The 72,089-nt window shown below is 42.7% G+C and overlaps 3 protein-coding genes across 4 annotated transcripts in view; 1 reads left to right on the top strand and 2 right to left on the bottom strand.

Annotated features, from left to right (window-relative positions):
- Window positions 1-205, bottom strand: part of LOC146389417 (E3 ubiquitin-protein ligase TRIM21-like) — a 3,779-nt gene extending 3,574 nt beyond the window's left edge. Inside the window, exon 1 of the mRNA XM_084910964.1 lies at window positions 58-205. The gene's annotated coding sequence lies outside the window, so the exon portion shown is untranslated. The remainder of the gene's footprint in view (window positions 1-57) is intronic.
- Window positions 206-21,104: 20,899 nt separating this feature from the next.
- Window positions 21,105-52,073, bottom strand: LOC146389416 (NLR family CARD domain-containing protein 3-like). 2 transcript variants are annotated; one of them, XM_084910164.1, is made up of 11 exons: window positions 52,003-52,073; window positions 51,496-51,692; window positions 50,669-50,800; window positions 50,465-50,584; window positions 36,092-36,170; window positions 35,181-35,406; window positions 33,164-34,970; window positions 32,881-33,054; window positions 27,075-27,245; window positions 22,957-23,003; window positions 21,105-22,799 (listed from the first exon to the last, which is right to left on the bottom strand). In XM_084910164.1, exons 3-11 carry the CDS (start codon window positions 50,755-50,757, stop codon window positions 22,267-22,269), a joined length of 3,246 nt encoding a protein of 1,081 aa, XP_084766290.1. In that variant the 5' UTR covers window positions 50,758-50,800; window positions 51,496-51,692; window positions 52,003-52,073; the 3' UTR covers window positions 21,105-22,266. The 2 variants fall into 2 exon arrangements, with proteins under 2 accessions (XP_084766290.1, XP_084766300.1); XM_084910174.1 differs by lacking the exon at window positions 51,496-51,692 and having other exon boundaries at window positions 52,003-52,043.
- Window positions 52,074-67,566: 15,493 nt separating this feature from the next.
- On the top strand, window positions 67,567-69,402 carry LOC146389415 (ladderlectin-like). Its single transcript, XM_084912344.1, is given in 5 exon segments — window positions 67,567-67,640; window positions 68,044-68,153; window positions 68,258-68,392; window positions 68,665-68,776; window positions 69,076-69,402. Coding segments are annotated over 5 exon segments (489 nt in total). The 5' UTR covers window positions 67,567-67,579; the 3' UTR covers window positions 69,147-69,402.
- Window positions 69,403-72,089: the final 2,687 nt, after the last annotated feature.

Here is a 72,089-nt window from a genome sequence, read left to right as displayed (position 1 = left end):
GGAGTGAACAGAGTGAAGATTTGTGTAGAAGCAGGAAGTGTGATCAGCTGCACTCACCACTGTTGCTGAGAGGAACCTGATGGACTCCAGTGAATCTTCTTTCAGAGACAAACAGGACTCGACTGCAGCTCTGCTGCTGCTCTCTCACACTTTCACTTCTGCAAAATGACGTTGAGCTTCTTGTTTTTCAGCTGTTGCTCCGCCTCTTCCTGCCTCTCCCTTTACAGGAATCAGCCGGTCTGTACTCAGTGACTGTGTGCAGCCGGTGGGAGGAGTGAGGAGTGGTGTGTGGGTTCACACAGTAATGACGGCCTCAGGTGATCAGGAGAAACTCACCTGGATTTCCTTTTTCCACAGCAGACTGAGAGCTTCAGGTGGGCCCTGAAGGAGGTCTCAGACACAGGTGGTAAAAGTACACAGTGTGTACTGAAGTAGAAGTACTGCTGTTAAAAATACTCCAAGTACTAATTCAACTTCTTTACTCAAGTAAAAGTAAAACAGTAAAAAAGTCCTGACTGTGAAATGAGAGTAAAAAGAGCTGATTGAAGAACATTTCTAACACGTGTTTATACAAAGCTAACTGAACCATGTGCTGCATCAACGTGATAATAAAATAATATTATTCACTTTATTTCTAATAAATATTCCCAGCTTGAATCAGACAAGTTGAACATGAGCAGAGAAAAAGAAGGAAATCCAAATATTCCTGTGTTCAGTTTTCTCCATTGTACAGGCCGACTGTGCCTCTAAACAGGAACATGAGCAGGAAGAGGCTGAAGTGGATTCAGCAGGTGGAGGATGCCTAACATCAGCTGGAAAGATTTACTGTGACGTTTGTTTGCTGTTTTCGCCTCGTGCACGAGAACATCACCAAATAAACTCGAGACAGTTTTTAATATTTCATTGTTCAAGAGCAAAAAGACTGACGGACTGTGTTTAAGGCAACCTCACAAATGTCACACATGAAATATTCAGTGTTTATTTGCTGGTTTGTCGGCAGCAGCTCCTTAAAGTCTGTCACACATCTGTTTGACCGTCTCCAGTTAATCTGAGACACCAGTTAATCTGCAACACCAGCATCAGGCGGCTCAGCTGATCTCTGGTGTGTAGCTGCTGTGCTGCGGTCCCATTCCTCAGGGAAAGTAACAGCAGAACAAAAACTCTTGATCCACATGTTTGAAAAGAAAGCTTTTAAACAGATGAACACACTCAGTAAAGGACAAAGAAATAAGTAAGAAAACATTAGAGTAAAGAGTAAAAGCAGGAGCAACTGAAACAGGCTGCATGCTAGCTGACGCATGAGCACTAGAACTGTTAAACTTCATTGTTATGATTTTAGCACCGAGTTACATGAAATCCTGCATCAAAAAGAACAACACAGCGATCACAGACATGTTTCTGCCAACAAACCAACATTAACCCAGAAAAGCCTTTAAAACAACCTGCTGTGGTTTGGAGTAGAGATTCCTGAATTTACCAGGTGCACCTAAAGGCAGCACAATTTAAACCGTAAATAATGATGTAGGTGCGCAAATCCTTTTCAAGCGTCACACCATCAGATGAGCCGGCTTACATTTGTTGCACTTCTACACCAAGTTTTTAGATTAGATTAGATAAAACTTTATTAATCCCTCGGGTGGGTTCTAATAGCACAGCACCGACAGAAGTTACAGAATGTGAGCTGAAATATACCATATATACACATATATACATACAGAGTATACAGAAGGGATCATAGAGTAAATAAGAATACAAGGGAATTCCACATTTCAAGTATTGTGAGTCTTCTGCACCATTGGATGTTAACAAAAGTTTTGCACAGTGAAAGGCACTACAGCTTTCTTATACGCTCGCGTTTCTTCGTTGCTGATTTTTGTTCCACAAACCAAAAGAAAAAAAGAATCAACCTTTAATATATTTTCATGTGTGTTTCAAGCACTATGACATATCACACACACACATGCTGAGTGTGTCACTGATGAAGCTGTGACACAGCAGCTCACTCAGTCCAGTCCAGGTAACAGACTCACCTGTTAGCAGCAAGTCTGAGAGCCTCCATCCTCAAAGACCCCACATCCCCCCAACATGGACTGTTCACAGTTCTACCCTCAGGACGAAGGTTCAGAAGTTCAAAATCCAGAACATCCAGACTCAACAACTCCTTCTTCCCACTGCTATCAGACTCTTGAACAGCTGACCTGTTTTAACAGTAATGTTTGCACATCAGGTCATCTTTCATATCAAGCTCATAGCTCCTTTGCACATCCATCTACCTCACACTTACATTTAGTCTCATAGTATTCATAGTATTTGTATTTTATCTTGTTCTATTTGTATATATTAGCCTGCATCTGTGTGTGGACAGCACAGAGATCCACATCTGAAACCATCAACAGTCACATGTAGATCTGCTTCAGCTTCAGCTCTGTGTTTCGTTTTTGTCTGATCTTCTCTGAAGCTTCCTGACAGTCAGCAGCTTTGACCTTTGACCCACATGAAGCTAACATGTGACACAGAGTCAGGACGCTCCGTGGAGATCCATCAGAACAGCAGAAACACGCTCGGGGTCATCATCGTTATAAACTTCTAATGTGAGAGAAACAGCTGCAGAACATCTGGCTGAGGTTAGTTAGCTGTTAGCTGTTAGCAGAGGAAGGCCAAAGCAAAGTTGTACCTTCATCTTCCTCAGGGCTCAATACAAACTAAATACTTTATCCTGTATATACACACAGGCTGCTCTTCATCACCAGCTCATCCTCCTGGTGACCTCACAGTTAAACACACATACCTCAGCTCCTCTTTGACCTCTGCATTTGGTGCCCTCCTCCTCCTGAGACGTCTCCAAATTCAGGCTGTTAGATTTATAAAACTGTACAAGTCAGTCTTAATGAGGAAGATCGAGTGAATCTGATTTCTGTGATCTGTGGATGGAAATCTGGGTTCCCAGCCTCTTCCTCACAGTCAGGAATACAGATCATTCCCTCAGCACTGGGATGGGAACCTGGAAGAGCTGAACGGGACCATCAGAAGCTCTTTGAGTAAATGCAGCAGATACTCTTCAGTCCTGTGGATCCTGTGGATCCTACAGTCTAAGATCCAGAACTGTCACTAGGATGGTTCAGTCATTTCTCATCAGCTACAATTAGAACTCAGAGCTGAGCAAATACAATCAATCACATGCTGTAGAAACACAGAAGTTTCTATCCTTCAGAAAACATCTGACAAAAAGATCTAAAACTGTGTGAAAAGCAACACTTGTTGTTGTCTAAATGTTTGGCCACAGCTGTAGATTACACTGTGAGTGTTGGTCAGTAATTACATTTTTAATTTGTCTTTGTGCAGTTACAGGTGAACACTGTCCAATCTTCTATCTAAATGACTGCTTTGTCTTTAAAAAGGCAAAGAGCCTGAGGCCGGTGACCTTTCCCCAAGTACATCCTCACAGCGGCTCACAGGACGAGGCCACACTCCTGTCCTGCCAGAGGAGAAGCTTCAGAGTGTCCGTGCGGTTCAACCACACCTGTCATATTCAGTACGGTGTTCATGCAGTTTGCTACCCGACAGTTACAGCATGTAGTAATACAGTCCCACTGCCTGTTCAGCATATGCAAACATATGATGAGTTCAAGCATGTGATGACAAAGGCCTCCCACTGTGGGCATTTCATCATGTTTAGGAGCCTCATCCAGCCACACATCTGATCAATGGAGTATTAGTAAAAGAGAAAACTAAAGAGGACGTGTTACTTTTATCTTTATTTATTTTATACATTTGTCATTGTTAGACATTAGGTTCACTGAAATCATTACAAACAGTTTTGTCAGATTTCTCTCCGTCTTCCATGTGACTGTGTCAGCTTGTCAGCATCTGTTTGGGACGAGAATGCACCAGGAAGTAAATGAAAAGTACCAATAAAGCAGGAGAGGTTCTTATAGTACAGAAGAAGAGATTATTGTAAAAAACTATCTCAATGCCATCAATGATTTAGGAACCTGAGAGAGGACTTGGTAAAATAAGACGTTCTTATAACTTCACCCTGTGATGAGCCAAGCTGCGACTATCAGGGATGGTGATGTAGGTACAGAGCATGTGAGAGTGTGGTCCAGGAAATGTCTCTTCCAAAACTAGATGAAGGCACAAGGGGATCAATGTCAAGGTGTAGAGATTCGACATTTTCAGCCTTCAGTGGACACTCCAAAACACCTGGGTGGGTATGATGGCCCTGAGCTCTCCCAATCAATGCCCTCAGTTTGGATTTGCTGACATCAAGAAGCACGTGTAAATGATTTTCAAAACACAGAAGAGTCAAGAAAAGAAAATCATTGCTTTATTACTCAACTGCCTCATTTTCCTCAGATCTCTGTGGCTCTCTGATGGGCTGCTGCAGCATCCACAGTTCCCACAGCTGGTTCGCTCGGTCCTAATGGGAGGATCATTCCAGACAACAGAGAACAAATCCACCTTGAGACTTGGGAGGAAGGAGTGCTGGGCACAGAAGAGATGAAGAGTATCTGAGATGATGAGAAATCCATCTTCCTCCAAGCTGTCATCATAGTAAATGTGTCACAGCTGTCCAAACGTCCCTCCATAGACGCTCAATTCTACATTTGAAAAATACAGAAAAGTTCTCAAAGGTCAGTCGCAGACTGACAAAGAACAGCCAACAGCAATTCAGCTGGAGCCAGTCATGATGAAATAACAATAATGTCAGTTTGATCTGAAGAGCTTCAGCACCTCTGGTTGTGCTTTTCCCACTAAGAAAGCTTCCACATCCTCTCACAGTGAACATCACCTCAGCAGGCTCTGGACCACATGAGATTTTGAAATAAGTATTCAAACAACAGACTGACACACTTGCAAATTACAGCACTGAACAAATCCTGATGATTCCATGTTTAAAAATCATGAGACTAACTTCAGAATAAATTTAACGGAGCTTTGCTCACATGAAGGCAAAGTGAGCAAATCTGAATCTCCTGATCCATCCAGAAAAAACTCAAGTGCAGTGCTGTTGTTGCATTAATGTACATAATCTACAGGAGGGAACCATTGTTTTTAATTCATTAACACAACCACATTAAGAACTGCTAAATGATCTAATAATAATAATAATAATAATAATAATAATAATAATAATAAGAAGAATCTAGGCCAATGACATAATTCAATTAAAAAGTGTGACAGTCTAAGACAAGAATGTGAAAACCACCAGAATACACAATATGATCAAAGTATGTGAAGTGTAGAATTCAACATGCAGATGACAAATAATACTAAGATGTAATAATATTTGGGTTTTTTTGGGTACACAACTTACCTCCTAGTGAAGCCATCTATGCTGCCAAACATCACTAAAGAAGACATCTCTGTTGAAAAGACAAGTGAAAGAAAAAGAAAATTCTGTAATGATAAAAGTATTCAGAATTACGTTAGTCATGCAGTGTTGTAATGCAAAAACAAACCTAATCAGTTTATGATTGGTGTCAATGTGCTGCAGGAAATGCAGACCAATGCTGGGCAATTAATGATATAGTTACTTCTTCAAAAAAGTAACTGAGATTTGCAAACAAAGTTTTTTGCAGCTGTTTACCTAAAAATGCAGCCAAGGTGTTTTTTACACAAACATTTCAAACTATTTACAGAACAATCAGCTGTTCTGCATCAAATCTGATGCCACACAAATTATTTGTGCCGCTCCAAAAAATAATTTCTGTCCACTATGAGATGAAGGAGAACAACAGCCTGATACCTGCAGGCCTGACAGCAGCAGATGTATCACTGCTGTAACACCTGTAACATTCAGCAGTCGCCTCATTGTTCTGACACACAACAAAACTACTGACTACACTACACACTAACTACACAATGGCTGTATCCCAATTCAGGGTCTGCAGCCTTAAAGGCTGCATTTTAAGGCCGATTACGTCACAGTGACGCGATGAAGGCTGTCCCAATTCAAAGGCTGCTCGAAATGCAGCCCTCAAATGCGTCCTTCAGTTCCCTGAATTTTATTTTTTTTATTTTTTTATTTTTTTTATTATTGTACAAACTAACAGTTACAGCGCATATCTTACAAATCAAAAAGATATGTACAAGTACAGGTGGTTAAGAGCAAAGCAGCCATCGAACAAAGAACAAACGAACAGTATAAGTCAGAGATAACATAAAGAAACATACAAGTACGTGACCGTAAGTGACCTTCCATATAAAAGTTAAAAAACAAAAACAAAGAAAACAAAAGTACACACAGTCCAGCTACATCAGTTGAAAAGCAGCATCAAAAATTCAAGTAAGGCGTGAACTTTATTTAAGTTACACTTGTCTAATGGAGCCTTCAATAGGAGGACTTCATTTTTAAAGCAAAAATCGGAGTAATTTTCAAGAAGCGACATTTGTGAATGAAAAATTTTGCAACTATAAATAAGTTGTTAATCCCAAATTCTATTTTCTTATTTTCTGTCTGTAGGCCAAATCTAATTACTTGAAAGGTTAGAGAAGGGCAGTCAATATTTTAGAGGTTAACCAGGACTGAAAACCATCCCACAAACATCTGGAACTTTCACATGAATAAAAAAGGTGCTCTGTAGTCTCAATATCAGTGTTGCAAAAAGTGCGTTCGTATCTATACTGAATTTCTTGTGAAGACAGTCCTTGGACGGGTATATGGCATTTAAGGTTTTAAAGTGATTTTCTTTTGCTTTTGGTGGAATTGGAAAAGAAAGATACTCAGTCAAAAACCTCGAGTTATAATCTTTAAACAAATATTTTCTTTTTCTTTTTTTTCTTTTTTTTTTTTTGTGTCCCGTTTGGATCTTTAGCCATCAGAATTGTTGTCTTAAGGCCAAGAAAGATGCCAAGCGGATTTATTTTACCAAGTGGATCATCATGGCCTTGCCATATTGGTCCATTTGATTGACCTTTATTATAATTATGTATTTATTTTATTTTCGGTTGCTACAAACGGGACAGACGTGACTGGGGGATAGGACAGGGAGAAAGAATGAAAGAAAGAGAGGGAGAGAAAGAAAACCAAAGGGGAGAAGAGACGGTGAGAAGGGGGGGAAGAAAGGAAAAAACAAACAAAAACAAACAAAACGCCTAGATCACCTGTATGGAGAAAAAAAACAGAAGAGAAAGCAAACATTGAGAAGGAAAAAGTTGTTTGGTTAGAATTTTGCATGTCTTTCCTTCAAATTGACGAACATCAATAATTAAGGACGGTTCACGAATTATAGAGGAAGAACAGGTTAAACTGGCTTTAGCCATCAGAATCATTGCAGGGGGAATGGCCTTCACAACTTTAATGAATTTACTCTGAGTACATGATAAGCCATAATTATCTATGAATTTATTATACGATAATAAATTGCCGTCATTGTCTAAAAGGTGTAAAACCGTCCAGATTCCATGATCCATCCCAGAGGCGGAGCCAGACATTTGAAACACCTGGGGTAGTATGGGTAGTATGCATGTGGGATTTTTTTTTTTTTTTTTGGGGGGGGGGTAGAAATGACTGAAAGATAATTGGCTCTGTTTCGAGTTTTGTTCACAAAAGAATGACTTCATATAGGGAAAAATATATATCACATATGCAGGACACCTTAAACTAGTTTTTTAATTAAGCAGCAAGGAAGAACAAAATCAGGGCTGTATCAAGACACAGGGACTAAACCCCAATTCAACCAGACCCAGAACTGATCCGGAATTAAAACAGGACTACAACAGTTCAAAATCAGGGCTACTGAGGATTTAACCAAGACAGAACCAGAATCAGAACTAGATGATAGTAGCACTAAAAATCATCATAGACCTGCACTACACTTATTTTTTAATTCTACCAAAGTCCACTATTTAGATTGAGAAAAGTTTATATAATTATTTATCCTTGTTGGGAAAACAAGCCTGCAAAACTTAATAAATGTAGAATTTGAAAAGTAACAAATGGTGTCTAAAAAGAAACACTAGGTACAGATACATGAGTACCTATGATACGGTGATACTTTTGGTAAACAACCATTTGACTAACATGTGAGTCTCACCTGCTCTTGTCCATCTCTGTTCCTCTCTCTTCCTCTCTGTGCTGACAATCATCAAATATACAGTTGAAACCAGATATTTACAAACTCTTCAGATAAAAACACTTTTGTAATTGTAACATCAAATCGGACTAAATGTTTATTTTTTTAGATTGTCTGTATTTCTTAATTGTAAATGGCACCAAATTGTATTCAAACTGAGCCACACTTATGGAGCTCCACAGTTCTTTTCCAGGTGTTTTGGTTGACATCTCTTGATGTTCCCCTGTCACAGAAACAGGCTCTGTGTTTTGCCTTATATGCATCCACAGCTGTGCCACCAATTTACTCACATGGACTCTACGAACCAATCAGAAGCTTCTTCAGCTCAGAATGGAATCGTCTGGAGTTTCTTATTAATTAACAATAAACTTAGTGTATATGTGCTCCTACATTTGATCAAAGTGATAAAAATAGAAGCTCTGTCTCTCTTTATTCTGACATTTAACTAATTCAAAAGATATTTCAATATTTATTTATCCAAAACAAAACAAGTTTACTCTAAATTGATGTTGTACAGTAAAAAAATGTTCTGGTGTTTTCCATAAAGTGTAAATATCTGGTTTCAACTGTGAATATACTGCTGTGTATTGAAATTCCTCTTGTTTTGCATAGAAATATACTGAACAACATACAAAGCATAATATATAAAATAACATCTACCAGAGTTTTTTCTTTGAAAGAAGCTCCTTATGTCCATTCTTGTATATCAGTGCATTACTGAAACCGATTTATTTAGCCGTGGAGGGAAACAACTGAAAATATGAAATAGACACACATGTAAGCTGAGACTCTCTAAAGAAACAGCGTTGTTGTTGTTCCGCTTTTCATTTCGCCATTTGTTGATTCACTTGAAGAACAAGTAACGTGATATGGGTCAAGTGATCAGTTTGATATCAATCTTTTGTGATACACCGTCATATTTACATTATTTGTACAGTACGAATGATTTGCTTTGGTACCTGGTCGAACTTCAGTTCTCCTCTGTCTGCCTGGCTGCGTTTCTCCAACAGCTCACTCGTAGGCAGCAGCTGCCCCGCCCCCCTTAGTGCCTGAGCTCGGATCATACCAATATTAGGGGGGATTTACGCACAGTCGTAAATTCCCACAGTGTGCTCTATGTGCTTCGAATATTGTGTGTAGTTTTTTGTTTTATACAGTTGTCAGCCAGGCATCTAACTATGAAAAAATTACACTCCAAAAGACCCCGGGCTTCTGAAAAAACAACCCGGGCTTAAGCCCAGTAAGCCACCCCCACGCTCCGTCACTGATCCATCCAATCCTTATAAAAGATGGATTTTCTTTTTATCAATACACATCTGTTGTTCCAAATCGAGTTTGTATGTGGAGAAAAATTATGCTTGTAAATCATTTTCCAGTACTGGAGAACCTGTTTGTGAAAATTGGATAATTTAATTGGTAATTTGGAAATTTCAAAGTCACACTTTAAGAGAAATTCAATGAAACCAAGCTTCTCAAAGATTACTTTGGGGAAATAAAACCAAATACTGTTTGAGTTATTTATGAAAGACTGCAACCATTTGAGTTTGATGGAACCATCATTGCTTCAAAATCAATCGCATTCAAACCTCCTTCTTCAAATGACTTCACTACATCATTCTTCCTAACATAATGTTGTTTGTTTCTCCAAATGTAGTTAAAGTTAATTTTATTTATATTGTTGATTAGTCTATTGGAAACATATAAGCATTGTGATGGATAAATCAGTCGAGAGATACCTTCTGTTTTAGTAAGCAAGACGCGTCCAAAGATGGAGAGGTGTCTTTGTAACCAGCTGATTAGGATCTTTTTAGATTTCTGGGTAATATGCTCAAAATTTAGTTTCTCTCTATTATTTGTATTCTTTGAGATTATAATACCCAAATATTTAATTTCAGTTTTAATAGCTATGTTAAGAGAGCTACTGGGTTTACAATCATGAATAGTTAATAATTCACATTTTCTAATATTCAGGTACAAACCAGAAGCCTTTGAAAATAGTGAAATTTCATTTAGTGCGAGAGGAACCTGTGACATGTTCTTTAAAAACAGTGTAGTATCATCTGCTAATTGACTTATGATCAACGGGGCTCCCATCAAATTCAGTGGTTGAATGTTTGGATTGTGTTTCATGAAAGTAGCTAAAAGTTCCGTTACAATAATGAAAAGTAACGGAGAAGCTGGACACCCCTGACTCCTCGACTGATGTTAAATCGTTCAGACGTTCCAAAAGGTAAAGAAACAGAACTATTGATGTCAGAGGATAATAGAGAGATTAAATCTGTGATTTCTTTTACAAAAACCAAAATAGTGCAGAGCTTTTAAAATGAAAGGATGTTCGACCGTATCAAATGCTTTATAAAAGTCTAAAAAAAGAATCACACCATCATCTTCAATTAAGTGATTATAATCCAGTAGATCTAAAACCAGTCTAATATTATTGTGGATAGAACGATTTTTTAAGAACCCAGATTGTGTTTCACTAATAATCTGATCTAAGCTGTCCTTTAATCTGTTTGCAATAACATGAGCAAGAATTTTATCATCTGTATCCAATAGAGTAATTGGTCGTAGATTATCGATAAATCTTTTATCTTTACCAGGTTTGGGAATAAGGGAGATAAGACCCTGTTTCATTGTCGTTGCTAATGCTTCATTACTAATAATCATTAATAGTTTTTAAGAAAAATTATTTTATTTCTTTCCAGAAGAATTTATAAAAGATGGCAGTCAAGCCGTCCTGACCAGGAGCTTCGTCCATTTTCAGTTTGTTTAAGGCTTGATCTCAGTCATCCAGTGATATATCAGAATCACACATTTCTCTGAATGCAGAATCGATTTTTGGAGTATAAGGTTCAATCTGATCAAAAAAGGTAAATGAATCAGTAATTAAATATTTAGATGAGTATAAATTTGAATAAAATTTATGTTTTTCTTCCGCTATAGTCTTATGATTTACAATTAATGTATTAATAGATTTCTTCTCTTGCCTCCGTTTCTCCAGATTGTAGAAATATGAAGCACTTTTTCACCTTCTTCTATCCATTTTGCACGAGCTGTAATGTAAGCTCCATCAGCCTTTTTCTTGTATAGATCATCTAATTGAGCCTGTAAAGACAAAAGGGATTTCTTATCAGCCTCTGACATAAAATGTCTATTACAATAGTTATTTATATTGTAAAGTAATTTACTTTCAAATGCCTTCTGTTGTCTACTTTTCATTTTACTAAACGTAACTGAAAATTCTCAATTGTTCCATCATTGCAAATGTTATGGAGGAGCTCTTTAACTATCTTAACAGCCTCATCATCAATTAACAGATCTGCATTGAATTTCCAGTAATCTTTTTTAAATTGTGTTTTATTTTCAGGGTTAAGTTTAAGTGGTTAAACGCTGCTGCTAATAAATACAACTACGCACCTCTGTGAGGCTCATTAATGAACACATGCTGGGAAAGACTCAGTCACACAGTCATATGTTTTGTTTCTTTGTGTGCAGCTGTGATCAGCTGACGTCACGTCACCGTCACCTCTCAGTTCAACAACATGTAAACAGATGTTACATGAGCTCTGTGGCTGAAATCCAAAGCCTGCACTCTGTAACGCCAGTTTTCAAAAGAGAACTTAAGGATCCGCATAAATTGACTTTGGCATCTGCTAACCTTGGTGCACTCAAACACTGACCACGCTCTGCACCGAGCTCCTCTGTAACCTTCACCACAGCCCTGCAAACTAACCAGTTTAACCTGAACTCATCTGATACGTTCATGCAACCTTTGGAAAACACAGAATTATCAGCAGCACATCCACTGATCCTAGATCTGATTTTTTGAAACTCTAAAATGAATCATAAAGATGTAAGTTACATATCTGTTGGAAAAAGTTCCTGCTTTAAAAAAAAGTGCTCTGAGAAAGTTAAAACTTTCTCAGGTGAAAAAGGTAGACCTCTAAGAGTTACACATCTGTCCTGATAACTTTCATCACTGTCTTTCCACAGGATACTCTTGGAGCGCTACTTATGACTCAGAGTAAATCAGTCTGGCTCCAGAGTGGAGTTTTCAGTTTGCCTGGATGCACTGCATCTCCTTCAGCCTACAGTCCTGTGTCCCAGTACCAGAAATGGATCAGCGACACAGTTACAGGGACACCAGCAGGCTTTGTTACCTTCCCCTCCCCACACAGTTCATTACAAACCACTGCTCCTCCCACTGCTCCCCTCACTGTCCCTCCCACCACTCCTACTGCCCCTCCCACTTCCCTGACATATGTGGGTGTGTTCTGCAGTGGTGAAAACCTGATCCACTTCACTCACTTCACCTCACTGTGTGAGGAACTGTTGGAAACTAGATCAACACATTTACTCAAGTTCACGTACAAACATGAAGAACTTTACCTGACATGTTACTTTATAACTTCATGAGCCTTTTATTATCTATTTGTTGTATTTGTGGACTTCAGGGGGGTTTGTTTTTTTTTAGCATAGTTAGTATTTTCAGTTGATTTTTTTTCTCTATACATCTGTCTGTATTTGCTTTATATGTGACCTTTGGCCCTAAAGTTTGTTTCCGGGGTTCTCTTTTTCCTAAACGCGAGTGCTTCAGGAAAGTGAGCAGAAACAGAAATGTCACTGCATTTCACTGATACTGGAGACAGCAAACTGCAAAGCTAAACTTAGCCCTGGTTAACCCTGGTAGTTAACCCTTAACCCTGGTAGTTTGCCCTGGTTCAGCTTTGACAAAGTTGTCATCTTGTACCCTGTCAGAGCCCCGTATGCTTGCAGAGACCCCTACAGTAGGGCAACATGCAAATGTCCAAACCTTTGTGTTTTAGCTATATTTATGTCTTACACAGCATCCAACTCTTTAGCTAACTGAATAACTTTAGCTAAAGTGAATAGTTAGTGTAATTCATTAGTGCAGCATTACTGGATCACCTCTGTTTGAAGTGATATGATATACAACTATCACTGAAACAGCAAACTTTGTAAATAAACAAACAACACTTCTCATTCTCTAAACGTTTGGCCACAGATTACACTGTCAGTGCTTGTTCACTCTTGACAATAATTACATTTCTAAATTCTCTTTGTGCATTTACAGGTAAACAACATCAGCAGTCTGACCAGTACAACAGGAAGGTGAAGGGTCTGCCTCTTTCACTAGGGGACCAGGTGTCGTTGGCAAACAAGGGAGTCAGAGGGAAAAGGACGCTCTCTGACAAATGGCAACCTGTTGTGTACACGGTAGTCGACTTGGATCCTGCTCTTCACATCTGCCGTATCAGAGACAAAGAAGGACATGAATGTGTGGTGCATCGCAACCTGCTACTTCAAGTTAATTTTTGCCCTTGGACACAACATTGAATGACGATGCTGCACATCCTGCTGTGAGCGTTGTCAGTGGCCCCCTTGAGTCTGACCTGGATGGGTCCGTGACATCTCTTGGGGACACAGGAGCTGAACCTCCTGCCACCCGTACTGTGGATTCTGTCTCCAGCATTGGCAAGTGTGATGACCGCACACTATCATGGATCCATCAGCAATCCCCCGCTGACCCAGTCAAAGATGGTGTTCATGAGACCCCTCCCATGATGGGTGCTCCTGATCTTAGTGGGCTGGCAGGTACTGGAGCCTCCCCAGACTCCCCTGCTGACTCCCATAGTTTTCATGCTCTTGAACCCAAAGATGTGGACGTGGATCAGGGACTTACCAGATGTTTTGGTAGAATCATTAAACCAGTTCGTCACTTGATTGAATCAACGGCGGTTATTGATATCGATGGGTGAATTTGTTTATTGCTGTATGTTGTCCATTGCTATTGTTTTTGGAAAAGAATAATAGAGGCACAGAGTGGTTTTTTTTCAATCTTTGCGGTCTGATTGCCAATAGATATAATGGCCTCCAAAAAGTTGATTCTGTTCATCTGGACGTAGTGTTCTGTGGGAGCGTTTTGTCTCCCACAGAACACTACGTCCAGATGAACAGAATCAACTTTTTGGAGATTTACTTTCCTGGATGATTGAAAATGCATCAAGACATATAATGGCCTGTTTCGTGTGCTGTAAATGGCACCTGTTTTGTCTATAGTGTATCCTGGGATCTTGCTAGGCGCCGAGCGGGTCTCAGGTCTCTTATCCTCCGTAGAGGAAGCTATGTTGCTGATTTAATTCATGTATATGTGATGTGAATTTGTTTGAGGCCAATTTATTCGTTATTGTACATTTTCTTTTTTGTGTACTCTTTAGGATTTTGTGTAAGGGGTGAATGTAACCCAGTCATAGATTACATATTGTTTTAATTACACAAAATGTGTTCTTTATACCTGACTGTATACCTTCAAGCCTGTAGTTATATTTATTATCAGTTAGAGCCCCTCCTCGTTGTTCTTCTTTGGTGCAACCCTATAAATACAGTGTACCCCTTTTGCCTCTCCCCTTTTCTACAATTCCCCTGTGGGAGACGTGGGTAATTCGTATTTAGCCACCCTGATGTTTCTGATTGCGATTTTAGTTCAATTATTGTCATCATTATGCCTGTTTTTTTTGTTAGATGCTATAAATGTGTAGTATGTGTGTGCCACAAATGTATTTTAGGTGCCATTAATGCTAGCATGAATATATAATTCTGGCTAGGAAGTTGTGATGGGTTGAGCTAACCCTCTTCCCCACTGTTTGTATTTGGTTGTAGACAGCCTCACATATGTTAACAGAGGCTGTTAGAAGCACAGAGTCTTTACAGTCTTTCTCCTGTTTTTTACACAGATCTCTGCACATCTTCATCACAGTTACTCACAAACGTGCAGAGTGTGTGGATATCAAAGCTAAGTTTCCACCATGTTTGTAGTCTGTACTGGGACTCATGGAGCATCTCTCTATGAGCACTTAGTGCTTTAAACAGTGAGTCCCAGTTTAACCAGCAGCCTTCACACCACACATCACACAGGCATGGAAACTTCAAACCCTCAGACTGAAGACACCATCATAAATAAATAGATTGTGATGAAGATGAATAACTGGAACAGTTTGCTGTGGTTTCTTCTGTTCCTGTCAGAAATAAGAGTCTGGCAGCACTTTGCTCTCCTTCCACATGTTTAAGGAGGAAGTGAAGACGAGTGAGTGAGTCGTCTTCCTCTGTGGGCCCAACATCAGGCAGCAGCCACGTATTTGTAAAAACCCAGCACACTGCTTCAGAAACAGGTGACCAGAGTCATATGATCAGTGAGGTCTTCACTCAGGACGTCACTGCTTCAGGACCTGATTCAGAGGTTTATAAGGACGTGGATCATTGGTGCTGATGTTGTGTGAGGGCTGGTGAATCATGGGGAAAATAAATAAAAACCAGGCCATCAGCAATTTACCCCCAGTTCTGAAACCTACATAATGCACGATACATATAGTTATATAGGTTATAGTATGTAGTGTTGGGACTAACGCGTTATTAAGTAACGCGTTACAGTAACTACGTTATTATTGTGGTAACGAGCACGGTAACTAGTTATTATGCCAAAACCAGGAACGCGTTACTCGTTACTGGGATTTAGATAGGCTCGTTATTTGTTACTTCGTGTGGTGGCATCGCGGAGCTTCCACAGATTCAATAACATTAGCAAGTGGTGGAGGCCAGCAGGTGGATGAAGGAAAAGGGAGGCAAGAGGAGAGACCCGAAGCGGCCGCTGGTCCGAGAGTGTCAGGTGAACTGAACTTCAGGTAAGAAGTTATAACCTGCAGTCCATCTGGGTCAGATATAAACCAAGTTTAGGTGGAGTTTATTTTCGTTATGCTGACTTTTTCGTACTGCGTGCTAGCTAGCATGACGGAGTTTCTATACAGCTGGGTGGGTGCTATGTTACTGATGTTGAACTTTATTTTGTTCATAAGGTTAATTATTAGAGTTTCCAACCATCCCGTAAAAAACGGAATCGTCTCGTATTCAGAGAAAATATTACGCGTTTCGTATTGAGGTGAAAAGGAACACAGTTTGTCCTGGACTTCAGCTACAATGAAAAAGACACAAAGCTGGAGTTATTCTGTGTTTACGCTGCACAGCTGCCTCTTCTTCTCCTGTTTCTACTTCAATCATGAAACTGATCAATGATCAGCTGATCGGCTTTTCTCTCTTGTTTGTTTATCGCCCACTTTGCGCCAGAAAGAGGAAACCAAACAACAGCAGCACTTTTAAGCTTGATCAGCTGTTGTTAGAATTTATTTAATATTAATTTCTAGCATCAGCTGATGTTTGCTGGAGCCACAGCTGTAAAGCTGCTGGTCATGATGTCGGTTTGGTTATGTGGTGAGAGGGAAACATGAAGATGAAACCAGGAGATGTCCTTACTGGATCATCAGAGCTGTGATGGAGAAACAGGTTTACCTTTTAGGTGACATGAATGAGTTGAAGAGAAGTTATGAACTGTTTCCTGTTTCTGAGAGACAAATAACCCCAGGATCTTTTTTTAGGTAGCTGACAGCTGGTAACTGTGCAGGGGCGGGTCTAGCAAAGTTTTGCCAGGGGTCCATGTAGGGAATTAAAAGGGAGAGGGGGGCACAAGGAAATACTTTCTTATTCTCATTTAAAATGTCTCACGTTTAAAAAAATAATTATCTGAGTCTTACAACAAACAATTGATAGATTGATGCATATATACCATCAGAACAGTGAACATCACTGTCACAACAGTGTTTATTTTCATTCAAAGGCTTTATGATTTTTCCTGTAATGGTGGGCCGGTCTCTAGTCAAAATGCCCGGGACGATTTTTTTGTCCCAGTCCAGCCCTGTATGCAGCTCATCTTCAGTCTGGTGTTTCCTACATCTTCCTATTCAGAAGGCAGAATTTCCGAGTTCTGAGTACAATCGAAAGCACCATGACTGCAGTTTTTGTGTTGGATGTAAAAAGCAGGCTAGGATAGAATCAGGTGTGGGATTTCTCTCGTGGAAATGTGCACATTATTTTTTCCTTTCTATTGGTAGGTGGCACAGTGCACTTGTGGCAAGTAAGCAAGCTAGAAGACTGGCAATCTTGCTGGGTATCCAGTTACGGAAGCAACACATTAACAAGAGAATTCTGAGTAAAACCAAAGTTACTTTCCCTAGTAACTAGTTACTGTGAAAGTAACGAGTAACTTGAAGTAACTGAGTTACTTTTGATAGAAGTAACTAATAATGTAACTAAGTTACTAATTTAAAGTAACTTACCCAACACTGGTTATATATAAACATAGCTGAAGCAGTTCATTTTAATTTGTAGCTTCACGCTGCACTTCATATGTTTTTCCACTAGATGGCAGCACAGAGGCCTGTGTTGGAAAGCTTTGAGTAATGAAGCGTTTTCAATCCAAGCTTCAGAAAGCTTCATGTGGTCATCAAGGAACCAACCAGGAAATATCTGCTGTGTGTAAAAACACCAACACAAGAATCCAGAATGAAGACAAGAAACTCAAAGCTCACAAAACAGGTGGAGCTAATTTTGTGACGTGTTTCTGTAAAAACACCACAGAAGTGAATCATCAAAGTTTCCCAGGCAATGGCGTGGGAGCCGGTTGTGACGGAGGAGCACCTGCAGGGCCAGCAGGTGCGGAAACCCCTGGCTGAGGAGCGGCTGGGCCAGCGGGTGCGGAAATCCCTGGCTGAGGAGCGGCTGGGCCAGCGGGTGCGGAAACCCCTGGCTGAGGAGCGGCCGAGCTCACAGCTGACTCTGGATGCTGTGGCTGCAGGTCAGGGAACTGAACAGGATGGTGAATGAATGACTGGACCAGAGACTGAATAGGAGATTGGGCAACGGGCGACTGAACTACAGGATACTGGATGACAGACTGAACTGACTGGACTACAGAAGACTGGACAACAGACTGGACAGGCTGGAGGACGGGTGACTGGGGGACAGGAGGCCTGGAGGACAGGAGACTGAGCTGGACAGGAGGAGACTGGTCAGGAGAAGACTGGAGAGGATGAGACTGGAGGACAGGAGAGTGAGCTACAGGGGCCTGGAGGACAGGAGAGTGAGCTACAGGGGCCTGGAGGACAGGAGAGTGAGCTACAGGGGCCTGGAGGACAGGAGACTGAGCTACAGGGGCCTGGAGGACAGGAGGAGACTGAACTACAGGGTACTGGATTGACTGGGCTGGAGGCTGAACAGCAGGTGTGTGAACTGACTGGACTGGAAGCTGAACAGCAGGTGTGTGAACTGACTGGGCTGGAGGCTGAACAGCAGGTGTGTGAACTGACTGGGCTGGAGGCTGAACAGCAGGTGTGTGAACTGACTGGGCTGGAGGCTGAACAGCAGGTGTGTAAACTGACTGGACTGGAAGCTGAACAGCAGGTGTGTAAACTGACTGGACTGGAGGCTGAACAGCAGGCGTGTGAACTGACTGGACTGGAAGCTGAACAGCAGGTGTGTGAACTGACTGGGCTGGAGGCTGAACAGCAGGCGTGTAAACTGACTGGACTGGAAGCTGAACAGCAGGTGTGTGAACTGACTGGGCTGTAAGCTGAACAGCAGGCGTGTAAACTGACGAGACTGGAAGCTGAACAGCAGGTGTGTGAACTGACGAGACTGGAAGCTGAACAGCAGGTGTGTGAACTGACGAGACTGGAAGCTGAACAGCAGGCAAGGGAACTGACTGGGCTGTAAGCTGAACAGCAGGCAAGGGAACTGACTGGACTGGGGAAGCTAAGGGATGAACTGAGGTTGGCGAGGCTAACGACTGAGCTGAGGTTGGTGTGACTAATGGCTGAGCTACAGACTGAGCTAGTGAAGGAGATAAAGCTACAGCCTGGGCTAGTAAAGCTGGTGCCTGAGCAGGGGACAGGTCAGCTAGCCTAACCAGGGATAGTGCGAGGGCGTGAAAGGCTGGATCAGGAGGTGGATGAAGAGGTGAAGTAGCAGGTGGACCGGTTAGCTCTTCCAAGCCTCTAGGGAGGTCAGGCTCGGTTCTGGCTGCCCTCAGCCTGGGCGCTGGGACAGGCACGGGAGGTGGCTGGACACGAGTCACCCCCACCCGAGAAACAGGAGCGGGTGTGGAGGTGGACTGGGTCACAGCTGCCCTCGTCCTGGGAGCTGGCACAGGAGTGGTTGCTGGCTGGGCCCTAGCCATCTGAGGTGGTGCTGTAGGGACAGGCTGAGCCTTAACTGTCTTCACCTGAGAAGGTGAAACAGTTGAAGAAGAAGGCCGAATCTGGGCCGCCGCGCTGGCAGGAAATGGCTGAGTGATGGGTGTAGGCTGACTGACAGGGGTGGAAATAGTGACTGGGTGTGTGATACTGACAGGTTCATCAGGGATTATTCTGGTGCTTCTGCCACCACTATTTACAGTCTTTAACTGAACAGTCTTTGGGGGAGCAGAGCAGAAAAACTCTTCCCAGTCCACATCATCGTCTAGAAGGCAAACTCCCCATGAATCAAAAATGAGTCTATTATTTATTTTAGGTGAAGAATTAAATGAGGAGGGTGGAAAACAGTCACTGGAACTCACCACCGGGAGTTGCTGAAAATAGTCCATGTTATGGCGGCGTGTGCGATGCTTTCTCCGGGAAGAGGCAGCGGGCGGGGTACACAGCCGAGCCTCTGCCACGGGAGCCTCCGTTGAGCCAAGGTGGGAGGCGGAGCCCCTGTGCCATGGCGAGGTTGAAGGTCCGGTGAATGAGGCAGGTGGCGTGTGAGCGAGGAGCGGACCCGCGGGAGAGGGAGCCGCCAAAGCGCGGCGCGAAACGCCCACTCTCCGCGGCAGATGCTTCGGTGCAGGGAAGGTAGCAGGTGGGTGAACGTGGTGTTCTGAGGCCCGCCCAGAGACAAGCGAGTACCCTCGAAGACGTGCTCTCGCTCTGGGTAAGAGCCGCTGTCTCTCCTTAAGCTTTTCCGCCCACAAGGAGAGCGCTGCCTCCTGCCGCTCAAAGAGGTCCGAGTTCGCTGGGTCAAAAGCGTGTCTTCTTGGCACGGGTCGTGTCATTCTGTCAGGCATGTCGTGTGTAGAGGCGAGGAAGAGATGACCCAAACGCTGGACTCACGGTGCAGGATAATGGTGTTAATGGTGTTTTATTGTAGGTAGGCTGGATGAACAGAACATGCACTGAAATGACTGACTGGGTGACTGAACTAACTGGCTGACTGGACTGAACATACATGCGGAGAGACGACATCAACATCAATGACACAACAAAGAACTGGAGGAAACTGAGGACTTAAATACACAGACTGATGCGGATGATAATGAGAGACCGGTGAGTACACAGCTGAACATAATCTGGCTAACGACATGAGAGACGAGCTGATACGGGAAAAACAGGAAGTGAGAACAACATTGATATGGCAAAATAAACTGAACATGAACAAACTGAAACCACTGGGTCAATGACCCAGCAACCCTGACAGCTGCATTGCTGGTTGATCCCAAAAGGTTGATTCTGCTCATCTGGACGTTTTCAGTGGGAGAAACGTTTGGTCACTGATCCAGGTGACTTCTTCAGTCTCAGCTGACTGCAGGTTTCCAACCTTATAAACAGCACATTTGCACAATGATTGAAACTAGCAGCAGTGGTACCTAATATATATTATAGTAATAAAATACATAGACATATATAATACATACTAATGATGAAGGAACTGAGCTCACAGTCCATTTTTCATTTAGTGAACTACTACTCAATTTTTTGGGGGGCTCAGAAATGCTCACTCTGTTTGTACATCACTTATTGTCAGCAATAGACTCATTCTGCTTTGTGGACATAAACATGTGACATTATTTCCTCTTTGTTTTTGATGCAGCGTTTTATCAAACTAGAGCTGCATGATAATCAATGAAACAGCTTCTAAAAGTTTGACGTCAAAGCAAATCTAATGTCTGTCACCAAATTCCAGCATATTCTTCACCAGGACCCTTTGTGATATGTTTCATGTTTCATACAAACTAAAGTGATACACAACATATGCAGTGCTATACACAGATATTTACATCTTTCTAAGAGTTTGATAACGAAGCTGTTACCAACATCCTGCACCATGTTCTTGTTCTTGTTCAAAATGGGAAAAACACAAGACTAGTTTCAAATAATCAGCGTCTGCTGTTTATTAGATAAGCCGCATGCATTATGATCCCTCAGTACAATACAATCATATTCTGCTTGAACTGCATTCAAAACAATTGAGCCAATATTTTCAGCTTATATGGCTGAAACATTTTGAAATGATGAGCTTCCAACAATGAGTAAGAGATGTGGAGAGTTTGGAAACATCCCATTAAGAAAGAGAAATCAAACATTTGGAGTCATTTTAATGAGTTCAGACTTGTTGAAAATGCAGAGGAGCTAGTTGTGAACTGAGCTTCAGAGAAAAACAACATATTGATATTCACTCTCAAGCTTTGAGTGTAAAAAGACAGAAAAACAACATGTGGATCCTGGAATAATGGGAGCTTCCATCTTTAAAGGACTGAAGAGAAAGAAGTTTACAATGAATCATTTAGAACGGCTTCAAACATCAATTGATCCATGAATCTGAAAACGTGTTTCTGAGTGAAAGAGACAGACATGTACAGACTGAACTATCTGTTCAACAGTCAAGAGTGTTTCTCTAACAGGAGGACACTCTTTAAACTAGGGCTGCTTGATTATGGCAAAAATGATAATCACGATTATTTTCACTGAAATTGAGATCTTGATTATTTGACGATATTTATTTAACAATAACAATGTATTGAATAATGACTTTAAAGATTGTCAAAACCGGTACCGGTCCGTGAGTCGTTTGGTACCGGGCCGCGAGAGTTGAGGCTCAGGTGTGAAATGTATAGTTTTCAGGGTTTTTATCGGTTTTCAGCGTTATTTTGTTATCGTTTTTATCGTTTACTCGGTTTTCCTTGGTCTTTTCACGTGTGTTATGAATAAATTTTCTTTTTTTTTGGTACCGGTACTAGTTTTATTTTGTTGTATTTATCCACGACACCTTAAAGGCCGGTCTATGAAAATATTGTCGGGCATAAACCGGTCCGTGGCGCAAAAAAGGTTGGGGACCGCTGCTCTTAATTGTTGTGACATGTGTTCGAAATGCAAAGAGGTGCGCTCGATTTGCCACACGGAGCAGTGCGAGAGTAAAGCACGAGGGAGGGGCTAATAATCGGCTCAGTCATTTTTAATGACCGTTGAAAGCCCAGATCGTAATCGAGATTAAAATTCGATTAATTGAGCAGCCCTACTTTAAACTCAACTCAGCACAGGGACACTGAGGAACCAAGATACCTGAATCTAAACCCAGGATAAAGAGTTTCAGTGAATGTGGTGCTGAAGGTGTGAATATGAATCAGATTGTCAGAGGAGACTCTGTAGAAGGACAGAGTGCCGGCAGGAACGTCCACATACACCGCCACTCTGTTAGAGACAGAGGAGGAGGAGGAGGAGATGGATGTTCCTCTGTTATTGTGCCAGACAGAATGAGGACCATCATCGTAGCAGATCAGGCTCCAGGACTGATCATTGTATCCAAACCAACAATCTTTACTGTCTCCTTTCCTTCTGATTCTTCTGTAACTCACTGACATATAAACCCCTCCTTTCCACTCGACCTCCCAGTAACAGCGACCAGTCAGACCATTTTTACACAGCAGCTGAGGCCAGTAATCAAATCTGTCTGGATGATCAGGAAATGACTGAACCTCCTCCACATGTGCCACCTTCCTGTTGTTGTCAGACAGTTGGAGTTTTGTGTGTACTGTGTTTTCGTCGACTGTGAGTTGACAGGAATCTGATGGAGAGAACAAACACAATCCAGCTGCAGGTATTGATCATCTGTTCATTGACTGACTCCTGACATCAGAGATGTAAATGAGTGATGTGACAGTTTGAAGATGGTTGAATGTGTGCTGCTTTGTTTTCATGAATCACATTAAAAACCCACTTACATTTCCTCAGACCTGGTCTCAACCACCGGACTCCAGCAGGCTCCACCCTGAAAGGAGGAGGAGGGGGGGTGTCAGACCAGCACAGTCTCTTTCAGCATACACAACTGGACATTAAATGACTCTCATATACATACTGTTAGACACTGATAAAGGAACAGTGCAACATTTTCACGAATACGCTTATGAGGAAAACATTGAGAGCACAGTTTACCCTGCCCGGGATAGGGCTACCGGGGCCCCGCCCTGGAGCCAGGCTGGGGAGGGTGCCCGGGGGTGAGCGTCTGGTGGTCGGGCCTTATTCCATGGGGCCCGGCCAGGCACAGCCAGAAAAGGGGACATGGGCCCATCCTCCTGCAGGCCCACCACCCGCATGAGGTGCCGTAGGGGTCGGGTGCATTGTGTGCCGGGAGATGGCCAGGAGCAGATGCCCTGGCGGACCGATCCCCGGCTACCCAAGACTGGCAATTGGGACATGGAATGTCACCTCTCTCGTGGGGAATGAGCCTGAGTTAGTGCGTGAGGTTGAGAGGTACTGGCTAGATATAGTCGGGCTCACCTCTACGCATGGCTTGGGCTCTGGAACCATTCTCCTGGAGAGGGGCTGGACTCTGTCTCAGTCTGGCGGGCTGGGGTGGGTATGCTACTATCCCCTCGGCTTGCTGCCTGTACATTGGGGTTCTTCCCGGTGGATGAGAGGGTTTGTTCTCTGCGCCTTAGGTTCAGGGAACGAGTCCTGACTGTCATCTGCACTTATGCGCTGAGTTGCAGTTCAGAGTACCCAACCTTCTTGGAGTCGCTGGGCGGGGTGCTAGAAGGTGCTCCACCTGAAGACTCTGTTGTCCTACTGGGAGATTTCAATGCTCACATGAGTAACGACAGCGAGACCTGGAGGGGCGTGATTGGGAGGAACGGCCTCCCTGATCTGAACCCAAGTGGTGTTTTCTTATTGGACTTCTGTGCAAATCACAGTTTGGCCATAGCAAACTCCTTGTTCAAACATAAAAGTGTCCATAAGTGCACGTGGCACCAGGACCCTCTAGGCCACAGGTCGATGATCGATTTTGTAATCGTATCACCAGACCTGCGACCATATGTTCTGGACACTCAGGTAAAGAGAGGAGCTGAGCTGGGGAGGATGCTGGACAGACCCAGTGCACCTAAACATGTAGTGAGGGTGTGCTGGGAACGCCTCGCAGAGGCCCCAGTCCGTGAAATCTTCAACACACACCTCTGGGAGAGCTTCAACAGCATCCAGAGGGAGACTGGGGACATTGAGTCCTAATGGACCATGTTCAGCATCTCCATTGCCAAAGCTGCAGCATTGAGTTGCGGCCACAAGGTGGTTGGTGCCTGTCGTGGTGGTATTCCCCAAACCAAATGGTGGACACCAGAGGTGAAGGGAGCCTGTGGGACTTTGGAGGCAGCTGACAAGTACCGACAGTCAAAGTGGATTGTGGCTGAGGCAGTGGCTGAAGCAAAAACTCGGGTGTGGGAGGAGTTCGGAAAGGCCATGGAAAAAGACTTTTGGACTGCCTCAAAGAGATTCTGGTAAACCGTCAGGCGTCTCAGGAGTGGAAAACGGTGCTCTACCAGTATTGTGGATAGTGTTGGTGGAGTGCTGCTGACTTCGACTGAGAAAATAGTTGGGCGGTGGAAGGAATACTTGGACGACCTCCTTAATCCCACTGACACGTCTTCCAAGGAGGGAGCAGAGTCTGGGGATGAGGGGGATGACCCGCCAATTTACGGGGGCGAAGTCACTGAGGCAGTTAAACAACTCCTTGGTGGCAGAGCCCCTGGTGTGGATGAGGTCCTCCCCGAGTTCATGAAGGCTCGGGATGTTGTAGGGCTGTCCTGGTTGACACGCCTCTACAATGTTGCGTGGAGATCAGGGGCAGTACCCCTGGACTGGCAGACCAGGGTGGTGGTCCCCATTTTTAAAAAGGGGGACTGGAGGGTGTGTTCCAACTACAGGGGGATCACACTCCTCAGACTCCCTGTGAAAGTCTATACAAGGGTGCTGGAAAGGAGAGTTTGGCTGCTAGTTGAACCTCGGATACATGAGGAACAATGCGGTTTTCGTCCTGGTTGCGGAACACTGGACCAGCTCTCAAGGATACTTGAGGGCGCATGGGAGTTTGCCCAACTAGTCTACATGTGTTTTGTGGACTTGGAGAAGGCATTCGACCGTGTCCCTCGGGGCGTCCTGTGGGAGGCACTATGGGAGTATGGGGTGTCTGGCCCATTGCTACGGGCTATTTGATCCCTATACAACCATTAAGAGCTCGGTTCACATTGCCAGCAATAATTCGGACTTGTTCCCTGTGGGTGATGGGCTCCGCCAGAGCTGCCCTTTGTCACCAATTCTGTTCTTAATTTTTATGAACAGGATTTCTAGGTGCAGCCAAGTGGCGGAGGTCTTTCACGTAGGTGGTCTCAGAATCTCATCTCTGCTTTTTGTGGATGATGTGGTTCTGTTGGCTTCATCGGTTGATGGCCTCCAGCTCACTCTGGAACGGTTCACAGCCGTGTGTGAAGCAGCGGGAATGAGGATCAGCACCTCCAAATCCGAGGCCATGGTTCTCAGCCGGAAAAGGGTGGAGTGTCCACTCTGGGTCGGGGACGAGTTCCTACCCCAAATGGAGGAGTTTAAGTATCTCGGGGTCTTGTTTGTGAGTAATGGGAAAAGGGAGCCGGAGATCGACAGACGGATTGGTGCTGCAGCCACTGCACCAGTCCGTCGTGGTGAAGAGAGAGATGAGCGCAAAAGCGAAGCTCTCAATTTACCTGTCTGATCTACGTCCCTACCCTCACCTATGGTCACAAGCTGTGGGTAGTGACCAAAAGAACAAGATCACAGATACAAGCAGTGGAAATGAGCTTCCTCCGAACAGTGGCTGGTCTCTCCCTTAGAGATAGGAGAGGGTAGGGAAGTTCAGCCATCTGGGAGGGGCTCAGAGTAGAGCTGCTTCTCCTCCACATTGAAAGGAGCCAGCTAAGGTGGTCTGGGCATCTGACAAGGATGCATCCTGGGTGAGGTGTTCCGGGCATGTTCCGGAACACCTCACCAAGTGACTTTGAGGACTGGTGCCAGCAGAACTACCTCCAGATCAACACAAGAAAAAAACCAAGGAGCTGGTGGTAGACTTCCACAAGCAAAAACATCCTCTACTTAAACCACTAAACATCCAAGGTATGGACATTGAGGCTGCCTCAATGTCCATACCTTGGATGTTTAGTGGTTTAAGTAGAGGATGTTTTTGCTTGTGGAAGTCTACCACCAGCTCCTTGGTTTTTTTCTTGTGTTGATCTGGAGGTAGTTCTGCTGGCACCAGTCCTCAAAGTCACTTGGTGTACATCTGAACAATAAACTTGACTGGACTCACAATTTAAACACCCTCTACAGAAGAGGGCAGATCAGGCTGTACCTGCTGTGGAGACTGAGGTCTTTTGGAGTGAAGGGCCCACTCCTGAAGACCTATGACTCTGTGGTGGCCTCAGCCATCGTTTACGGTGTGGTCTGCTAGGGCGGCAGCATCTCTACTGGTGACAGGAAGAGACTGAACAGGCTGATCCAGAGGGCCAGCTCTGTTCTAGGATGCCCTGTAGACCCAGTGGAGGTGGTGAGTAAGAATGGAGAAAGGAGAATGGTGGCTAAGATGTCATCCCTGTTGGACAACATAGCCCACCCCATACATGGGACCCTGACAGCACAGAGCAGTGCTACCCAAGATGTGGGACAGAGATGGCAGCTACCTTTACAGGGAAAGACTCAGCTGAACATTTCTATCTATTTCACACCTTGCCTCATGTGATGAGGCACATAATTAATAATGGGTCAACGACCCTTTTTAGGGATAACCAAATTTTAAATTAAATTAAATACCTAAGTTCCTCCAAAATTTGATTTTAGAACTGAAGAAGCTTCTCATATGAAATGTCTGCAAGAAAATTTTATAAGTCCAGTTGCTCTTTTCAAGCTCCTTAGATTGTCTGTAATGAGCAAGAAAAAAATCTTCCCTTCATTTGTGACATCTGCATGAAACAATCAGGAACTGAATGTAGGACACAGCAGATGTTTTCAGCTTTTCCTCCTCTATCAGACATTCTCTCCATACCTGAGAGTGTCTAGTCTCCAATGTGGATCCTTCAGTCCAGCCAACAAACTCTGGACTGAGTCTCCTGGGTGATTGTAGCTCAGGTCCAGCTCTCTCAGATGGGAGGGGTTGGAGCTCAAAGCTGAAGCCAGAGAAGTACAGCCTTCCTCTGTGATCAGACAGCCTGATAGACTATATAAACACACAGAAAAAAAACAATACATTTGTTAACACTTCACTAAAGGCTTATTTTCAATTATTTTTATGGATACAATACCCATTCAAATTCAAATTTTATTTGTCACAAACAAATGAATGATAGTCAAATGCCAAGTCCACAAGATACATGTAGACTTGTTGGATAAATTCCATGCACCCTCAAACACCTGAAGAAGACTTTGTGAGATTTCTTGTTTTATTTGTTTAAGAAGAAATAGAAAATTTCATCAAATTCTGATATGTAATATTGTAATAGTTTTTTGATAGGCCAAGGAAAACCAGTTATAACAGAGAATTTACACAGTTATTAGGTAGTGTGCAATTTAGATATTTTTTGTTTGTTTGTTTGGTGTGTGTGTGTCAGAACAGTTGGACAATGATGGAATGTCACACACACTGCTGTTACGGCTGCTGTCGTATGCTGGGATTATGACACGCAAATGTGAGTGTGCAGGTGCGCCTCCAGGAGTGGTGGATCCCGAAGATGGTACACCAGGACTGGATGCTGCTCTGGAGGCGGAGTATAAGACGGCGCGGTTGAGGACGGCAATCATCCATCCTCGGTTTTACCCCAACCAGCTGGGGCTGCGACATGCCCTGTGTTGCTCTGCAAGTCATGAGGAAGTAGGAGTGGATTGCCTTTTCAGTTGGGTACAGTTTTCTCATGTTTAGTTAGTCAGGGAGGTAAGTGATTGTTGTTTGGTTATGTTTTTTGGGGGCTAGGTAAGCAATCGCTCCTCTGAGTTAGCTTCCCTTATTGTTGTTTGCCGTTCGAGAAGCCAAGCAGGAATCCCTCGGTTTCAGCCCAGCTGATCTTGTTTTTGGACACACGGTACGCCGGCGGTTGCGATTACTTAAGGAGAAATGGTTGTCCGAATCGCATCGGGTGGAGGATAATGTGTTGGATTATGTGTGTGCTTTTAAGGAATGTCTCTCTCGTGCAGTTGGCCCGCGACCACTTGAGGCGAGCCCAGGGCAGTATGAAAGCACGTTTTGACAAGAAATCCGTGGTTCGGAATTTTGCCCCGGGGGAGAAGGTGCAGGTTTTGCTTCCAGTGACTGTGTCTAGCCTTCGAGCTCAATTTTCTGGTCCTTATGAGGTGGATCGGAAAATAAGTGATACTAGTGATACTAACTATGTCATTAAAACGCCTGACCGGAAGCGAAAGTTGCAAGTGTATCATGTTAATATGCTCAAACGCTATGTGTCCAAAGAGCTCGCCACCGGTGATGTAATTTGCTCTGTGGTGCCCAGTTCAGCGTGTGCTGGGCCGGCTGAGTACCACCCACAAGACAATGGTTTGATGGAAAAAAGTGGCTGTATACTGGGGGCTCGGAGATGGGAATTGCGAGATGTTGGCTACTTTGGAGTCCTCCCTCTCTCATTTGCCACCCCCTGCTCGTAGGGATGTCCTTGCGTTAGTGAAAGCTCATCAACCTTTGTTTCTGACTACCGTAGGCAAACATCTGTCCTGTGTCACGACAACACGGTGGAAACTGACAGGCCGATAAAACAGCACGCTTATTGTGTAAACTCCACAAAGCGGAGCTTGATGCAGTAGGAAGTTGAATATCTCATTGAGCATGGCCTTCCCATTTTCAGTCATGACGCGTGGAGCTCGCCTTGTATTCTGGTAGTGAAAGTGTCATGATCCAGAGTTTGTGACTCCGTGTTTATGTTTTAGTAGTTATTATTATTCTGGGTTTTGTTTTCACGTTCCTATGTGTTCCCCAGTCTGTGTGAAGTTTTTGTGTTGTGTCATTGCGTGTATTTGTTTCCTGTTTTATTTTGAAGGTCTGCGTCTTATGTGAGTGTTTTCAGTTTGCCTCCCTAGTCTCGTCACGTTAATCACTCCCAGCTGTGTCCCCCACCTGTGTGTGATCTCCCTGTGTTCTCTGAGTGTTTTTAAGTCTTGTCTTCTGTCTTAGTCATTGCTGGTTCGTCTGTGTTGTTTCCCCTCGGTCTCCCTGCGTCTCTCCGTATGTATTTCCCCGGACCTCCCTGCATCTTCGTTTCTGGTTTGTTTTGTTAGTTTTACCCAGTTTAGGTTTCCGGTTTCATGTTCACCCACCATTACTGTTTGTACCCACTCCTGTAAATAAATACTCACCTGCACCAGAGCTGCCGCCTTTTGGGTCCTTTCTACAACTCCACACGTCTGCCACGCCGGACGTGACAGTACGAACCAGCCACCATGGACCCAGCGGCAGTAAATCCACCGAGGAGTCCGAGGAGCTCCGGGACGACATTACGTATAATGTGGAGATTCTCCTCGGGCTGTGGCTAGAGAACCCTCCAGAGGAGCTTCGCCGCACCGTGGAAAGCCGGCTACAACGGCTCTTTTCTAGCCTGCCATGGCTTCTGAAGTCGCTTCCTCCGACCATGCAGGCTTTTCTCCGGCACACACCTCACCTTCTCTCAGCCACTCCTGCCTCGCTGCCCGACTCGCCGGATGTGATCTTGCCCGGCCCGTCGGAGCCGTTTGCGGGGAGGAAACGCTGATCGCGCCGCCCCACAGCCGGACGTTCGGGCTTCTAATTCGCCGGCTGTGGTGAGTGAGGACTCTTTTCCGTTTTCGGACTGTGTGACTGTTCATTCAGGGGCTGTGTTCTCTGCGACAGATGATTATGTGAACAGCGTATCACCTGCTCAGCAGCCACTCTTAGCTCAGTTAGCTGCCCAGCAGCCACTCTCTGCTCTGTCACCAGTGTCTCCCTCATTTCAGTGTCCAGTGTCACTTTCAGTTCAGCCTCCAGAGCCTCCTGTGTCACTTTCAGTTCAGTCTCCAGCGCCTCCAGTGTCACTTTCAGTTCAGTCTCCAGCGCCTCCAGTGTCACTTTCAGTTCAGTCTCCAGCGCCTCCAGTGTCACCTGTAGTTCACGCTCCAGCGCCTCCAGTGTCACCTGTAGTTCACGCCCCTGCGCCTCCAGTGTCACCTGTAGTTCACGCCCCTGCGCCTCCAGTGTCACCTGTAGTTCAGGCTCCAGTATTACCAGTTTCACTCATTCACTCCATGCAGGGAGAAAGTCTAATTTCAACTCAAGGTGCTTTTCATGGTTTAGCCGCCATTGGCACGGTTTGCCGCTCCAGGGCTTCCCCAGAGGCTAGGTCTCAGTCCCCAGCTGATTCTGGACCCCTGAAGTTTAAGCAGCCACCTGAGAACTGCACCATGTCAGCGTTGCCTGGGCAGAGCCAGTGCTCAGTGCATTGCCAGTCGCCTTTGTGTCAGCTAGTGGCCTCCATGACTGCTGGATTAGTGATGGCTTCCGCTGCAGGCGCCTCCCACGCCACTTCCGCTGCAGGCACCTCCCACGCCACCGCCGCCTGCAGGCGCCTCCCACGCCACCGCCACCTGCAGGCGCCTCCGGCTCCCACGCCGCCGCCTGCAGCCTCGCCTGGCCCGGCTTCAGACTCGTCGTCCTCGCCTGCAGCGGCCTCATCATCCTCGCCAGCTGCGGCCTCATCATCCACGCCAGCTGCAGCCTCCGTGTCTTCATCCTCGTCTGGTCCAGCCTCCGTGTCTTCGCCTTCAGCGTCGCCCTGTCCAGCCTCCGTGTCTTCGCCTTCAGCGTCGCCCGGTCCTGCCTCCCTGTCTTCGCCTTCAGCGTCGCCCGGTCCTGCCTCCGTGTCTTCGCCTTCAGCGTCGCCCGGTCCTGCCTCCGTGTCTTCGCCTTCAGCGTCGCCTGGTCCTGCCTCGTTTGGGTCTGCAGCTAACCGGCCACTTTCTAGGCCACTGGCCAGGCGCCATTGCCGTCGTGGGCGGCCCCCAGACTCCCTTCACCTGAGTCGCCACCGTGGCCTTCCTCGCGGCCGGCCCCCGGACCAGTGCTGTCGTCATCGCCGTTACGGTCGGCCTCCCGGATTGTTTCCACGTCGCCCCCTGAACTGTTTGGACTCCTGTGTTGTCGGCCCCCTGGCCGGCCCCCTGAACTCTTCTGTTTTGGACTCTGTTTTTTGGGCTCCGGTGTATTTCTTTTGTTGTTGTTTTTTTTTTTGGTGCTAGACTTGTGTTTTGTTTTTTGACTTTCTAGAGCTCCTGTTTTGTTTTGCCTCGTTTTTAAGTCTTGTCTTCTGTCTTAGTCATTGCTGGTTCGTCTGTGTTGTTTCCCCTCGGTCTCCCTGCGTCTCTCCGTATGTATTTCCCCGGACCTCCCTGCATCTTCGTTTCTGGTTTGTTTTGTTAGTTTTACCCAGTTTAGGTTTCCGGTTTCATGTTCACCCACCATTGCTGTTTGCACCCACTCCTGTAAATAAATACTCACCTGCACCAGAGCTGCCACCTTTTGGGTCCTTTCTACAACTCCACACGTCTGCCACACCGGACGTGACAGAAAGCGGTCAATATTTCCAGAAAGTGAATGCGGTTACCAAACCAGACTCGTTTCCGCTCCCGCGGATGGAAGATTGCCTCGATCGTGTTGGTTCTGCTCAGTATGTTACAAAGCTGGACCTATTAAAGGGGTACTGGCAGGTTCCATTAACACCTAGCGCTTCAGAGATCTCTGCGTTTGTAACGCCTGATCACTTCCTCCAATACACAGTGATGCCTTTCGGGTTACGTAATGTGCCCGCAACGTTTCAACGCCTTATGCGGCAGGTGCTGTGTGGAGTGTCTAAGTGCGAGGCATACTTGGACGACGTAGTTGTCTATTTTACCTCGTGGCTTGACCATCTCGCAACACTTTCTGAGGTGTTTGGGCGGTTCAACGATGCCTCCCTCACGCTCAACCTTTCTAAATGTGAGTTCGGGAAGGCTACTATTACCTATTTGGGCAAGCAAGTGGGACAAGGGCAGGTATGGCCCGTGACTGAAAAAGTTCAGGCCGTTGTGGACTTTCCAGTGTCACAAACTCGGCGCACGTTGCGTCGCTTTCTGGGCATGGCCCGGTTCTATCGGGGGTTCTGTAAAAACTTTTGTTTTGATTCAAGGGGAGCACGTTTTTTCCCTTGTAGTTTTGGCATTGGCTACGGTCCACAGTAGCCTGTGTTACTGTTCTTAAAAAACACCCGGTAACCAGATCACCGATCGTCTCTGTCTTCTGTCGGAGGGATGTTAAAATATGTTATATAGTTTCGTCTGGCTTGATCGCAAATGGTGTTCTATGACTTTTGATGGTTGTAACCCTTTATACTTTTTAATATATGAAATTTCTGCACAAATTTTGGTCCTATTGAAATGAATATGAAACTACAGTCCATCTAGTGGTATGAATGGCAAACTACAGTCATGGTGCGTTTGGCTTCCTCTAATGAAAGAAAGGTAAACTATACTCAATAGCAGTACATTTTTGCTCTAGTTAATATTAGCGGTTGAAGTTTTAAATGATTTCTTAAACATGTTGGTGATTTAATGCTAAAAAATAAAAAACATTGTTTTTAAGTGTTTTTTGTGAGATTTTAGGTTGTGTTAAGGCAGTACGTCAAAATGAAAAAAACAAAGAAACTGCCAATTTAAACGTGAGGTTGTGTTGAATAGAATGCCAACAAACGAGACATTTTCTTTTAATGTAAAAGAATAGAAAGGTCACATTACAGTTAGTGAAAAATAGCCAGTTACACTTTTGACTTCTGAAGGGTAAATGACTGCTTGACTGTCTGAATTCTAACCTGAGAGTTTCCAGTGTACAATATGGACTCTCCAGTCCTGCAGACAGAAGTTTCGCTCCTAAATCTTGCAGATCATTGTTACTCAGGTCCAGCTCCATCAGACTAGAGGACGGGGAGGTCAGAATTGAGGACAGAGCCTTACAGCTTCTCTCTGAGAGGTTGCAGCCACTTAGTCTGAAACAATTATTATTGAAAATAGTTTTATTGTTTCATGTAGACAAGACAAATACACTTTATATCATTTTGTTACAAAAATCTTTAAAATGAGTACATATTTACTTACAGAGCTTTGTTGGAGACGTTGACCACTGGCAGCAGCCTCAGAAAAGCCTCCTCTGAAGCAGAGTATTTCTTCAGGTCAAACACATCCAGATCTTTTTCTGATGACAGTAAGATGAAGACCAGAGCTGACCACTGAGCAGGAGACAGTTTGTCTGTGGAGAGACTTCCTGAACTCAGGGACTGTTGGATCTCCTCCACTAGAGAACGATCATTCAGTTCATTCAGACAGTGGAACAAACTGATACTTTGCTCTACAGACAGACTGTCATTGATCTTCTTCTTTATGTACTGGACAGTTTCCTGATTGTTCTGTGAACTATTTCCTGTCTTTGTCAGCAAACCTTGTAGGAGACTCTGATTGGTCTGCAGTGAAAGACCAAGGAGGAAGCGGACGAGCAAGTCCAGGTGTCCACTTGGACTCTGTAAGGCCTTGTCCACAGAACTCTGGTAGAAGTGTGTCTCTGCAGATTCTCTTGTTTCACGTGTCTGGGAGGTTGTTTGCTGTTCTTCCAGCAGATTGACTCCAGAGTTGATGAAGGTCAGATGGACATGAAGAGCAGCCAGAAACTCCTGCACACTCAGATGGATGAAGGAGAATAGTCTTTTCTGGTACAGTCCACTCTCCTCTTTAAAGATCTGTGTGAACACCCCTGAGTACACTGAGGCCGCTCTGATATCAATGACACACTGTGTCAGGTCTGATTCATAGAAGATCAGGTTTCCTTTCTGCAGCTGTTCAAAAGCCAGTTTTCCCAGAGACTCAATCATCTTCCTGCTCTCTGGACTCCAGTGTGGATCTGTCTCAGCTCCTCCATCATATTTGATCTTCTTCACCTTGGCCTGTACCACGAGGAAGTGGATGTACATCTCAGTCAGGGTCTTGGGCAGCTGTCCTCCCTCTCTGGTTTTCAGCACATCCTCCAGAACTGTAGCAGTGATCCAGCAGAAGACTGGGATGTGACACATGATGTGGAGGCTTCGTGATGTCTTAATGTGGGAGATGATCCTGCTTGCCTCCTTCTTATCTCTGAATCTCTTCCTGAAGTACTCCTCTTTCTGTGGGTCAGCAAACCCTCTGATTTCTGTCACCATACCAACACACTCTGGAGGGATCTGATTGGCTGCTGCAGGTCTTGTGGTTATCCAGACGCGAGCGGAGGGAAGCAGCTTGCCCCTGATGAGGTTTATCAGCAGCACATCCACTGAGGTGTACTTTCTAGGGTCAGTTATAATTGTAGTTTTGTGGAAGTCCAGAGGAAGTCGACACTCATCCAGACCATCAAAGATGAACACAACCTGGAAGTCTTCAAAGCTGCAGATTTCTGCTTCTTTGGTTTCAGTAAAGAAGTGATGAACAAGTTCCACCAAGCTGAACTTTTCCTCTTTCAGCACATTCAGCTCTCTGAAAGTGAATGGAAATATGAACTGGATTTCCTGGTTGGCTTTGTCTTCAGCCCAGTCCAGGGTGTATTTCTGTGTTAAGACTGTTTTCCCAATGCCAGCCACTCCCTTTGTCAGCACTGTTCTGATGGGTTCATCTCTTCCAGGTGAGGCTTTAAAGATGTCTTCTTGTCTGATTGTTGTCTCTGGTCTGTCTGGTTTCCTGAAGGCCATTTCAATCTGTCTGACCTCATGTTCATCATTGACATCTGCAGTCCCTCCCTCTGTGATGTAGAGCTCTGTGTAGATGTGATTCAATAGGGTTGGGTTTCCTGCTTTAGCGATCCCCTCAAATACACACTGGAACTTCTTCTTTAGTGTAGATTTAAGTTTACACTCACTCCAATAGACGTCTCTATTAGAAGTTCCTAAAAGAAAGAATAATTCAATTCAATTTTATTTATATAGCGCCAAATCACAACAACATTCGCATCAAGGCGCTTGAGATTGTACAGCAGAATAGACAACAAATATCAGTCCAGAATTTTTACATTTATGTTTGACTATCACTTTAGGGTTAGACATTAGTAAACAACCTGTTCAACCAGCAGCTTAAATCTTTATAGAAATCCTCTTACTCTTGTGCAGAAGGTCAGCTATCTCATCCTGCTTCATTCTCCTTAAAAAGTCCAATGTGATCTTCACAAATGCCTCTCTGCTGCTCCTCCTCTGCTCCTCATCGTCACCCACTTTCTCCTCAACCGTTCTCTGACCTTCCAAGTATTTCAGATAATCTGGACTGACAACTTTTTGAATCTTCTTCAGTTCATTCTTCACAAAAGTGATGATGTTGTCCTGCAGTAGCTGGAATAGAGTATTGTGTCAATTAATATGTTACATTACAACCTCAACTGGTGGTGCAGTGGAAGAAGAGAGGGACAATGAAGAGAGGGAGACCAGGAACAGACAGAAATAGCCAGGAGATATGAAGGTGTTGTCATAATCATATTTCTGTTGCAGTCCACAGCATATCTTGATTCTGGAAACAGAGTGAATATTGCTACATCATGGTAATTGTAGTCAGTATGTTCAAGGGAGGTTGTTAAATTGGAATGTTTAAAAAAAACAAGCAAAAAAATAAATCAAATTCTGAGATCAGATAACTCAACTTTGCATTGTTTAGAGTGGAATAAATGCTATAATAATATTATAAATAACTTTTTCTAAAGTTTTCCAATCATTTATCCAGCTTACATAGTTTATTAGACACTACCATGACAGCCAAAAATTAAAGGACATGTCTGTAGCAATATGTGTCAAGGTGGTCATGGGTATAGATAAAATTACAAACACATTTTTTTTGACCAGCCCAGCTGCCAAAGCTCATTGTTTATTTGAAACAGTGTTTAGTTGTGCTTCTAACTTGTCTTATCTTGCAATTAATACTACGAAAAACTAATACTTGCAATATGTTTGAAGTATAAATAGCCGTTCTTTTTGAGAAATGACTGAATAGAATAGATGTAAAAGTAGTTGTACATGTACAGACCATAAATATGGAGTCCAGCTGTGTTTGATGCTGCTGGGTAGACTGACTACTGGGAACCTCTGAGCTCTGCTGGTCCACTCTGTGGAGGAATCATGAAGAAGTAGTTCAACACAGGAGAAAGATCAATATTTGAAATGCTGAGTTTTGGCTCTCAGAAAACACCATCTTAATGCTGCTGGCAAAAAAAAGAAAAAAAGAAAAGAAATGGAAAAGGAAAAGGAAAAAAAAAAAAACAGCTTACACCTATAAATACCTGGAGCTCTTACAAGAATAAAGACTGGTAAATCTTTTGTAATATTTCCAATGGTCTAATTATTTTAACTGTAATGACACAGATGACATGTGTCATTAGTGTTTTCTAACCTGCCAAGATTAAGGCACAGAGTTAGCCATCCATACCGGACTCCTTGGAAACTACATAAATCTCTGTGTAGTTTCTCAGTCATCCAGGTCATGGAGCTTGCAAGACAGTGATTGGACTTGTAATAGCAGTCTAGCGAGGAAGGAGCGGTTAGCAGGTCCAGCGGCCATGTGGTGTGGAACTTGAAGCCAGTCAGTTAAATCAATCAACAGACCCATACTTAAGTGTCAATATCAGGCGAGCGTTTCAGGCTAAGGGAAGCATGTATAATGTAAACAGACTTGGTCCTAGCACTGAACCCTGTGGAACCCTGTGGAACACCGTAGTTGACCTTAGTGTATGAAGAGGACTCTCCATTTAGATGAACAATTTGGAGTCTATTAGATAAATGTGATACAAACTACAGCATGTTTTAATCACGCTAATAGAATATTATGGTCAACAGTATCGAACGCTGCACTGAGGTCTAGCAGGACAAGCACAGAGATGAGTCCACTGTCAGAGGCCATAAGAAGATAATTTTTTACCTTCACTAAAGCTGTTTCTGTGCTGTGATGAGCTCTGAAACCTGACTGAAACTCTTCAAATAAGCCATTCCTCTGCAGATGATCTGTTAGCTGTTTGACAACTCCTCTTTCAAGGATTTTTGACATGAAAGGAAGGTTGGGGATTGACATATAATTAGCTAAGACAGCTGGGTCTAGAGATGCTTTTTAAGTAAAGGTTTAACTACAGCCAGCTTGAAGGCCTGTGGTACATAGCCGATTATTAGAGATAGGTTGATCATATTTAAGATTGAAGCATTAAAAGATTAGAGATTACTCTTATTTTTCACAAGTGCACAAATCGTACTCCAGAATAGATTATTTTTTGCTTGATTCTAAATTAATGTCTAAAGTTGTATGCTCAACTTATCATAACATATTGATCTCTGATCACTCTCCAACCTCTTTAGTCCTGGACTTCTGTGGTACGAAACAACAGGGTAACTGGCGTTTTCACCCGTCACTCCTGTCTGAGACATCCTTTTGCCAATTTATGACAACTAAAATATCAGATTTCTTGGAAACTAATAATAAACGTTTCTGATTCGATTTTATGGGAAACATTTAAAGTGTTAATGCGAGGAGAAATTATTTCTTTTGAATCTTCGTTAAAAAAAAAAAAGAACGCCGGAAATGCCTGTTCGAAATAGAAGCTGAATTAACAAAGTTAGAACAGGACCACAAGGCCTCCTCTTGTCCCTCTTTGTTTCAAGACATCATTAAAAGGAAGTTTGAGTATAACACAATTTTATCTAGCCAAGTAACAGATCAGCTATTTAGGATCAGACAGAAGCATTTTGTGTTTGGAGATAAGCCCCATAAGCTTCTTTCTCGGCAGCTGAGAGGCCTACAGGCCAGTAGGGCTATACACAAAATTAAATCAAGATCAGGCGAAATTTTAATCAGCCCTAAAGCTATTAATGAGCGATTTAGAGAATATTATGAAGAGCTCTATATGTCGAAATCTTGGGGCAATATTGCTGATTGGTTAGGGAAGCTGGATCTCCCGAAAATGAATGACGCTGCACGAGAGGCTTTAAACTCAGATATTACTATTGAAGAAGTTTTGAAAGCTATTAAGTAATTCCCCAATGGAAAGTCCCCAGGCCCAGATGGGTTTGGCATTGAACTGTATAAAAAATACTCTGAAAAGGTGGCCCCGCTTTTATGGAGAATGTTTAAGCATTCTTTCCATACTCAAAGATTTCCCCGTATGCTATATGAAGCTAATATTTCTTTGCTATTGAAAGAAGGAAAGGATGAAACAGAATGTTCCACTTATCGACCTATTGCTTTGTTGAATTTGGATATGAAAATTTTCACTAAAATTTTGGCAAACAGATTAAATGGACATGTTGGATCAATTATCCATCCGGATCAAACTGGGTTTGTCCCCCAGAGGTTTTCCTTCTTTAATGTTCGAATATTGATGAACATTATGTATCATAGGCACTAGGGAGCTTCCAAGATCGCAGTACTGAGCTTAGATGCTGAAAAGGCGTTTGACCAGGTCGAGTGGGCCTACATGCTTCGGGTACTGGAGAAGTTTGGTTTAGGCTGAACAGTTTATATCATGGGTTGATATGATATATAGGCATCCCTCTTCTTCCATTCTTACGAACCAAGATAGATCAGCGCCTTTTTTTTTTTTTTTTTTTTTTACACCACGGGACACGACAAGACTGCCCTTTGAGCCCTTTGCTCTTTGCAATTTCTATTGAACCTCTTGCAGTAGCCATTAGGAAGAAGCCCTCTATTGACCCTGTCCGATTGGGGAATATCAAGCACTACATTTCTTTATATGCGGATGATGTTGTTTTGTTCTTGTCAAATCCTGAGCGATCTGTTCCTTTACTTTTAGATGTGGTGAGGTCGTTTGGGGAAATCTCAGGTTATACAATTAATTGGCAGAAGAGTGAGTTTGTGGCTTTAACTGCAATTTTGAAAGTTTTGCCTTTTAAAATTACAGACAGATTGAAATACTTGGGTGTTATTTTGCCTAAGGTTCCTAAATTGATGTTTAAGTTGAATTATCTTGAACAAGTTGAAAAATTGAAAAAGGACATTGAGAAATGGAGGGCTCTACCTACTTCCATGGTAGGTCGCATTAATGTAATTAAAATGGTTTCCCTTCCTAAATTTCTATATTTATTTTTAGATTTACCTATTTTTTTTTTGAATACGTTACGTTTTCAGCTGTGCGCCGTGAATGTGCCCCGTTGTCTAAACCTGCGAGGAGTTTGAGGGTTTCTCCTAAGCGTCAAATGCGCCCTGATCAGGTTCCCATGACTGTCCGAGAATGCTTTTATTGCCATGATACTGGCCATCTCATTGCCAATTGTCCATCGCTCCGTCGCAAAGAGCAAACTCACACATTGAAAAAGCCAAAAAGTGTTGGTTTTGTTCAGTCGGTTTCTACTCCTAATCCCATCAGTGATGAACCAAGAAATGACACTCTTGACAGCAGTTACCGACCTTTCATTTCACAAGGGTTCGCCTCACTGACTGGAATAGGGGAGGATCGCGTGCCGATTGCAATTTTGCGCGACACTGGGGCTGCCCAGTCTCTCATTTTGGAAAGCGCGTTGCCTTTTTCAAGTAACTCGTTTTGTGGTGCTGATGCTCTTGTGTGGGGAGTGAAAATGAGTGTGTTACGAGCTCCACTGCACAGAGTCTTCCTACAGTCACCTCTCGTTTCGGGCCCGATAACAGTTGGGGTGCGCGCTCGCTTGCCCGTGCAGGGGGTTACTATGATTCTGGGGAATGATCTAGCCAACGGAAAAGTCTTCCCAATCCCTGAAGTAATTGAAAACCCCATCGATGATTTTGTTTTTGATTCTGAGCCTGCTGCTGACAGTCTGCCCTCTGTTTTTCCTGCCTGTATTGTCACACGCGCCCACAAGCGCAAATACGGTGATGTTGACTTGTCTGACTCTTTTCTATGTTCTGAAGCTGTTCCTGAGAAAGCTGAACTGCCTGTGGAAGAAGCTGAAAAATGTGTGTCTGATAAAATGCTACCCGCTACACTTGACCTGTCTTTTGAGGTAAACAAAACTGATTTTATTCATGCGCAACAGAATGACCCGACTTTGGCCAAATGTTTACTTGCCGCAAATTCAAGCGATCAGAATCCCCGTGTCTACAGCATTGAAAATGATGTGTTAATGCGCAAATGGCATCCTCCCTCATCTAGTGATCTTGGCTGGAATGTATTTCAACAAGTGGTTGTACCGCAAAAATTCCGACCCCAAGTACTCAGCTTAGCACATGACAGTTTCTCTGGACATTTAGGAATTAGGAAAACTTACCATCGTATTCTGCGTCACTTTTTCTGGCCAGGTTTGAAGACTGATGTGACCAAATATTGCCGCTCTTGCCACGTTTGCCAGGTCAGCGGAAAACCCAACCAGGTTATTCCTCCTGCTCCATTGCATCCAATCCCAGCTTTAGGCGAACCATTTGAGCACATAATCATCGATTGTGTAGGTCCGCTTCCAAAAACAAAGTCAGGACATCAGTACCTCTTGACTTTGATGTGCACCGCCACACGCTTCCCCGAGGCTATTCCGTTACGCACTATCAAAGTCAAAGCCATTGTCAGAGCATTAGTAAACTTTTTCTCCACTTTCGGTTTGCCTAAATCAGTTCAAACGGACCAAGGGTCTAACTTCATGTCCAAGATATTCGCTCAGGTCTTAAAATCGCTATCTATCAAGCATCAAAAATCCAGTGCGTATCACCCCGAATCACAGGGTGCGCTTGAGCGTTTCCACCAGACTTTAAAAGCCATGATGAGGAAGTTCTGCCTCGAGTCAGGAAGAGAGTGGGACGAAGGTCTGCCACTTCTCCTTCTAGCGGTGAGGGAGAGTGTGCAGGAGTCCACGGGTTTCAGTCCCGCAGAGCTGGTGTTTGGACACACAGTGCGTGGTCCCCTGCGGCTGCTTAAAGAGAGATATCTGTCCGACACAGCTACCCCCGAGCAGAACGTATTAGACTACGTAAGTTGTTTTAGGGAGCGTCTGCATAAAGCATGCGAAATTGCACGCGAGGCTCTTTCCGCGTCTCAGGAAAAAATGAAAAGTAAATTTGATAGAAAGTCCGTGCAGAGAAAATTTGAAGTGGGTGACAAAGTGTTGACTCTCCTACCCGTTCCTGGATCCTCTCTCCAGGCAAAGTTCTGTGGGCCCTATACTGTCCAAGAGAAACTGAGTGACACAGATTATGTTATAGGTACCCCAGATCGTAGGAGAAAGCGTCGTGTGTGTCATGTTAATCTGATGAAGCCTTATTTTGTTCGTGATGCAGGTGTAAACTCCTCCTCATCCCCCGCTGCGCTGTCTGCCGTGCCGGTAGTTGTGCCAGCATCTCCGTCTCAGTATAGCCCAGAAAGTGATGGTTTAGCTTTCGTTTGTGCTGAGGGTTGCTCCCGACTCAGAAACTCTGAAATATTGGATAATTTGAAATCCCACCTAAAACATTTAGATGAGGCTGCCCAGACCGATGTGTGTTCTCTGATCAATACTTACCCATCTCTGTTTGCTGACACTCCGTCTCGCACTACTGTCCTCGAACATGACATAGATGTAGGTGACCACCCTCCGATCAAACAACACGCTTATCGTGTGAACCCTACCAAACGTGCACTTTTTCAACAAGAAATTTCCTACTTGCTGGAAAATGGTCTTGCTGTCCCTAGTTCGAGTGCCTGGAGTTCCCCCTGCCTTCTTGTGCCGAAGGAAGACAAAACTCCACGTTTTTGTAGTGATTTTCGAAAAGTGAACAGTGTGACCAAACCCGACTCCTACCCTCTTCCCCGCATGGAAGATTGTTTTGATAGGGTTGGCTCCGCAAAGTTTGTCACCAAACTGGACTTATTAAAGGGTTATTGGCAAGTTCCCCTCACTCCGCGTGCATCTGAAATTTCTGCTTTTGTCACTCCTGATCACTTCCTCCAATACACCGTCATGCCTTTTGGCCTTCGAAATGCCCCTGCCACATTCCAACGCCTTATGCACATTGTCTTAGGTGGTGTCACAAACTGTGAAGTGTACTTAGACGACATTGTAGCCTATTCAGAGACTTGGTCAGAACACCTTGGAACACTCACGGAGATTTTTGAAAGATTAAAAGAGGCATCCCTTACCCTAAATCTTGCCAAATGTGACTTTGGTAAGGCCACTGTGACCTATCTAGGGAAGCAGGTGGGTCAGGGACAGGTGCGCCCCCTGCTGGCTAAAGTCCAGGCTATCCTAGATTTCCCGGTGCCTCGCACTAGACGTGAACTTCGCCGGTTCCTTGGAATGGCCGGCTATTATCGTGGTTTCTGTAAGAATTTTGCAGATGTAGTTGCACCTCTCACCAGTCTCACAAGTGTGTCAAAACCATTCGTATGGTCCCCCACATGCCAGAATGCTTTTGAGTCTGCCAAAGCTCTCCTCTGCAGCACACCAGTACTTGCCGCTCCTGTTTTCACACATCCGTTTAAACTTGAGGTGGATGCCAGCGCCAACGGTGCAGGTGCGGTGCTGTTGCGGTGCTGTTGCAGGAGGATAGGCAGGGTGTTGATCACCCAATTGGTTACTTTTCAAAAAAGTTCAACTCCCACCAACAGAAATACAGCACCATTGAAAAGGAAGCTCTCTCTCTGTTGCTGGCTCTACAGCATTTCGAGGTCTATGTCGGTTCTAGTTCAGCACCTGTCATTGTTTACACAGATCACAACCCCCTCGTGTTTTTGACCCGAATGCAAAATTCTAACCAAAGGCTCATGAGATGGTCCCTCTTAGTACAGGATTTCAATCTGGAGATCCGTCACAAAAAAGGGACAGAGAATGTACTGGCAGATGCGCTGTCACGTGGTTTTCGGAACCCCTAAGCGCCAAACATCTTTAGGGGAGATGTTTGGTCTTGGGAAGGGGGGTGTTATGGCCCTGTCCATAATCTGTTTTGGTGGCTGTTGTTGTCTGTGCCTTTAAGTCTTCGCAGGTCGAGGAGTGGATGAGCTGATGGCTGCTGATTGGTCCCCTGGCCATGTGATCTTCTTCAAATCCCCCACCAGCAGTTGTCCTGGGGCAGCCACTGACAGCAGCAGCAGACCTGACCCTGGCCTCCAAAACCTGAGACATTTGTGCCTGTGACTTTGTGCGACTTTTCTGAGTTTTGTATATAGTGTGTACATTAGTTTTCATTGTAAATAGCACATTGTAAATAGCACTGCAACAGAAGGGGTGAGCTGCCTTATTGTTTTTCCTTGCACTGTTTTCTCCTGTTTATTTCAGTTAGGGAGTTAGGTGTAGCGCTTGTCTTTTGTTTGATGCTTGATTTCACATAGGGTTTTAGATAGCACTTCCTCCTGACTTAGCTTGTTTTGTTTGTTATTTTGGCCTTTGTTCTCCCCGGAGCTTCATTTTTGCAGTGTAGAAAAATAAATCACGATTCACTAAGAAATTGGTTTCCCTCTGTGTATGGTTTTGGGGACCAGGGCGGGGCAATCTTTCCAAACTTGTGTTGCGTTCCTGTAACCCTAGACTGGGGCGTAACATAGGCAACTTCCTTTTCTTTGGCAAAATGGGTCAAAAGAAGGACTTGACAGGCTCAGAAAAGTCAAAAATAGTGAGATATCTTGCAGAGGGATGCAGCAGTCTCAAAATTGCAAAGCTTCTGAAGCGTGATCATCGAACAATCAAGCGTTTCATTCAAAATAGTCAACAGGGTCGCAAGAAGCGTGTGGAAAAACCAAGGCGCAAAATAACTGCCCATGAACTGAGAAAAGTCAAGCGTGCAGTTGCCAAGATGCCACTTGCCACCAGTTTGGCCATATTTCAGAGCTGCAACATCACTGGAGTGCCCAAAAGCACAAGGTGTGCAATACTCAGAGACATGGCCAAGGTAAGAAAGGCTGAAAGATGACCACCACTGAACAAGACACACAAGCTGAAACGTCAAGACTGGGCCAAGAAATATCTCAAGACTGGTTTTTCTAAGGTTTTATGGACTGATGAAATGAGAGTGAGTCTTGATGGGCCAGATGGATGGGCCCATGGCTGGATTGGTAAAGGGCAGAGAGCTCCAGTCCGACTCAGACGCCAGCAAGGTGGAGGTGGAGTACTGGTTTGGGCTGGTATCATCAAAGATGAGCTTGTGGGGCCTTTTCGGGTTGAGGATGGAGTCAAGCTCAACTCCCAGTCCTACTGCCAGTTTCTGGAAGACACCTTCTTCAAGCAGTGGTACAGGCAGAAGTCTGCATCCTTCAAGAAAAACATGATTTTCATGCAGGACAATGCTCCATCACACGCGTCCAAGTACTCCACAGCGTGGCTGGCAAGAAAGGGTATAAAAGAAGAAAAACTAATGACATGGCCTCCTTGTTCACCTGATCTGAACCCCATTGAGAACCTGTGGTCCATCATCAAATGTGAGATTTACAAGGAGGGAAAACAGTACACCTCTCTGAACAGTGTCTGGGAGGCTGTGGTTGCTGCTGCACGCAATGTTGATGGTGAACAGATCAAAACACTGACAGAATCCATGGATGGCAGGCTTTTGAGTGTCCTTGCAAAGAAAGGTGGCTATATTGGTCGCTGATTTGTTTTTGTTTTGTTTTTGAATGTCAGAAATGTATATTTGTGAATGTGGAGATGTTATATTGGTTTCACTGGTAAAAATAAATAATTGAAATGGGTATATATTTGTTTTTTGTTAAGTTGCCTAATAATTATGCACAGTAATAGTCACCTGCACACACAGATATCCCCCTAAAATAGCTAAAACTAAAAACAAACTAAAAACTACTTCCAAAAACATTCAGCTTTGATATTGATGAGTTTTTTGGGTTCATTGAGAACATGGTTGTTGTTCAATAATAACATTATTCCTCAAAAATACAACTTGCCTAATAATTCTGCACTCCCTGTAGAGAGTGGTGGGGTTGAGAATAATTCCCTCCCTGCTCTTCTTTTTTCATCCTCTAATCCACGAACCAAGGTCAATAATTTTATAGTTTCGAACTGCATTAAAATCTTTAGTCAGATCAAAAAAGGTTGTGCTCTACCAGACACTTCGATCCATACTCCAATATATTGTAATCATGCTTTTCCACCCTCATGTTTAGACGCCTCTTTTGAGGTCTGGACACAGAAAGGTATTATTACTCTCAAAGATTTATATATTGACAGGCAGTTTGCATCATTTACTCAGTTGCAGAACAAGTTCTCTCTCCCCGCATCACATTTTTTCATTATTTACAGATAAGAAACTATGTTCGTCAGAGTATTCTTAATTTTCCATCTCTTCCGGAGGAGGGGTCAATTTTTACACTCCTTCTGAGCTCCCCGGATTCTAAAAAGTTGGTTTCTGGTTTTGTGAAAGCTTTTTCTGAGTATTTAAATTTTAAATCTGACTTTTTGACAATGGCATGGGAGGAGGAGCTTGGTTTGCAAATTGGAGATGAGGTGTGGGAGAGGAGTCTGTGTAGGATCCAGTCTTGCTCTATAAATGTAAGGCATCAGTTAATTCAATTCAAAGTGCTTCACAGACTTCATTATTCAAAAAGTAAACTGCACAGGATTTGTGATATATGATCGTTGTAAACTTGGAGAAGGCTCTCTCACTCATTTATTTTGGACTTGTCCCAAATTGCTTAACTATTGGTTGGACATTTTTAAATATTTTTCTGGTATCTATAATTGCAAATTAGAGCCAGACCCAATAATTGCATTGTTTGGATCTTCCTCTTCCCTTTTACTCCTCAGCCCTGCTGCACAAACTACAGTTTTGTTCGGAATGGTAATTGCTAACAAAATTATCTTGACTCTCTGGAAGTCAGATATTGGAAGTCAGATACCTCAATTCAAAATGTGGCTAACAGAACTGACTGCTCTACTACATATGGAGAGAATTAGGTACACATTAGCGGACAAACTTAGTAATTTCTTTGATGTGTGGCAGCCATTTTTAGACCATGTATTAAAGCAAAGTCCTGTTTGATCGATCACCAATAACTCGGCCTACCACCTTAGCGTTTTATTTCTGTTTATTGCCAGTTGAAGTAATTTTGAATAATTTAAAATAGTAATTTTACTAGTAATACTACTTCAACTGATGTTGAAGCAGTATTTTTGTCGTTGCAGTGTAATCTTTTGTCTTATTTGTGTGTTTTAGCCCTTGCTGTTATGTTGTCTGTTGCTTTTTGGTTTTTTTGTGTCTTTTTTTTTTTTCTTATATCAAAAAATCTCAATAAACATACTTACAAAAAAAGATTGAAGCATTAATTAATTGCAGGACTTCTTTGAGCAGTTTTGTAGGAATGGGGTCTAAAAGACACGTTGGTGGTTTGGAGGAAGTAATTATTGAAGTTAACTCAGAAAGATCAATTGGAGAAAAAGAGTCTAAATGAATATTAATGGTACTAAAAGTAGCTGTAGATAATATCATCATCTGTGAGATGATTATTGGTAATCTTTTCTCTAATGATTAATTTTTTTTTTGAAAAAGTTTATGAAGTCATTACTAGTTAACGTTAAAGGGATTGTTGGCTCAACAGAGCTCTGACTGTTTGTCAGCCTGGCTACAGAGCTGAAGAGAAACCTGGGGTTGTTCTTATTTTCTTCAATCAGTGACGAATAGTAAGATGTTCTGGCTTTGTGGAGGGCTTTCTTATAAAGCAACAAACTATTTCTCCAGGCTAAATGATGATCCTCTAAATTTGTGACACGCCATTTCCTCTCCAGCTTACGAGTCATCTGCTTTAGGCTACGTGTTTGAGAATTATACCACGGAGTCAAATATGTCTGAATTGAATATTTTTCACAGGAGCTACAGTATCCAGTGTTAAACATAGTGAGGAGGCAAAGTTATTAACAAGATAATCGACCTCTGTTGGAGTAGCGTCGGGTAGCTGCTCTGCTCTGTGTTGGTACAGGTCATTGAAGATGATAACAGTGGGTGCATTATATTCTTAAACTTAGTTACAACGCTTTCAGGAAGACATCTACTGTGATAAAGTCTACTCTCCACTGCTGTGTAATCAATTATTGTAAATGTAAATGTTATCAGGAAATGATCAGACAGGAGAGGGTTTTCAGGAAACACTGTTACATGTTCAGTTTCTATGCCATATGTTACAACAAGATCTAGAGTGTGATTAAAGTGGTGGGTGGGTTCTTTTACATTTTGAGATAAGTTAATTGAGTCTAATGAAAAAATGTAATGCCATGTTGAGGCTGTCATTTTTAGCATCTACATGGATGTCTGATAAATCAGACAGAAACTCTGTGTAAGGTTTATACATAGGCTGGTGTGAAAAATTGCTGCCACACCCTCATTCAGCTGCAGCTGCAGCCCAGGCACCGGCTTTTCCGCTCTGCTCCTACTGACTATTTTCCCGAGGAAATACTCTTGGACACAGAAATCGAAAAACTTACAAAAACAAGGTAACCAGGAGGGGATTAAAGAAGGGGTGAGAGCCAGACTCAAGAGGGAGACACACAAATAACGAGCACTCCTGTCCATTAACCTAATGTGTGGTCTCTCCGCAACAAGCTGGACGAGCTGCAAGCCTGCGTCAACCACTTGCATGAGTGATGACGACAGCACGCTGCATATTGATGGCTTTTCACTACCTCTTCGTCTGGACGGAGACCATGAATGCACCATAAGCAACATGGCGGCGGCGTGTGTCTGCATGTAAACAGCAGCTGGTGCTCTACAGTCACTGTGAGGGAGAAGCTGTGCACTACAGACATCAAGCTTCTGGCTGTTTCCCTGCGCCCCTACTACCTCTCCAGAGAATTCCCACAGCTTTTCATCATCTTGGTTTACATCCACCCCAGAGCTGATGCAGCTAAAGCTATGTGAGTGAGTACTTCACCAAAACTGTACAAACTGGAACAATTATCATCGGACTCTCCCAAGTTCATCCAGGATGATTTCAACCACTGTTCCCCTGACAAGTCGTTTAAAGGATACCAACAGTATGTTACATGCAGCACACGTCAGGGGAAGACTCTGGATAATTGCTATGGCTCTGTACCAGACACATTCTGACCACCACCAGTAGGCAACGAGTGAAGTGTCTTGCCCAAGGACCCTTCTTTGTGATTTTTTTATGTTTAGGTTGTTTGTTGCTTGTTTTTAGATTGTTTTTGTCTGCGTGGGAGCTGACACAGTCTCTATGGAGATGGGGTTTTTTTGGGGTGGGGGGGTGGGTAACAAGAGGAGAGAAGCTGCAGAGAGGCGTGTAAGACTGCAACTCTGCTTCCTGGTCCCAACTCTGGATAGTCATATTTTGGGGGGTTTAATAAATTTGTCCATATTTCTAGAAATGAGAGCTGCTCCATCCAAAGTGGGATGAATGCCGTCTCTCCTAAAAAGACCAGGTTTCCTCCAGAAAGTCTCCCAATTATCTAAGAAGCCCACATCGTTTTTTGGACACAACTCAGACAGCCAGCAGTTTAAGAAGAACATGCGGCTAAACATGTCACTCCTGGTCTGATTGCGGAGGGGACCAAAGAAAACTACAGAGTCCGACATAGTTACACACGATTCAATATTGATTTTAGTGACCTCCGATTGGCGTAACCGGGTGTCATTACTGCTGACGTGAATTATGATTTTACTGAATTTACGTTTACAGTTTGCCAGCGGTTTTACATTTCCCTCAATGTCGCCTGCTCTGGCCCCTGGAAGACAACTGACTATTGGTGCTGGTGTCTCTAGCTTCACATGTCTGAGAACAGAATCACCAATTACCAGAGTTTGACCCCCGGTGGGTGTGTCGCCGAGTGGGGAAAAACGGTTAGACACATGAACTGGTTAGTGGTGTACCTGGGGCTTCTGTTTAAGACTATGCTTCCTCCTCACCGTCACCCAGCCGCCCTCTTTCCCCAGCTGCTTGGGGTCTGCCGGGGAACAGCTAGCGGGGCCTACACTACCTTTGGCTGCACCAGCTACAGGGGCCTGGCTAGCTACAGGTGTATCGGGGGGGAACAAAGTCTCCAATTCAGTAATCCTGGCCTCCAGAGCTGCAAATATGCTACATTTGTTACAAGTATCATTACTGCTAAAGGAGGCCGAGGAGTAACTAAACATCTGACACAATGAGCAGGAAAGTGCAGGAGGGACAGGTGAAGTAGCCATGGTGCTAACGAGTCGGCTACGAGCTAAGCTAAGCTAGTGAAACAGTAGAGACACAGTGAGTGAATACTTTGGCTGCAAATTATTTGCTAAGCAGATAAGCTACTCAAAAACACCACTGTGTGTTTGAGTAGGAACAGGAAGTGATACTCTACTGCAGAGAGAATGAACACCAAGTGACAGCACCACCCGAAGGGAAGGCAGTTCCTTTTCAGTATCAGCTTTTCTTCTGTTGTCGCTATACCAGTCCGTTAACTATTGCACCTCCTCTCTATATGCTGACGAGACCCACCACAGTCGTGTCATCGGAAAACTTGATGATGTAGTTTGAACCGTGCATTGCTGCACAGTTGTGAGTCAGCTGAGTGAACGGCAGTGGACTGAGCACACAGCCCTTAGGGGCTCCATTGCTCAGTGTGGTGGTGTTGGAAATGCTGTTACCGATCTGGACTGTCTGAGGCCTCTCCATCAGAAAGTCTAGGATCCAGTTACGGTAGGTGTTCAGACCCAGCCCAGGCTCAGTTTTCCAATCAGGTGCTGAGGAACGACTGTGTTGAATGCTGAACTGAAGTCTATGAACAGCATTCACACATGTGTCCTTATTGTCCAAGTGGGTGAGAGCAAAATGTAGGGTGGTGGCAATGGCCTCGTCTGTTGACCAGTTTGGGCAATAGGCGAACTGCAATGAGTCCAATATGGTGGTAGCAGGGCCTTAATATGCCTCATAATGAACCACTCGATGCACTTCACCATGATGGGTGTGTGTGCAACAGAAACACCTCCTAGAACATCCAGTCTGTACATTCTGATTGCTGTGTTTTTTGAAACAGGCCAACACACACCGCTTCACATATGAACATAGCAATGTGTGTGAAAAAGAGCTGAGCTGACATTAAACATGATGGAGATTTATTCACAAACACTGAGTCACAACAACAGTTACACACACATTACCTCTCTGCAGGAGGACACGTGCCTGATTTAAAATTAATGATTTTATTTCACTGGTGTTTCTTCACAAAGCAAATATTTCATTCTGTTGTGACATTTTATTTCCAGGAATTCATGCAGTATTAAAATTTGTAATGTGAAAGTTCCTCAGCCGGATCGCAAACAACTACATTAACCACTTTAGAGAAGACCAAATGATTTTTTTTTAATATGTTTTACTTCTGGTTTGCTTAAGGTGATTTTCAGTTGTTTAGAACCCAAAGGCTTGTTTTTAAGAGACAGTTTAAATGGGATTTAGGGAACGACGTGTTTGCACTGCAGTTTATATCCAACAACATCAAGCAGTTAAATCAAAGAGTTCAGTTCAAAGAGTTCACAGCTCACCTCACTGCAGCAGACAGAGGCTGGACTTTAAAATCAATAATGTCAGCTTTGGACCGGTCACTCTTTAAGGAGACAGAGCTGGGTTCAGGTTCATGTTTGCGTTTAGTTCCTCGTTTCTTCCTGTGAATAATGATGGAGCAGTGATGTGAGTGCTGAGCTGTGACATGGAGAAGAGTCATGGACAGTTAGAGATGGTCATCTCACCTCTGAGCTTTGGTCTGGCTCTCATGTTCCCCACACAGAGTGGTTTTAGAGGGAGGGACTCCCTCCTCTCTGTCCTCACACTGATCCATGCTGCTCAATTCACATCAGCTCACACACACTTTCTACCTTCACCTGCAGAGGAAACACAAATCATTCATGTGCACATCGACTGAAATCCACGCGTTTTTTGAATTTTTGTGTGTTGGATGTTGATGGTGTGTGAGCAAAATTTTAACAGTTATTTCCGTTAACTTGTGTCAAATATGATGTTAGCCTTCATATAGATGTGATCTCCCTTTGGACCTCAAAACTGAGCCTCACATGTTTTTGGTCCTGGGATTTTGATACAGCAAAGGAAAACTGTCACAATCTGCAGAGTTTAAATACTCATGTTTGAAGATGAGGAATCATATGCAGACATTAGATACAGAAGGACTTATAATGTAGAGGGAGCTGCTTATTGGGGTTAAACCCAAGAAAAAAGAACACAAGCAGCTCCCTCCTCTATGTGACATCATACTCATGAGGAGGGAAAAAAGCTTTTTTTATGATGTTGGGTGCTTTAGCCAAGGGTACTTCATAAAAGTTCAAACAAACAAAACTAGTAACAGTAACCCCATGCAGCACAGCTCACCTTTGTGAAGTATCAACAATAACAACATGCTATTTAACAGAGCCATATAAAGACTAACATACATCAGTAGTTTCTTTGATTTGCACCCTAATTCACTGATCTGATTTATTTTATGCTATGTAAATAAAAATGTCCCACTTCCTGTTATAATGCTAAAGACAAACTGTTACAGAAGGAAACAAAGCAAACTTACAGTTTCTTCAAACGCACACCAACTACAGGCTCCACGCCACACCTGGACACTAAACACGGACACACAGGTGAGCTGCTTCCTGGAAGGAGGCGGGTTTAAACCTGAAGCTCAGCTCAGGAGGGTTGGAGCGGAGCTAACAGTTGATGTCTCCACTTTCTTCTTCTTCTTTTTTGAAGAACAACAAGTTGAATCTATATCTAACACACATGTAAACAAAATATTCGTTTATGATGTCCGCTCTCCGTCTGCTGCTGTCCCTGCGAATAAAAAGTCCCGGAGCTCTCCGGTCGAGCTCAGGCAACATTCAGCGTGTTTTATCTGATCACACACACTTAGAGAAAATGGCGGACACATTCGACCTCGTTGAAAAACATTACACACTGACTTTAATGGAGAGACCGGAAATAAAAACACACAGTTTGTTGTGTGAAAAAATCAAACATGAGCTGAACAAACAGTAAAGTTCCTAAAGACAAACTGTTTAAGGAGGAAACAAAGCAAACTTACAGTTTCTTCACACACCAACAACAAGCTCCACTCCACGAAGTTCAGGAAAGTGAAAGTAAACTGAGCAGGAGGGAAACACCCAGAGAGGCATTTGAGGACACTCACGAGCATCGAAACACTTTGTGCTGCGTTCAGGTGCACCTCAGAAACTCCCATATTGTTGGCAGGTCGTGATTTATTTCTGCCGGTTTTCCTGTTTGAAACACAAACATCCGTCATCACTTTGTTGTTCTTCTTCCTGCAGCGTTTGAATATTTCAGCACTAAACGGATGTTTCTTCAAGGCTGATTTCAACCTGTTGAAGTCATGAATGAAAGTGCAGACTGAGAGTGGATCACATGATGTTTAAGGTGTGTCATGTGACATGTTCAGTATTGTCACACGTGTCTAGATTGTCCCTGATATCATAACTGCTCAAACACTGATGATTATATTTGAAGAAATATTACTGATGGCAGCAAAGTTTGAGTGGAGCTCTCTGTCTGTGCTGATTTGTCGCCCTCTGGAGGTCAAAACACAAAGTGCATGATGTCACTGTAACCACCACAGTGACAGGAAGTGTTTTTAAATGATGAAACACTGAAATGATGCTAACGGCTGTCGTTAGGCTCACTGATAGCAGTGCTGATGTGTTCATGTCAAACACTGGATCAGGTCAGACTCCTTCATCCTTCTCCAGCGTGAGGCCGCCCACAGACCCACAGGAGCTCTGACCTTTGACCTCCTGACCCTATCCACTTCAGTCTCTTTGCATCTTTAAATGCAAATCCATCCAGACTGGAGCCGAACAAAAGAAGCTGGAAGCTGTTCTATGAATGATGTTCATACCAGAGTTTCTGTTTCCAGCTCAGACATGTTAAACGCTGCTGCTGTGCTACATTTGTCATTTCCTGCTTTCACTACCATCCATGTCAAAGTGCTGAACTCATCTTATATATATGTATGTATATACATATGTATATATGACAATAAACGCTTTGAAATCTTGAAATGTTGATCTGATTATTCATAACACTGATTACATCTGAAACCATCAACAGTCACATGTAGATCTGCTTCATCTTCAGCTCTGTGTTTCATTTTTGTCTGATCTTCTCTGAAGCTTCCTGACAGTCAGCAGCTTTGACCTTTGACCCACATGAAGCTAACATGTGACACAGAGTCAGGACGCTCCGTGGAGATCCATCAGAACAGCAGAAACACGCTCGGGGTCATCATCATTATAAACTTCTAATGTTAGAGAAACAGCTGCAGAACATCTGGCTGAGGTTAGTTAGCTGTTAGCAGAGGAAGGCCAAAGCAAAGCTGCACCTTCATCTTCCTCAGGACTCAATACAAACTAAATACTTTATACTGTATATACACACAGGCTGCTCTTCATCACCAGCTCATCCTCCTCCTCCTCCTGGTGACCTCACAGTTAAACACACATATCTCAGCTCCCCTTCAATGTTCCCTCTAATGTTTCATGTGTCTGAACACACAAACTCCCTGAGCGTCCCTTGGACCACTGTGAGCAACAGCAGACGTGTGCACTGTGGTCACGCCAGCATCTAATCCATCCAAGTTACATGGTTTATTAAAATAATCAGATTACAGCATTTACATTTATGTTATACTACTTTTAATTAACTGCTTTAACTCAATTACAATGAAAATGTAAAAAGTCATTGACCTGTGTATGTAACAGGGTCATAAATCACATTGTTATAATTACACAAAATGTGTTCTAAACCCCCAAACTGCTCCTTTTATACCTGACTTTTAGGACCTCCAAGCCTGTAGTTATGTTCATTATCAGTTAGAGCCCCTCCTCATTCTTTTCTTCTTCTTCTTTGGTGCAACAATATAAATACAATGTACCCCCTTTGCCTCTGCCCTTTTCTACAATTCCCCTGTGGGAGAGGAGCTGGAGTGGGCAAATTATTTACTTGGAGGTCTTTCTTTCTTTTACGTTTTTTTATCAGACACAACGCAGAATCACACCGGTTACACTTGGTGCCGCTGACCCGTCACATCGCCAATCCGCGATCCACCCCTCCTCCTTCTGCTGCCGCTGTTTTCCCGCCTCCTCTCTGCAGCTGTGTGCCAGAATCCTGTGCCCTGCGCTTTGACTCACAGGTTTTTATGTCGCGTGTGATTGATGCCCCGCAATTTGGCTTGCAGGCATCTCTGTCACGTGTGAACTTAAAGGGCAAATACGTAGGTGATCATTTCTGTCACTGTTTCATATTGTTGCCTCAAATTATACAGGCACGGATTGTAATTAATTTTTTTTTCTATTGATATTGGCTTTTACAGCCTGTTTTAACTGAGAGGAGAAAACAACATTTTATTTTATTTTCTATGGTGTTTTGATTCCTTGATGTTTTTTTTCCCCCCACATTTCATTGTTTTGTGAAGTTTTGCATAATTGTGTGTGGGGGTTAGGCTCGTTTTTTTTGCTGTTAAACAGTGATATCTCACTTGGGCCACGATGTTAGGTGAGGAAACTGTGGATAGCGCTTTGCCTGATCTGTTCTCTGCGGGGAGTAATATGACCTTTGGTTTGGGGAGGGGTCATCAGATTGCTCCAAAGTGTTTTGGGAGGGGTAGGCCAGTAGTCCCCGGTATTGGTGCCCGCACTGTAGACCAGTCAGTGATGCACTCACCATTAATGCCAGCAGCTAGCTCCACACCAGCTGCTTGCGAACGCCAAACACACACCCAGGCTGTCACTAGTGACATGTTGAGCAGCTTGATTACTGACTTAGCAAAGCAAATTGGGGAAAATATCACGTCCTCTCTTAACTCTATGCACCAGCCAGCCCCCACCCAGCCACAGTCTCCCCAGAATGTGCCCTCGAGCTGCAATGACCAGTCCCAGCTGAAGGTTGTTGTTCAGTCAGACACAAAAGCTCCACCATACTTCAAGGGTGACAACACAGATCTATTTCCCATCGGTGAATGGGAGGACATGATGAGATGTTATCTGCACAGAATCAGCTGTGACACAGATGAAGAAATGTTTGCCATATTAATGTCTAGACTGACTGGCAAAGCCAGAGATGTGGTCAAGGTGTCACTTCGTTGCCGCCCTGAGTTGAATCAGAATGATCTTATTACTGCTGTGTTTGACATACTGAGGTCTAACTTCAGCGACTTGACATATTCCAGCCTGCCCATGAAAGACTTTTACAGTACTGTGCCACGTCCAGGTGAGAACGCCATGGATTACTGGATCCGGTTGAACAAGTCTATTGACGCTGCTGATGAGTGTCTCCGCAGGCGCGGCAAGCTGTTAGAGGACCCCAGTAGTGAGGTTGTTTCGATGTTCATTAATCACTGTCCTGACCACAGTCTTACGTTGTCTTTTCAACTGAAGGCCCCTGAGGAGTGGACTGCAGCTGAGGTTCAGAGCCGTCTGGACAACTATGTGAGGAAAATGAGACAGTCTAGTGTTTTGTCTCATAATACAGCAAGTCTGTCCATCCCACATCAGAGCCCTGTTGCTGTTAACAGCCAGCCCCACTCCAGCGGTGCTCAAGCAGTCCCAGTAACACTTGAGCCAGCCTCGTATCCTATGCCCTCTGTTTCCTCTGCAGCCACATGTCAGCCTCTCTCCTCTGATGGCATGGTAAGTGTGCAGCAGCCCTCTGCTTGTCCTCCCTCGACTCCTCATGTCATGCCCCCATCTTTGCCAGTTTCCGGCCCTTCTCCAGCTGAGCCAGGTGTTCAACAGATGGTAGCACTGTTTGACAAGGTTCTGTCCATGTGCACTGCATCACTAGCCACTGGTCCTAGGTTCCTACAACCCACAGGTCATTCCCGTGGGCACCACAGTGCTCATCGTGCTTCGTGCAGAGTGTGTGGCTCCCGTGAACACACAACCCATGTGCATTGTAGGCTGTACAAGCTATGCCACAGCTGCTTTGACCCTGGACACATGAGGCGTGAATGCCCACAGTTGCACCAGAAACCAAGCATTTCAGTCCCTCCTTCCACCAATGCTGCTTTAAACTAGCCAGCCCATGTAACGAGAGGGGTAGCATGGGCAGTGTTGATGAAACCCTCACAAATGCAACAGACCCAGAAGCCATATATGTTAACTGCTGTAGTATCCTCGCTGATGAGAAGACTGTTATTATGGGTTCACAAAGAGTTGGCAGGGCTAGTGAGTTGTTTTACACTCCAGTGTCGGTCAGTGGCCGGTGCTCCTTAACAGGCATGCTTGATTCAGGAAGTATGTCATGCACACTAAGTGAAGAGGCTGATAGCAAGCTAAGAGCCGCTGGTGTTGCTCTGATTCCGCAGCATGCCCCTGAAAATGTGGTGCTGGTTGGTTGCGGTGCCCTTTTCACACAACCGAAATGCATCTATGATTTGGACATTGAAGTATATGGGACTAGGTTTCTTGTGCCAACATTTGTGGTTCCTGGGGAAAAAGATGAGCTCATCGTGGGGAGCAATGTGATCCGGCCCATCATTCAGAAGATGAAGGCTGATACAAAGTACTGGGAGCTTATTAACTCCAATTACACGGGCACTGATTGAGAAGACTTCCTGCAGTTGCTGAGCTGTATCTCACGGTGGTCTGCTCCTGTGTTGCCAGATAAAGTAGGTACAGTCAGGTTGCGGAAGAGTGTCACTCTCCTGCCACAAAAAGAATATGTAGTTTGGGGAAAGCTGCCACCTTCTGACCTTGTGTCTCCAGGAAGTACTGTCGTTGTGGAACCCACGTCAGCCCGTTCCACTCCAAAGAACATAATGGTGGGGCGCATTATAACACCCATGTGGGGAGATCGTTGGGTCCCTATGAAAATCCTTAACCCAACAGAGAGCCCTGTGACACTTCGTCGCAATGCTTGTTTCTCCAAATGTAATTAAAGTTAATTTTATTTATATTATTGATTAGTCTATTGGAAACATATAAGCATTGTGATGGATAAATCAGTCGAGAGATACCTTCTGTTTTAGTAAGCAAGACGCGTCCAAAGATGGAGAGGTGTCTTTGTAACCAGCTGATTAGGATCTTTTTAGATTTCTGGGTAATATGCTCAAAATTTAGTTTCTCTCTATTATTTGTATTCTTTGACATTATAATACCCAGATATTTAATTTCAGTTTTAATAGCTATGTTAAGAGAGATACTGGGTTTACAATCATGAATAGTTAATAATTCACATTTTCTAATATTCAGGTACAAACCAGAAGCCTTTGAAAATAGTGAAATTTCATTTAGTGCGAGAGGAACCTGTGACACGTTCTTTAAAAACAGTGTAGTATCATCTGCTAATTGACTTATGATCAACGGGGCTCCCATCAAATTCAGTGGTTGAATGTTTGGATTGTGTTTCATGAAAGTAGCTAAAAGTTCCGTTACAATAATGAAAAGTAACGGAGAAGCTGGACACCCCTGACTCCTCGACTGATGTTAAATCGTTCAGACGTTCCAAAAGGTAAAGAAATAGAACTGTTGATGTCAGAGGATAATAGAGAGATTAAATCTGTGATTTCTTTTACAAAAACCAAAATAGTGCAGAGCTTTTAAAATGAAAGGATGTTTGACCGTATCAAATGATTTCTAAAAGTTTAAAAGTCTAAAAGTCTAAAAAAAGAATCACACCATCATCTTCAATTAAGTGATTATAATCCAGTAGATCTAAAACCAGTCTAATATTATTGTGGATAGAACGATTTTTTAAGAACCCAGATTGTGTTTCACTAATAATCTGATCTAAGCTGTCCTTTAATCTGTTTGCAATAACATGAGCAAGAATTTTATCATCTGTATCCAATAGAGTAATTGGTCGTAGATTATCCCCCAGGAGGATGTCTCTTCTCCCTACTAACCCTTTGTTTTGTCCAGGCTCCACCTCCTCTGTCCTGATTGGATGCTGCGCAGAGTCCGGCTAATTGGTAATCAGCAGAGCGCTATTTAAGGCCTGTGGAGCTGTGCTTCTGTGCCCTCTGGCCATTTTGGTTGCCATACTTGTGCAGGCCTGCAGGCCTGCATGCCTTTGTATCCTGTATGAGCATTGTTGTTTCATGTTCGGACTGCTTGTAGGGGAGAGCTGCCTTTTGTTTTGACACCCTGTTTTCTCCTGTTTATGTGCTGTTAGGTAGGTTATGGGTATAGGTTGTATATTTTGTTTCTTTGGAGTTAGCTAAGTTTCTTTTATTTCAACATCAGGGATGTTTTGTTTGTTATGTTGTCCTTGGCTCTCCCTGACGTTATATCTCAGTCTGATCCTATCACCAGTATTAAATAAACCTTCTAAAATTACCATCTTGGCTCCTCCTTCTCTATCCACCTTTATGTTCGTCCCTTCCACCCCCTAGACTAGCCAGGGGACGTAACATAAATTGGACCGTGGCTCAGGGGGTTGGGAAGCGTATCTGTAACCGGAAGGTCGCCGGCTCGATCCCCGGGCTCTCTGTCCTGGTCGTTGTGTCCTTGGGCAAGACACTTTACCCTACCGCCTACTAGTGTTGGCCAGAGGGGCCGATGGCGCGATATGGCAGCCTCGCTTCTGTCAGTCTGCCCCAGGGCAGCTGTGGCTACAACTGTAGCTGCCTCCACCAGTGTGTGAATGCGAGAGTGAATGAATAGTGGCATTGTAAAGCACTTTGGGTGCCTTGAAAAGCGCTGTATAAATCCAATCCATTATTATTATCGATTAATCTTTTATCTTTACCAGGTTTGGGAATAAGGGAGATAAGACCCTGTTTCATTGTCGTTGCTAATGCTTCATTACTAATAATCATTAATAGTTTTTAAGAAAAATTATTTTATTTCTTTCCAGAAGAATTTATAAAAGATGGCAGTCAAGCCGTCCTGACCAGGAGCTTCGTCCATTTTCAGTTTGTTTAAGGCTTGATCTCAGTCATCCAGTGATATATCAGAATCACACATTTCTCTGAATGCAGAATCGATTTTTGGAGTATAAGGTTCAATCTGATCAAAAAAGGTAAATGAATCAGTAATTAAATATTCAGATGAGTATAAATTTGAATAAAATTTATGTTTTTCTTCCGCTATAGTCTTATGATTTACAATTAATGTATTAATAGATTTCTTCTCTTGCCTCCGTTTCTCCAGATTGTAGAAATATGAAGCACTTTTTCACCTTCTTCTATCCATTTTGCACGAGCTGTAATGTAAGCTCCATCAGCCTTTTTCTTGTATAGATCATCTAATTGAGCCTGTAAAGACAAAAGGGATTTCTTATCAGCCTCTGACATAAACTGTCTATTACAATAGTTATTTATATTGTAAAGTAATTTACTTTCAAATTCCTTTTGTTGTCTACTTTTCATTTTACTAAACGTAACTGAAAATTCTCAATTGTTCCATCATTGCAAATGTTATGGAGGAGCTCTTTAACCATCTTAACATCCCCATCATCAATTAACAGATCTGCATTGAATTTCCAGTAATCTTTTTTAAATTGTGTTTTATTTTCAGGGTTAAGTTTAAAAGTAATAACACTGTGATCTGTCAACGGGGCTGCTGAGATGGAAACGTGAAACATATCTATATATTAAAGTCGACCCAACCACAGATCTAATCTGGACATATTATTACCATTTGGTTTAATCCAAGAGAATTGAGTAACTCTTACTTACTCTTACTGTAACAAGAAAGTAACTAAAGAATTATATGGGGAAAGTGCAATGATTTATTGAAAAGTACAAACACAAATGGGCACACAGTCTGAACTCTCTTAGGCGATGTTTCTTGTAAATTCTTTAGGTAGTCTTCAAGAATACTCATCGGGGTTCCTGAAGGTCATTGAAAGTTCTCCTTTGGATGTTTATTTTGTGTTGTGTCATGATGATCTCACAGTGTGAATATAGAGGTCCTGGCTCTCAGGAGGCCAGTCCATGGCTGATAGGGTTACACTGCATGAGAACTACTCCTGACAATTACTTAGTGAGATTAGAGTGAGAGAAACAATGAGTTCTGAATACGTAACGACGGTACATGTGCTTAAATGGTTTTATTTCATATTAAAAAAAACGCTACAGTTACAAGCAAAATAGAGTGAATCAAACAAACAAAACAAAAGTAGTTTATCAAAGCAGCCGCTCAAAGACACGAAGAGAAAAAGAGGTTCATCTTTTCTGTCAGTTTCTCACACACAGCAATGACTTCTGAACTCTGATACATCACCATCACACAGTTATTAATGAAACCAGTTTAATGTTTCGGAAGTAACCATCCTCTCCTCAGACACAAGCGACCCTTTGAGACCAGCCTTGCAAAAGCAGTCACACTGAATGAGAAAGGAATTGACAAGTTCAGACTTTTGACCTGGGCTAGGGTGTGTGCTGTGGGTGGTGCGTTAAAGATTGCTATAGTTTTACTTCTCATGCGCCCATACCAGCTCTAACTTCCCTGTGAAATAAAAAAACAGCAACGGAAAACACCAGCTTGAACTCCAAGACCTTTAAAAGGATGGCTGGAGGTCCACAATGTTGAATTTGGTGGGTGGGTTGCACTTCCGCTCTTCTAGTCAGAGCTGTATTTCAAACACACACACACCCACACACACACACACACACACACACACACACATTTTGAATATTTGGCCATGTTTAATGTAGCAGATTCCCAAATAATAAATATGACATAACCCCAAAATGAATTATTAATATTTACTTTAGTAAATAGAAGTACCAATTAAAGAAATTAAAAATACTTTATCACCTGGAAAAACTGAGTCACAGCCACAACTTTACTTTTTTGTGGAGAACAAAGCATTTTCATCAGAAGGTGGCAGCAGAGATCTCTAATCTGAATCTCCTCTTAACTGACAGTTTTACAGTTTTTACAGGTTGGTCTCTCTTTGAAGTTTAAACATGACATTGAAAGAACAGTTTACACTGAACTGTCACACAGTTAGTCTGAGAAATAAAATCTGCATACCTACTGACTACTTGTGGGATAAAGCAACAGAAATGAACACTGGAAATAAAACGAGACGTTTCAAAATAGATCAGTCATACAGCAGAGTACTCAGTTATTAGTTAATGTGATGACATTGAGCTGTGTTTGTTTAATAGGAGTTGGTAGCAAATGCAGAGGTGGTTCTTTAACTGATACGGTGGCTTTGAAAACATTCTCATATTCCAGCACACAGAGTAAATCATATCTTATTATGTGGCGATAAAACTGAATTAAAAATTGAAAGGAATCATTCTGCGCTGTAGTTGTGTTTAACTCCTGCATCTCGGTCACTTCTAATGACACATAAATCAATGTTCAGAATTCATGGAGTTCAGAAGTCATTGCTGTGTGTGAGAAAGTGACAGAAAAGATGAACCTCTTCTTCTCTTCGTGTCTTTGAGCGGCTGCTTCGATAAACTACTTTTGTTTTGATTGTCATGATCACCATTGCTCTCACTGTGTGTGTGCGAGAAAATCTGGATTCTGTTCTTATATGAATGATGCTAATCTCCATCTGTCTTTGGCACTGCTGTCATGTGTTATCATAATCTGTTATCATCCCAGCACTGACACAAACTAACAGTTCACCTGTAACTCAGTTTGTAATCCATATGTCTGAATTACAGATGAACGTGATCGGCTCAGACGCTAATTGTCTGCATTTTTATTCTCTCCTTTGTTCTGCAGCTTAAGGAATGAAGCAGTGTGTGCATTACACCAGAGATTTGGATTTTCTTCTGCTTTTAATAAGCCTGAACAAACAGAATGCTTTCTACTCCATTTTGCTTGTAACTGTAGCGTTTTTTTATATGAAATAAAACCATTTAAGCACAAACATCATAAATGATCTAAACATCAGATATTATCTGAGGAGTACCAGCCAGATAGAGTCAGGCTCACCTTAATGCACAACTTGGGAAAGAATTTTAAAACGTTGACACACTGATCATCAGACACCTTCACGAGACAGTGAGTAATATATCAAGCACGAGTATGAGCACGCAAATATTTGTGGAGATTCTTTTCTGAGGTCGGGTTACACCGAAGGACGGCTTCGTCACTCCCTCCTTGACAAAGCAGTCAAAGATGTGCGTATAGTGCTTATCATTGTTAATCAAGCCAGTAAAGTAAGATGTTCTTACAGCATTTAGTCAGTTGAACAAGGTTAATAAGGTATTTTTCCACATCTGTTCAGCTTTTCTACAGTCAATGAATATAATCATGCATCCAAGAGGAAGGATTGACGGTTTGAAATAAGCTGTATTTTAAAGGGGCTACACAATGGAGAGCTAATCAACATATATTATTAAAGCAATTAAGGTTATCACAGATTTTTGAAAACGTGGATGTTTAAATAAGTGCAGAGAGATTAGAATATAAGTGCAGAATTCAGATATAGCTTCTGAATTTTAGAATGAATTATGTAGTAGTCATTTTGTGGAAGTTGAGTATTTCTTATTCAGCTTGTTTATACTCTGCCTGAGCACTCACACCACTTTATACAACATGCCTCATTAATGGCACAAGCTTTAAGTGCTTTCTATCCCACATTCACACTACAGTGGACTGTGGAGAACAACCTGGGGTTAGCATCTTGCCCGAGGATATTTGGCATGCAGACTGCAACCGTCTGAATAATAGATGTGCTACCTTCTGAACCACAGCCACACTATGAGATCACATCCTTCTAATTACAAGGAATTATTTTTCTTCCCTCAGTAGTTGGGATGATGGGCAATGGGTACGACTGAACATAGAGAAGGGGAGGAGCTGAGGAAAGCATGAAAAGTTCTGTTGAGACAGAATAATTGGCTATTTATTATTTCACTCAATGGCATGTAAATCAATTCATAATCCTGGTAATGTGTTTTTTTTTTCAGAATTTCTGGTTGCTATGCTGTCTCTCACAGTTAAAATGAATCTACAGTGAACATCATAGATTGTTCATTTCTTTTCAAACGTTCAAATTCATCTTTTTATCTTTCATGTTGTTTTTATGTTGTTCTATTGTAACACTCAGGCTGTAGTTTCCAGTTCCTGTGTATTATCTGTACACATGGTTTCTGACAATAAAGCTGACTTTGACTTGATTTTGACTTGGAACTCAGAATGACCTACTAGCCTTGTGTACATTTGAGAGCTTCAGATATATAGAATTACTTAAGGCTATTGTTGAGTGTTAGTAAAAGGCGTATATGTGACAGGTGTGTACTCTCTGACTTGAAATGTTTCTGAGGCCAAGGTAAGGCCAAGCTGGGCAGCCAAGACCAAGAAATGGACCAAACAGACCAGAATTTTTATATGTAGCAACGAGTAGACATTTGTATGTCCAGCTAACCTCTGCACCCACACCCTCATAGGGTAAGGGCATCCTTTCAGTCACCAGAGGAAGCAGCTGAGGTCAACCCCTGCCTATGCAGAGCTGTCAGAGTATTCAGAGCACCTAGAGTTCCCAAGGTATTGTAGGAGAAATATCAAACGACAAACAGAGACCCAGCAGAGGCGTAAAGTTTCATTTTATCTTGCAAGAGGAGTAACAGCATGCTGTATTCTATGCAGAAACCTGAATTGGGAAAGTCTGTTGCTCTACACTTCTCCCAGTTATGGACCCATTATCCCATAACTCTTCTAGCATTTTGCTATCAGTATCCAGAGTGTGCTGAGCAGCCTGAGCTTTCTGTGCAACCAAACCTCAGCCAGAGACTGCTGGTTCACCTGTGCCTGCTCATTCCAAACCCTCTCAGCCCGCTTTTGCCATGGTTGTTCCAACAATTGTGCTAGGTCAGGGGTGTCAAACTCAATCGCACAGGGGGCCAAAGGTCAAGGCACACTTTAGGTCGCGGGCCAAACAAGATAAACATTTATTGAACACACTAAAACAATGTTCTTTAAACATAAATATGAATAAAAACAGACAGGAATATTATTCCAGATTAAATAAACTTAAAAAAATAAACTTTAACTTTAAATATTTTGCTCTTCATAAAAATATATCCTGTCAAAATTACACAAGTTAGAAATATGAACATGCTGCCAAAACCCCAGAAAAAATAAATGAAAGCAAACACAAGGTTGGAGCCGCATGTAGACGGAGCTGGGCGTTGCTGCAGGAGTGGAGCTAATAAACTGTGCGGGACATTCAGTGTCGTACTTTCCCTGAGTGCATCATTACACTGCAGCTCCATCTGAATCTGCACAGGTGCAGCTCAGCAAAGTCCGCTGACTTGGTTCAACATTACTTGGCAACAGGGAAAGTGAGGCAGGCTGCACTGGTGCATTTGTGACAGCTTCACTTGAAATGCCTTAACGGAGATTTGCCGTGTTGTGGCGTTAACGTCATTTCAATGAGATTTACGCTGACAGCACTAGTGGGAACACAACGAATATGACTGCACATTTACTCTGACATCATCCTCGTGCAAAGACAAGTGGAAGCAGACAAAAACAACAAGCACGCATGCTACAAACTTTACCCGAGTCATTTAGACAGCCGTTAGCACAGGATTCTCCTTATGGGGACCTGATATGTTTAATATGCTGCTGAGAATATAGCCCAGAAGAAGCGTATAGTATAGCTTTTCTTTTGGAAAGAGACATTTCTCTGTAATAAACTCTCTTTTCCAAAGATGAGTGATTTCTCCATCAGATAGATTTATTATTTTATTACTTTGTTGTTTCAGCAACATTAAATTTAAAAACTGTACTTTTGAGCTAAAATATATATTTATAATTTTAATAAATGACAAATTAAAAGTGTAAAGTAAAGTGTAAAGTGTGTGTGTGTGTCCCCATAGGGAAATAGTTCCTCTGCATTTAACCCATTCACCCAGTGAAGCAGGCATGAACATTTTTTTGTATTGAAAAAATATCGAACCGTGACACCAAAGTATTGAACCGAACCATGAATTTTGTGTATCGTTGCACCCCTAGCTGTTAACTCACCAGTACAGTTCACCTCCTGCATCTTTACTCGCATCCTGCGGACTAGTCCGCTTTTTTCACCGCACAACACCGGCGCTCCATCTGTTGTAAGTCCAACAAGTTTGTCCCAGGGCAGTTTCATGTCGGTTACACTTTGACATACGTTTTAAAAAATGTCTTTTCCTGTCGTTGTGCCGTGCATCGATTTAATGTCCAATATTTCCTCTCCACGGATGAAGATGGCCAGCTGTGCAATGTCCATCATGTCTGTACTTTCATCCACAGCAAGAGAGTATGCAATAAAGTTTTTGCTTCTTTCACACAACTGTGTTCTTAAATCAGTGGCCATCTCACAAACCCGATCAGCAATCGTATTTCTGCTCAGGCTCACATTTGCCAAAATCTGCGTTTTGTCTGGACACAAGACGTCGCACAGCTTCATCCTGCAGCTCTTCAGAGCGGTACTGGGCTGATTTGGCTCCTCTGCTACAATAAAACTTGCTTTCACAACAGCTTCACTTTGTGATTTTGCTCTGGTGACAAACGTCTGCTGAAATGTCAGATTCTTCTTCAGCTCTTCTACTTTCTGTAGTTTCTGCATTTGGGTTTTTCAGCTTATCCTGACGTTTTGTCTCGTAGTGCCGTCTTAAATTAAATTAATTACAGCCACATTAGCTCCACTAATAAGACACACGGCTTTACCAGCATGTCTGTAAACATATATTCAGTCTCCCACTGGCGCTGAAAGGCTCTGCTTTCAGAATCAACTTTTCTCTCCACCATCGTGAGCCGCTAGCTTCTAACAGAAGTTTGACTTGATTGACGCGGGAATGTTCCCAGTTAGCCTAGCGTTCAGCAAGGAGGCTGCAGCGCTGCATTATGGGATCTGTAGTTTGTATATTATTAGCGCCTCATATCGCCGGGCCGGATGTGGCCCGCGGGCCTTGACTTTGACACATGTGTGCTAGGTCCTGCGCTGTCTGGGTCTCCACTACTGCTGCTGAGCAGCCTCCGCTCACACATGAGCTAGTCTTACGCCATGGGTTGACGTAGATTCTTATGGGTCTCCTTTGTTACTTTTTCATTAGCACTCTTTCCAGCCAACTCTAAGACTACGTTCACTCTGCAGGTCTTAATGCTTAATTCTGATTTTTTGATCAAATCCTATTTTTTTGTCTGCTCGTTCACACTACAAATAAAATGCGACAGCAAACGCGCTCTAGTGTGAACGCTCAAAGCGGCCGCATGAAGACGTCACACACAACACGCTCTGTTTAGATGCAGAGCAAACAGTGTTGTTTGACTGATGGCCTTAATATAAAGACTTGTGTCGGACTTTGCGTTTCCCAATTTTGCTTTAAGTTATAAAGTTATTTTGTTATTTACATTTACATTCAGCACCACATACGAAAGTGACCCAGATCAGATTTGAAAATATCGGATTTGTGCCGTTCACACTGTCAGACCATGATCGGATAGATGGGTCACATAGGGTCAAAAAAGTTGGATTTGATTCGCTTTCACCTGCAGTGTGAACGTAGCCTAAGACTACTAAATGAAAACACGTGGCTCAGTAGCGCAAAAAACCACTAAAGCTAGGAAACACTTATTTCAAAAGCATATGCTTTACTAACTATAAGAAGCTAACATTTTTAATAGCTCACCTGAGTGCCTGCATCATGCACAGTGGCTGTGTCTTCAACACTGTAGCCCACACCGTTTACTGCATGTCACTGACTGATAATCTGAAAGTAGCCAAAAAGTGTGTGTGTTGTCCACCTGAACCATATCCTTTTGGTTTTTTATTTGGCAATATTGAGTTTGAAAATCATCAAGATGACATTTGCCATAATTTGGAGGTACTTAATGAAACCAAGAAGCACAAAGATGCTTCTGTCGCTGTTTTACAGAGGTTTTTGGTTTCCAAGCAGTTTTCAGCTGAGTCCTCTGGGCTGCTGTTTAAAGCTCCATGCTTGAGTTAGGACTTGGGTTTTGTGTTCTTCTACAAAAAAGTTTGAGAGACCATTTTATTTCCTTTTCTTTTCTTTTTGTAGAATTTTTGGGTTTTAGGACTATTGCACACTTGAAATGTATATAGTTGGTGTACTAATAGATAATCTAATGACTTTTATTTTACATGGAAGTCATTCTAAACTGTCCTTTTCTGTCTCATTTTCCGATTGGCTGTTCACCAAATCACTGTTCAGGTTGCTCCTCAATTTCAGGGGTGTCCCCAGTCATTACTGGGAAGAAAAGAGAAACATGGCATGTTTTATTTCATCTAGTGTGGATAATGATGAGTAAAAGACAGCTACATTCACCATGCAAAACAACAGTGTGACACAAAGATGAGGTTATGTATCTCTTTGTTGACCATCAGTCAATATGACAAATTAAACAGCAGTGAAATTTTATCTGGGTGGAGGTAAAAACCATTGTTATAAAGCGAAATGCAAGCAAGCATGGAGCTAAAATAAATAACAGTGTATTTCTAGTCTGTTTGTTCTTGGTTTTGAGTGAAGGTACAGAAACAGTATATAAGTGCTGGTGTTAGGTTCAGCACCTCCACACTTGAGGCTGAAATTACAAGCTGACACTGACAACAAGGACGATAAGGTATTATATCAAATGCTTGCTGGAAAGTGTCAGATTATTGTCTATCTTTTCTTTAATAAACGACCTACTTTGAATTTTCTGATTTGTACAGAGATACTAAACATCACCATGAAGCTGCTGACTGTGTCTACACTTCTCTGCGCAATGGTGGCTCTGGGCACTGCTGCTGGTGAGTATTCCAGTATACTGAGCATCATCTATACATCTTATGCATGAATATATTAAACTGAAAATTATAATGAAAATCAACATTTGCTGTTGTACTTTGTCTAGCACTTCCAGATGAAGTGGCCAGTAATGGGACAGAGGCATTAATTTCAGCAGGTCAGTGGACTTTTCAGGTTTTTCACCAAAACTAATCACATTTTTATCATGCTGAACAGAAGAAGAGTACATCAGCTTTCCTATGTCAGTTTTCATAAATTTGTTTTCATGTATGATGGACAAGTACATTTATAGCTTAAAAAAGTTAATCTTTAACACTCAGATAAAAACACATTTTTCATGAATTTATATTTTAAAAACTTTTTCCGACACAGTAAAGTAGATCAATATTCTTTGATTGTCTTCAGGAGAACATCATGTTGAGAAGAGAGCAGCATCTTGTCCAAGCGGCTGGACTCAGTATGGGAATCGATGCTTTCTCTACGATAACCGTCAAATGACTTGGGCTCAGGCGCAGGTAAAAGCAGTGATGTGAATTTATCATTTATCCTTTGTGAAATCTTAAATCTTTCTGTTTACGTTGTCATTTCTATAAACTCAGTCTGTTGATTTCCATTGTAGTGAATCTGCCAGTCCTTGAATGCAAACCTGGCATCTGTAAACAGCAACGACGTGTACCAGTTCATTCGAGCCGTCATATCTAGTGCCTCTCGTGAAAGTGGACTAACATGGGTTGGTGGCTCAGATGGTCAACAGGTATATCACTTATCATTATTCAGATGACCCTCCCCCATTAGCAAGCACTTAGTGACAGTGGGGAAGAAACAGGAAGAAACCTGAGGCAGAACCAGGCTCAGGGATTAGTTCCCATCTGCAGTAGATATGGAGGTCTTTAAGATCAGATGGGATCTGATTATTCAAGACTTTAAAATTCCTTCTTCATATTATTGTATCTACATGCACATTTAGAACTTGGAACTGTAGCTTATTTGTAAACATATTCTTGCCTACGTTTTCCTGTTTTCTAGGAGAATTACTGGTTTTGGATTGATGGAACCTATTTCACATTTACGCAATGGTGTCACGGAGAACCTAACAACTCTGGGGGAAACGAGCATTGCTTAATGGTGAATTTTTCAGGTAAACCTTCTGTGAAAAAAGTACAATGTAAGAGCACTATAAATGTTAAAGAAAAAAGGAAACAATACCCAGAATCCCCCAAATAATCTTTATGGATTTAATGTGACAAACAGTAATGAGTGAAAAAATGTCAGCAGTACATTTTTCTATCATATTAATTATTTACATAGTGTTTTGATGCAATACTAAACACATGTATGTGTCAGGTGCTGTTGTTATACAGAACAACATATTTGGATCAGTGATCATTTCTCCATGTGATTGTGATTTCAGTTCATGCTGATTTTATGTACTTACAGGAAGCAAGTGTTGGAATGATGGGAGATGTGACAGCCAATTCCCATTTATCTGTGTCAGGGCCATCTGCTGATTCCTGGGCTCTCGTGAAGGCGTGGCCTACCTGACGACAGAGCAAATCCTCTAATGTATCACAATAAGAATCTGGTTCTGATTTGATTTACTTCTTTTCTTTTACTGTAATGCTGCATAAGGAATGAAGCGACAAGTGACATAAGCTGGAGTTGCTCTTTTAACAGGAGCAAATTGCATGTGTACTTGAAAGAATGCTTTTAGCAAAGCTTTGTTTCCCAGAATGAATTGTTGTTTCTCATCTTCTTCATCATTAAAATCTTAAGCATTGAATCAAAATGGTCTGTGCATTTAAATGCTTCATGCTTATCAGTGTACTCTTAAATATCACATACATCCGCACTGTAAAATCTAACTAGTTCTCTGAGCTTAAAAAAACGTATGCAAACGCATTGCCTAGAAAAACAAAGAAACACTAACAACGCTTACTTAAGATGACTAAATCAGGACGACTTAATCATTGTGAGTACAAAGTACTACAGATGACTTCATTTTTTCTGAGTGAGCAATGCTAATTGTTTATCCACTGAAAAAGATTTGAAATCTAACAAAATAAAAATATATATAAATTTTGTGGTAGCTTACTATTTTAAATGTTGCTTATGTTTTATCATCCTTGAACTTGAGATTTATAGTAGAACACTTAAACACTATAAGTATGGCTAAAAAAATAACTATCAGCATTTCTTCTAATGCAGTTAAACTCAGTCCAACGGTGATTTTCAAATGCAAAAAAGTATATCAGTAAACATCTTGGACACTGTTCTGCTAAATATCAAACAAGCATATTCCTACTATTGTGTCTTGTGCTGTTTAATAATACTTAAACAATTATTAAATTGGTATTTGTATATTTTTTGTTACACAATTTAAAACTTTAAAAAACTTATAATAAAGTATTTCTCAACCTCATGCACTAGCTCACGCTGCCTTGACACTGCAGAATGCTAAAGAAAAAAACTTGTATGAACAGCACACAAGAGTGAAAACAGATATAAGATCCCTAGAAAAATCATATAAATGAAACTTGTATGTTTTGGATACTTAGTAAAACAATATGTGAAAGTAATGAGAAAGTGGCCACTTTCATGAGTAAATCATGTAAGCCTGATATGATTCACTATATGAAGCAGGCCACATCTTATGTAAGTCTTTAATAAGTTTTTACTATTTATTTTCCATATGGGCAGAAACTCAGTCAGCCCAATATTTATGTACTAAAACCAACTATGGTCAGTTGACAGCTTAAGTTATAATTATTTAATTTTTCCACAGAGCGATATCCACCCCTGCTTGTGTCACTCAAGAATGCAAGTTTGATTGATGACCCTAGCCTTGACCTTTTGACCTTAGCGGAAGTACTCTGGAAGTGACTAATCGATTCCAGGGCTGTGCCCCAATTAAGAGACCGCGCGCTTGAAGTACGTGCACTACGCGCACTACGCGTACTATGTACGGTGCGTACTATAAGTACGAGAAGTGCGGAAGTGAGAGGCGTGCTGTTCAGGTTGCCTAGCAACCATGATACTAACCGCAAGAAACGTTAACCTCTTCGACATGTCAATGGCTGTGAACAAAGAGAAACTTGTAAATAACTCATGAAAGAATAAAGTTACGTTGAAACCAAGCACACCATTGTGTTTCTTGTGACATTACCAATAAGTTTGATGTGTCACATGGCCCTCTTCCTATTGGAAAAACAAAAGTTGTATCCAAGATGGCCGACTTCTAAATGGCCACCGTGGTCACCACCCATCTTGAGGAGTTTGCCCCCTCACATATATTAATGTGCCACAAACAGGACTTTAGTATCACCAACCATTCCCATGTTATTACGCTGTATCCATATAAATGGCCCACCCTGTATATTGTGTTCTGTATACGTCACTACAGTGGGATTTCGGAAATATATAAATATACGGACAACAGGCTCTTCCGCGGCAATCTCTTGTCGTCAATAAGCAACGTTTAGGGAGCTCTATAGTATTCAATGAGAGGACCCTGCACGTCAGTTCTCGACGCGAGGGAGGTACCCTGCGCGTCCATAAGTGAAGCAGAGGGAGCCTGACCGTGCGTCACACGTTTGACGAGTTGGGAGTGAGAACGTGTTGCTCTGGCACAGCTACAAGCCATGTGAGCTCATAGCCCCTCCCGCTAGGATGTACTACCACAGTCGACCGTCGTAAAGCAGCCGCAAATCAATAGCAATACAAAAACCCTCAAAATCATTGAAGAACATTTTATAACCGAACACCCAATATAGATATATACATATATACTGAATATCACACCATATCAGATCACCAAATTAACACTGAGTTACATTAACATTTTACCACAACTTCACCAGATGTAGCTAAATTAAATTAGTGAATTAGATGGCGAGCCTTCCCACCTGGACTTTGAAAGACTGAGATTCGCTTCTTTCCTGATGATCTGCTGCACTTTGCGCTGTGGTAGGACTGTATCACTTTCACAAACAGCTGGTTATACATAACACCACTGACTGACATTCTCTCACCCCTATTTTCTTTCACACCATGGGAATTTTTGGACTTTACCCCTTGGACATGTTTTATTTGGGACTTTAAATGATAAGCTGTTGTGTAGAACATTCTCCACATGTGAAAGGTGTGTGAGATTTTCATCTGAATGAACACTGAATTTGTGTAATCTGCTTTCTATAACAGTTAAGGAGTCAGGTTACTAGGGTGTCCCAACATTGAGATCAAAAGTTACTATTTTTATGTGTTTTACTTTGCTTTCATTTGTTGTTCTTTTCTACAATTGTAAATCGCCTTTAACCTGTGGTTGTCAAACTCATGCTTTATTTCACTAAAGCCGGTTTGTTCTTTTGAGTTACATTCCTGTCTCTGTGTCTCATTAAAACACATCCCTGTGCTTCTATAGTCGAACCTATTGGCCCATTAATATTGTCTTTAAT

This window comes from Perissodus microlepis, chromosome 3 (genome assembly GCF_051167445.1).
Source record: "Perissodus microlepis isolate ML-2025 ecotype Zambia chromosome 3, ASM5116744v1, whole genome shotgun sequence".
NCBI classification, from domain to species: domain Eukaryota; kingdom Metazoa; phylum Chordata; class Actinopteri; order Cichliformes; family Cichlidae; genus Perissodus; species Perissodus microlepis.
This window is presented reverse-complemented; position numbering and strand designations above follow the sequence as displayed.

Coding starts and splice junctions, on each gene's coding strand:
- LOC146389416 (XM_084910164.1), bottom strand. CDS start 50,757: ATGGATCAGTGTGAGGACAGAGAGGAGGGAGTCCCTCCCTCTAAAACC. Junction 36,171..50,464: donor CCTCTGTCTGCTGCAGTGAG/GTGAGCTGTGAA, acceptor ATTCCTCCACAG/AGTGGACCAGCAGAGCTCAG. Junction 27,246..32,880: donor TGTACACTGGAAACTCTCAG/GTTAGAATTCAG, acceptor GTGTTTATATAG/TCTATCAGGCTGTCTGATCA.